At 32.2% G+C, this 72,089-nt stretch overlaps 1 protein-coding gene and 1 long non-coding RNA gene across 2 annotated transcripts; one reads left to right on the top strand and one right to left on the bottom strand.

Annotated features, from left to right (window-relative positions):
• Nucleotides 1–32,540: 32,540 nt before the first annotated feature.
• On the bottom strand, nt 32,541–34,761 carry LOC134681332 (uncharacterized). Its single transcript, XR_010100610.1, has 3 exons — nt 34,487–34,761; nt 33,853–33,987; nt 32,541–32,797 (listed from the first exon to the last, which is right to left on the bottom strand). It is a non-coding gene; the product is annotated as an uncharacterized LOC134681332 (long non-coding RNA).
• Nucleotides 34,762–52,586: 17,825 nt separating this feature from the next.
• Nucleotides 52,587–66,620, top strand: LOC134681327 (uncharacterized). Its single transcript, XM_063540908.1, has 4 exons — nt 52,587–52,833; nt 54,755–54,984; nt 57,692–57,965; nt 64,246–66,620. The coding sequence occupies exons 1-4, from the start codon at nt 52,620–52,622 to the stop codon at nt 66,345–66,347; spliced, it is 2,820 nt and encodes a 939-aa protein (XP_063396978.1). The 5' UTR covers nt 52,587–52,619; the 3' UTR covers nt 66,348–66,620.
• The last annotated feature ends 5,469 nt before the right edge of the window (nt 66,621–72,089 follow it).

Below are 72,089 nucleotides of genomic sequence, written 5' to 3'. Positions count from 1 at the left end.
AAACAAAATTACAATTTTCTTCTCAATTACGAAGTGTTTTATTTTAAAAACACCGTTTGCCTAAGTTTTCAGTTTATCTAGTACATAAGCAGAACAATTAGATATCAAGTCGACGACATGGGTATCTTTCAAGTTGGATGTATAAAATGCATACCCTCCGATTTTTTTGATTTTTTTTTAACACGGACGGAAAACATATCAATCTATTAGTTCAGTATTTTCGTGTCTGCCCTTCCATTATGTGACTCAAGAAAAAAATCCAAAAAAATGTGTAACAAAAGTATCGAAAAGAGATAATCGAGTGCACCTTGTTATGTTAGGGCGTGTTTCAGTTGAATATTTTGTCTTGATATCGTACAAAGCAAGAATATTTCATACATCGTCTCGCTTCAGATTCTATCATGTTTATATATCAAAGCTACAGGTTGACTTTATAACATAAAAAAATCACAGTGCTAAAAGATGAAATATATGGGTCAAGTGAAATACCTATCTAATGAATCACAAAAACAGAGTAGGTGTGTTCGCATAGCTATTTTTTTTACTGAAAGTACTTGACGACAGTCTTTCAAGTTGGATGATGAAAATGCATATCTTCGAAAAAAAATATTTTTTTGTGTGTGATAACTAGGGTTTATAGTCTTCAATCACTAAAAAAAATTGAGTCTGCCCTTCCACGAAATATTTAATAAGAATTTTTTTAATTGTTTATGAATTTTCGAAAATTCCACCTGACAACCGATCAGACAATAGGTTTAAGTTGAAACAATGCAGACAAGATCATTAACTGATGCTCATTAGCTAGTTGATACATTTGTCTTTTAAAATACAACTGACATATAAGGATCGTAATGGTGCATTGCGATAAATTTATCGGTTTCCAAGAGCAAAATTGGTAGCGATTCGTCCCTACAATGGCTTCCATTTCAATTCTACGATTGTGTAAATGAACTGGCGTAATGGGGAGATAATTTTGACGAAGTAGAATCCTGACTTATTAATATATAGTAATATATGAAATTTAAACATAAGGTTTATAACCACAAAAGGAAGGTTGGGATTGATTTTGGGGGTTGTGGTCCCAATAGTTTAGGAATTCGGGGCCAAAAAGGGGCCAAAATAAGCATTTTTTTTTTTATAGTTTACAGACACTGATTTCTCTGAAATTATACCACAAATTTCCATACCACAAAGGGATGGTTAGGATTGGCTTTGGCGGGTTATGGCTCAAATCGTTTAGGAATTAGGGGTAAAAAAGTGAGAAAAAACAAAAGTTTCCTGGTTAAAATACAATTTGAAAGCAGTGTAAGGGAGGTAATCCAAAAACAAAATTGTACAATGTTGTACAATGTTGTTGTACAATGTTGGATGACCTCCATTACACTGTTTTTAAATTATCTTTTTAAGACTTATGATGTATTTAAATGTTAAATTATGTTTGCAAACTCCGTTGGAAATTTGAATTAAGATTATGACCATATCTTTAGGGAAAGAAATTTGTTTGTTTTTGGAAAAGAGGGGGGGGGGCGTAAAAAAGAAAAAGGGGGAGCAATTTTTCTCATTTCAGATTTTAGAAATTAAATAAAATTTCTTAAAAAAAATTTGTTGTTTGCCAAACAAAACGTTGGTTGGATTTTTTTTTCTTTTTTTGGGGGTGGGGGTTCATTACGCAACAGTATGGTGTGTTGCACAAAATAAAAAAAAGGGGATTATTTTTTTTTGTTTTAATTTTAGGGGGGGTTCAATTCGCACAGGTACAGTGTATTGCACAAAATTTCTTCTTTGACTACAGATATTCTTTGTCAGAAACCTATTATGTGTCAAATATTAAATTACAATCCAAATTCAGACCTGTATCAAGCGCGAATATTGTGTCTTTCTTACTTACGTTTGCCCCAACTAAATGTTATGAAACTTATAAATAATGATACTTACCACAAAACTCAGATCAAGTACAATTTAGGGTAGCATCAATTTTACAGTTCTTGAGTAATGTCCCTTATCACATTAAATGCAAGCGGGGCATCATCTGTGTCCCATGGACACTTTCCCAATTTATTTATAAAACTTATATCATAGGTTAATATCAGCAATGTCTTGGACAAGTTAAAAAATCAGTACCCTTCGTTTATCTTTAAAAGAGTTATGCCCCTTGGAAACATAAAATTTTCTGGAAAGTTGCATTGTTAGCGTCTCGTGTGTTCAATACTTGGCAATTTTTTTTATATGATACTTGATAACATAGGTTTATATCAGTAATGTCTTGGACGAGTTCCATAATCGGTGCCTATCAATTTTTTTTTAAAGATTGATGCTCCTTGGAAATATTAATTATATTAGATGTGCAGAATTCTTGTTAGATTTTTCAGCAATATATATTATAGGTATATATCATCAATGTTTTAAGATTTTAAAATTCGGTGCTGATCAATTATTTTTAAAAGAGTTATGTCGCATGGGCATATTAATTATATTGAAAATTGCATTTAATTCTTGCCAGGTTTTTCCATAAAATTTATATTATAGGTTTATATCATCAATGTTCTTGGAAGATTTTAAAAATCGGTGCTGATTAATTATGTTTTAAAGAGTTATTCCCCCTGAAATATTGATTAAATTGAAAATTATACGCTCTCATGTGTTTAATTCTTGCCTTAATTTTATGAAACTTTTATCATCGGTTTATATCAGCAATGTCTTTGACACTTTCAAAAATAAGTTCTGATGAAATATTTTTAACTAATTATGCCCCTTTGAAATATGAATCATAATGGAAATTATATTGCATTTGCTCTGAAGCCTACATTTCTCCAAAGATATAAATAAAAAGATTGAAAGAACAAAGTGCTTATTATACGTCTGTCCGTCCGTCTGTAACAAATTGTGTCCGCTCTTTATCTCGGAAAGGTTATAGTTTCATACCTTATACTTGACATGTATATTATACAAATATAGCCTTTGTATGAGGTCGATACAAGGATATATTGACCTGAAAGAAGTATATTGACTGAGGACGAAGTCCGAGGTCGATATACTTCTTTGGGTCGATATATCCTGTATTGACCTCATACAAAGGCTATATTTGTTATATTATTAATTTCCGACCATATTTGTATTAAAATCGTCATTTAGGTTTGTTGGAATTTTATAAATATTACATCAATTTGTCTCCTTGACAATAACAACATATTAGTTGTTATTTAATTTCCTTTTTATTTTGACATCTTATGTATTTGAAGATTTTTTCCGTCAAATTATTGATCACAGATATCATGTGTTTCAAAACGTTAAACAATATCCTGAAATTCATTACATGACGTCACAAAGTATATTGGCTTTTAGATATTCTAAAAATAACCGTGCGATATGCATTTTGCCGGTCAATATGCTTTTTGCTATACGCCGTTTTCTCTCTACCTTCGAAAATATAGTTTAACATGTGACTATGCCTTAACGAATCAAATTTGTTAAATAATACGAATTAATAATATTAACAAACATCAGAGGGTGTGTCATTATGTTTGTACAATTACGTAAGTCAAACTCCAAGTTTAAAACTGGTTTCAGGCCTGTCTGTCCGTCGGTAACATATTGTGACCGCACAATATCTAGAGAACCTTTATAATGTCATACTTTATACTTGAAATGTATATTACCCAACACGAGAGGCTGTGGCATAATGTTTGTACAACTTCCTAGGTCAAAGTTCAAGGTCAAAAACTTTTGTTTCAGTTAGAAACACCTTGTCCTATGGTAAAGATCGTGTCCGCTCTATATCTTGAGAACCGTTATGCTTTATACTTGAGATGAATATTAACCCATACCAGAGAGTGTTTCATAAGGTATGTACAACTTCCTAGTTCAAGAAAAAAAAACTTTGGTTTCAGTTGACAACCCAACTCGTCCGTCCGTAAGAAATTGTATCCGCTCTATATCTAGAGACCCGTTTAAATTTTATACTTTATACTTGACATGTATATAAACCAACACCAGAGGGTGTGTCATAATGTTTGTACAAGTTTCCTAGGTCACAGTTCAAGGTCAAGAACTTTGGTTTAAGGTCTGTCCGTCCGTTCGTAACAAATTGTGTCCGCTCTATATCAAGAGAACTATTAAAATTTCATACTTTATTTTTGACATGTATATTAACCAACACGAGAGGGTGTGGCATAATTTTTGTACAAATTACAGGTCAAAAAATGTGTTTCAGTTGGAAACCCCTTGTCCTATGGTAAAGATTGTGTCCGCTCTATATTTTTGAGAACCGTTATGATTTCAAAGTTTATACTTGATATGTATATCAACCAACACCAGAGAGTGTTTCATATATGTATGTACAACTTTCTAGGTCAAAGGTAAAGGTAATCAAATTCTTCGTTTCAGTTGACAACCCCATTTCCGTCCGTTAGAAATTGTGTCCGCTCTATATCTAAAGAACCGTTATAATTACATACTTTATACTCGACATGTATATTAACCAACACCAGGGTGTGTGTCATTATGTTTGTACAACTTCCTAGGTCACAGTTCAAGGTCAAAAACTTTGGTTTTAGCTGACAACCAAATGTCCTAGGGTAAAGATCGTGTCCGCTCTAAATCTTGAGAACCCTTATTATTTCAAAGTTTATACTTGACATATATGTTAACTAACACCAGAGGGTATGTAATAATGTATGTACAACTTCCTAGGTGAAAGTTCAAGGTCAAATCTTTGGTTTCAGTTAACAACCGTATGTCCTATGGTAAAGGTCATGTTCGATCTTTATCTTGAGAACTGTTATGATTTCAAAGTTTATACATCAACCCATATAGTCAGAAGTCACCTAGTGGTCAACAATGAATTCACACCATGCAGTCACCTCAAATCTACGATAGCAAGTTCAGGATATTAAAGTTTAATAAAATGCCGAGTATAACACTTTAACTAAACAAACATAGAATAAATCACTCTCAGCACATAACGAGACTATGTAATAACTTTTTTAAAAAAAAGTGCTTTATATCAGCTTATCCAAACAATTTTTTCTAACACACGTTATTATAAATGGCTTCTATCTCAATGATGTCTAGTTGATTTGGGGATGTGCAGGCGAGCGGGTGGGTTTGAAGCGGTCGGGCGACCGGCTGCCAAACAGTGTCCGTTCATTAACGAGAAAACGCTCGGGCTATATTGTTGTTATTTCCTGTCACTAAATAGAGGTTAAGTACAATTTTCACGATTTAAGCTTTTGTCGAAGTGATATTTATTATATGATTGAGTTATTTCCCTTTGAACAGAAATGGTGTAATTAAATAAGACTATGTATAGATAGTCTATCAATGATTGTATCTGTACAATGGATTAAGTCAGGGGTTGTCAAAAATTTCTCTAAGTCATGTGTGTTTTGAAGGTAACTGATAGTTTGGTAGAAATGCACGACGATTGTTTCATCGATGGAAAAACTCTTGAGTATTTGAAACCAGAAAATCCAAAACTGGGCAGATTTTATCTTTTACCTAAAATTCATCAGGCCAATAACCCAGAAGACCTATTGTTTCAGCTAATGGTCATCCGACGGAAAAAGTCTCGGAATTCGTTGATCTTCGTCAACATGTTGAAGACTTGCCATATCAAAGACACACCCGATAATCTCAGAAAAATTCAGGCCATAAATTTGCTTCTTCCGACACGACACTTGTATCTAAGGACGTCACATCCCTCTTCACGAATATTCCACATGCAGATGACATTGATGAATGTAAAGCAGTTTGGAATTCCCGACCAGTAAAATATCCACCTACTGAATACCTGGTCAAAATGCTCAAGCTGGTACTAAAGAACAACAATTTCACCTTTGATGGCGATCATTATCTGCAAATTAATGGAACAGCTATGGACACCAAAATGGCTCCATCATATGTCAACATATTTATGGGCAAATTAGAAAAACAACTCCTTGAATCTTATATCGAAAAACCGCTTACCTGGTTTAGATTTAAAATGTGGATGTGAAATGGAATAATTACTTATCAGAGGTACCATAATTATAATTTAGTGCGCCAGACGCGCGTTTCATCTCATAAGACTCATCAGTGACGCTCATATCCAAATATTTATAAAGCCAAGCAAGTACAAAGTTAAAGAGCATTGAGGATCCGAAATTCCAAAAAAAGTATGCCAATTACGGCTAAGGTAATCTATGCCTGGGATAAGAAAATCCTTAGTTTTTTCGAAAAATTCAAAGTTTTGTAAACAGGGAATTTATAAAAATGACCACATTATTGATATTCATGTCAACACCGAAATGTTGACTACTGGGCTGGTGATACTCTCAGGGACGAAACGTCCACCAGCAGTGGCATCGACCCAGTGGAGTGGTGTAAATAGTTATCAAAGGTACCAGAATTATTATTAAGTACGCCAGACGCGCGTTTCGTCTACATAAGACTCATCAGTGACGCACATATAAAAATATTTATAAAGCCAAACAAGTACAATGTTGAAGAGCATTGAGGATCCAAAATTCCAAAAAAGTTTGCCAAATACGGCTAAGGTAATCTATGCCAGGGATAAGAAAATCCTTAGTTTTTTCGAAAAATTCCAAATTTGTAAACAGGGAATTTATAAAAATGACCACATTATTGATATTCATGTCAACACCGAAATGTTGACTACTTGGCTGGTGATACTCTCAGGGACGAAACGTCCACCAGCAGTGGCATCGACCCAGTGTCGTAAATAGTTATCAAAGGTACCAGAATTATTATTAAGTACGCCAGGCGCGCGTTTCGTCTACATAAGACTCATCAGTGACGCACATATAAAAATATTTATAAAGCCAAACAAGTACAAAGTTGAAGAGCATTGAGGATCCAAAATTCCAAAAAAGTTTGCCAAATACGGCTAAGGTAAGCTATGCCTGGGATAAGAAAATCCTTAGTTTTTTCGAAAAATTCCAAATTTGTAAACAGGGAATTTATAAAAATGACCACATTATTGATATTCATGTCAACACCGAAATGTTGACTACTGGGCTGGTGATACCCTCGGAAACGAAACGACCACCAGCAGTGGCATCGACCCAGTGGTGTAAATAGTTATCAAAGGTACCAGAATTATTATTAAGTACGCCAGGCGCGCGTTTTGTCTACATAAGACTCATCAGTGACGCACATATAAAAATATTTATAAAGCCAAACAAGTACAAAGTTGAAGAGCATTGAGGATCCAAAATTCCAAAAAAGTTTGCCAAATACGGCTAAGGTAAGCTATGCCTGGGATAAGAAAATCCTTAGTTTTTTCGAAAAATTCAAAATTTGTAAACAGGGAATTTATAAAAATGACCACATTATTGATATTCATGTCAACACCGAAATGTTGACTACTGGGCTGGTGATACCCTCGGAAACGAAACGACCACCAGCAGTGGCATCGACCCAGTGGTGTAAATAGTTATCAAAGATACCAGAATTATAATTAAGTACGCCAGACGCGCGTTTCGTCTACATAAGACTCATCAGTGACGCACATATAAAAATATTTATAAAGCCAAACAAGTACAAAGTTGAAGAGCATTGAGTATCCAAAATTCCAAAAAAGTTTGCCAAATACGGCTAAGGTAATTTATGCCTGGGATAAGAAAATCCTTAGTTTTTTCGAAAAATTCCAAATTTGTAAACAGGGAATTTATAAAAATGACCACATTATTGATATTCATGTCAACACCGAAATGTTGACTACTTGGCTGGTGATACTCTCAGGGACGAAACGTCCACCTGCAGTGGCATCGACCCAGTGGTGTAAATAGTTATCAAAGGTACCAGAATTATTATTAAGTACGCCAGGCGCGCGTTTCGTCTACATAAGACTCATCAGTGACGCACATATAAAAATATTTATAAAGCCAAACAAGTACAAAGTTGAAGAGCATTGAGGATCCAAAATTCCAAAAAAGTTTGCCAAATACGGCTAAGGTAAGCTATGCCTGGGATAAGAAAATCCTTAGTTTTTTCGAAAAATTCAAAATTTGTAAACAGGGAATTTATAAAAATGACCACATTATTGATATTCATGTCAACACCGAAATGTTGACTACTGGGCTGGTGATACCCTCGGAAACGAAACGACCACCAGCAGTGGCATCGACCCAGTGGTGTAAATAGTTATCAAAGGTACCAGAATTATAATTAAGTACGCCAGACGCGCGTTTCGTCTACATAAGACTCATCAGTGACGCACATATAAAAATATTTATAAAGCCAAACAAGTACAAAGTTGAAAAGCATTGAGGATCCAAAATTCCAAAAAAGTTTGCCAAATACGGCTAAGGTAATCTATGCCTGGGATAAGAAAATCCTTAGTTTTTTCGAAAAATTCAAAATTTGTAAACAGGGAATTTATAAAAATGACCACATTATTGATATTCATGTCAACACCGAAATGTTGACTACTGGGCTGGTGATACCCTCGGAGACGAAACGACCACCAGCAGTGGCATCGATCCAGTGGTGTATCTGGTTATCAAAGATACCAGCATTATAATTTAGTACGCCAGGCGCGCGTTTCGTCTACATAAGACTCATCATTGACGAAAAGTGACTAGGATTTAGATATATATATCACTCATGCCAACAATATACATCCAACTTGAAGTATCAAATTTACTCATGAGAATTCTAAATCCAAATCACCTTCGTAGATACTTCCAGCTCGCTCACAGATAACAGATCTATATTCTAAGCCTACTGAAAATCACCAATATCTGTCTACTAAAGGTTGCCATCCTGCTCGTTGTACTAAGAGCATCCCGTACAGTCAGGCACCCAGAGTCAAGCGAATTTGTTCCAACAAAGAAACAATTAAAAAACGACTAATTCAACTCAAAACCCGCTTGAAGAGAATGGGCTACAAACACAGAACTGTCCAAAAAAGTTTTCAATAAGAAATACTAGCAGTTTTATTTTTCACTCATTTTTGGATGTAAATATACAGTCACATATATTTGAGTATCGAGTTTTGTTTTATATTATGATGTTCAAGATTTTGGATTAAATCAATAGACCAAAACTTACCTGTACTATTTTACAATCAGTATCGTTAAAATTATTGACACTGACGAAGACTATTTGTAAAGCCGAAATATTTGTCAACACGATTTTATAATATTATCTTCGTATACTACCATCTGATAAGTACCGTTGTGCAAATTTTTAGACTTATATATTATATGCGCTTATATATATTTGTGTTATTGTCTTAATTATACAATCATTCAGCGACTTTGTACATATAAACAAGTATATATATATATATATGTTTTAAAATCAACACTTTTTATACGTTCATGAAGGATCGACGGCTTTTTCAATTCCAGTGTCAAATATACAGTAAATTCATATTCTGATCAGTACACAATATAAGTATGTACCCTGCTTTGTGATTCAACTGCCACACTATTGTCAAGTCTTTGGTTTGATACTGTTGGGGATTGAATACACGATTGTTCACATTTGCAGAGAGCGTACTGCAAAGATTTCAGTACAATAATGCAGATAGACTAAACGATTTAGTTCTAAATATTTAAAAACCCAATAGGGTATCCTGTCGAAGTGGTTAACATTTCAATACTATAGTTTGCATACACGGATAGTTTGGACTAGGATGAACCTAGCCTGCTTTCGTGTTTAGAGTATATGCCCGAAAATACCGTGCGAAATGTGTAAATACGCAACCACGTAAAGCATGTTGAAGTCAGAAGGTGGAATTAATCTGATTCTTCTTCTAAATAGAGTGTACATAACGCTTTTTCACGCTCTAGAACCTTTCTAGCAAAATTATGTGAGTGGTCAGAATGATGCATGTTCAGGAGAAACTAATTTCCAACATATCTACTTTTTATGGACAGTCCAAATATTCTGACGTAAACACATTTTATGTTACAAGTATGATGACAATCATTGAACACGAACATTGATTCAGATATTATTTATAGTAAGAACAATCAGAAACAAGCACATATGACGTATGTTTTATATCAGATAAGTTTTGAGCGGTCATTGTCCTAAATCCGAAATCGGCGATTGTTACACCAATGTCCAAGTTAAGCGGATTGTTGACATGTTTCAACCGCCTCTCCTTGTAAGTTCCTGTCCAAAGTCAAAGCCCGTAATTCCGTAGTTGTCCTTTGTTTTTCTTTCTTGATTGCTTTTAGTTTATTATTAACGCATATATCAGTCAGGGGCATTACTTAATTAAACAAGTAACATTTAAAATTACCTATACAAGTAATGTTGAAAACGAGGCGATTTTAAATATAACTTATATAAGTTACTTTTCTAAATATTATTTTTATAGGTGTCCAACTATACAGATTTTACTAGCTTTAGACGTTACGCAATGTATTGGTGCCACTTAGCGTTACTCGACGTTCCTAATAAAACGACGATTTTGACGTTGTTCCACGGAAAGTTTCACGTTGACCTTATATTCTACTCATGTGAGCTGCCGCTTAAAGTACAGAGATCTTCTAATTTAAGTTGCTTCTTTATATGGTTTTATTTTTTTTAATTCCTTTGAATTTGAACAAAATTTTAAATACATGAACAATTTTTAATTTTTGCGAAGAATTATAGATGCAAAAATAACACAAAATAACAATTTGATGTTCTGTTGAATGATTGAAATATATAAAAAGAAGATGTGGTATGATTGCCAATGAGACAACTCTCTATAAGAGACCAAAATGACACAGAAATTCACAACTATAGGTCACTGTACGGCCTTCAAAAGCAAACCCCATACCACATAGTCTGCTATAAAAAGCCCCGAAATGATAACGCAAAACAATTAATACGAGAAATGGTTCAGCGCTTTCATTTTCAACATATAACAGAGTATATCGGTTTACGCTAAATTTTCTTAGATTTAAAAAAAAAAAAAGTTTCTAAACTGATTATTTTTATGTTTTCGGTTTCAATCTTTTTGGTTTCGAGTTTACATTTTTTTACAAGTATAATCAAAGTACTGAAGTACAGAGCATCGGATGACCGCCGCAAGTTCTTGTGGATGGTCACAAGCACTTGTCTCAGAAAAAAATCACATTTCTATAACTGAAACTGAGATTTATGTACAGAGATAAAAAAAAATCTGAGAAAAGTTCGTGCGTAGATGATGAATAAATGACAGGGAATTCAATCTCACTGCTTTAATATCTATAATATTGTGGTGATACAAATCAGTATATTTTGATGTGTTGTTATATATTATGTTAATATTTGTATGTAGCAGTTACATGTATGTATAATTTTCATCCAATAGTTTATCATTCTATTCTACGATTCTATTTAAAGTGCATTACACGTGCATGGATGGTGGACACTCTTCAATAGCAATTCGATTTTTCCAATAGATTGGATTTGAGTAGACATTCATAATTTCCCACAAAACTTTCTTGTGATATTCTTCCGCATTCGTTAACTCATTTCTAATGTACGTGTGCATAGATTTTAATGCATATACATATTTCTAACGACACAATATGTTTGTATTATTCATTTCCGTTCTTATGAGTATTCATTGCAGAAATGAATTCATAAGAAGCGATAAGATATGTTATTTTGCACTCGATGATATCCGCGTATTTATACGATCGGTTACCAGTCAAAACCGAAAGTCAAATCTCTATGGCAACGATACATCGGAATTAATCCCCTCACGGGATCGCGATGTAAGAATCATTATTTATTTTATATTTTGTGGCGTTTTGTGAAGGTAAAAACGATCTACTTTAAAAAACAACAAAAAACATTTGCACACAACAGAGTGTCTGTAATCTCTCTCTCTCTCTCCCTCTCTCTTTCTCTCTCTCTCTCTCTCTCTCTCTCTCTCTCTCTCTCTCTCTCTCTCTCTCTCTCTCTCTCTCTCTCTCTCTCTCTCTCTCTCTCTCTCTCTCTCTCTCTCTCTCTCTCTCTCTCTCTCTCAAATTATGGTAATAGAAAAGTATTAATTTTCATACATAGATATAGGAAGATGTGGTGTGAGTGCCAATGAGACAACTCTCCATCCAAATAACAATTTAAAAATTAAACCATTATAGGTTAAAGTACGGCCTTCAACACGGAGCCTTGGCTCACACCGAACAACAAGCTATAAAGGGCCCCAAAATTACTAGTGTAAAACCATTCAAACGGGAAAACCAACGGTCTAATCCATATAAACAAAACGAGAAACGACAAACACGTATATATTACATAAACAAACGACAACTACTGTACATCAGATTCCTGATTTAGGACAGGTGCAAACATTTGCAGCGGGATTAAACGTTTTAATGGGCCCAAACCTTCTCCCTTTTTCTGAAACAATAGCTTACCAGGCAATTCTGTTGGAGATTCATATGTAATAACCCTATTTTTCATACACATTGCTAGGTAGATGTACTAACAGTAGATTAATAAAAATTATCGTTAGCTATACTGAAATTTTATGGCATACGAGTATTTCTTTCTAAAAATTTTTGTTAAATGAGTCGATGCAACAACAAAAAAATGATTGCACGTTTTACTGAAATGTTCACGACTAAGGTGTACTTTATCTCATAAGATTTGTATGAGAATTTTCATTCATGTGTATAGCTTCGATTTTTTTAATAGCAACGCTTGGAATTACAGATACTATCTGGCTGAGGAGGATATTTAAGAAGATCTCACTTTTGGTTGCATTCCCTTTTCAATATATCTTGCTTTTATAAAGTGGGTGTGTGGCCATTAGTAAGTTTTCTCTTTGTTATAGGTCCGGGGCCTTGTCTTTATGGAGCATCCCAGTTAAATATTTCGACATCTTATATCTTTGAAACAATGCAGATCTACATTTTAATGCATATTTAACGAGAACTGTATTTTATATAGATCAGACCATTTCCTGAAATTATCTTATGCCAAACATGCAAGAAAAGTCGTATACCAGTTTAACGTTATTATAACGCGGACGTCAAATTACGGTTACGGGGACATTTCATTGGACATCTAAGATCGTTTCGGATTTTCTACCTGCAACTCAAACAAAAGTACATATCATATCATTTTAAAGGAAATTAAATGTATTTTCCATAAATATCAGTTAACAGGTGATAAAAAGTTGGGATATAGTAGAATTTCGTTTGATAAAAAGCCTCTGAATTATTCTTTGTGTTTTTTTGTCCTTCGGGACATTTCATTGGACACGGGAAAAATGACGATGTTTTTAAATAGTTATCAAAAGTACCAAAATAAGTCCGCAGTTACATAATGATGACTTCAGATAGCTTCCTCGGAACATGTATTATTTTTCTGATATTAATAAAATCCATTTTCGTATGTTATATATTATGAAATTAATGACAGAAAGTTTTTTTACGGGTTGAACAGCAAATTGGGACATTTTTTTCCTTTTTTGTTTAAACTTTTCTGAAGATCTTCCTACTCTCATTGTTAAAAACGTCTATAACATCATTTAACTTTAAATGTATACAATATAGTTGTAAAATTTTAAACCATTCTACTTACTAATGAATCCGCACTGGGATTTCAAAGACGCACACAATACAAAATCGTAACAGCGGGACACCCTTAAAATGACGTTATAGGCATCGAAATGAGCATTTTTTGTCATTAAAAAATGGTCAAAGCACAAATTCATCTATGTTATTGATTTCTATGGTTTATTTCCTTTCGAATGATATGCATAACATGGCTATTAATTGTATAGGATAAGAGCTTGAATTTGAATAACCCGCCCTCTAACCGATATTTCCAAAGTGACACCAATATCGTGCGCAACGTCTTAACAAATTTTGGCAGTCATCTGGTTATTTTTCCCATGAAATATGAAATCTAATCTTTCTGAAACACTAATTACCTTTCTGACGCACTTATCTTTCATATCGACGCTTTTGGGTCAAAGATTGGTCTCTTGGGACTATTACATATCATTTTCCTCAACAATCTTGAAGGTAGACAGATATAAATAGATAGAAACTTGTGAATTAATTAAGACTTGAAGTTATTTATAATTTGTAACCCAAAACAATTACATATGTTCCTTGAATAAGTGTTATTACTAATTCTTTCAAAGATGTATAAAATAACTTATTCAAGTAATATTTTTGTCATTATTTTTAAAGTAACCCTTAATCTCTATACTCCTCTTAAATCTAATAAATTCTTCATTTTATGATATAAAATGCTTTAAAAATTCATGAAAACTACATTTAGTCCATGCTTCTATTGAAATTTAAAATAACTCTATTGAGTTATATTATATTTTTTTAAAACAAAAATTACCTTTATAAGTAACTAAAAAAAATTACTTGTTTAAGTAATGCCCCTGACTGTATATTATAGAGAGATTTTCATTAATTATTTTTATTATAGAGAGATTTTCATTAAATATTCGTCAAAGTTTGAAGTATAATGTATTCATAGTTTAGTTGCACTTGTCCAGATAAATGACCATGTATAAAATTGTATTGACCATGTACAAATTTAGCCAGTGAGGGTCCATGTTACGTAAACACAATTACACATGCTACTTTAAAGTGTATTGGGGGAGTTAAGAGTTTAAATGAGTAATTCATCGGTCACTTCAAAGTTGCAAAAGTTAAGTACCGACATTTATGACTTTATTTGAATAATGGGATAATTTCTCCTGGTACTGTATAAACAAGTTTGTTCAGTTAGTGTACTATCTGTGTATTCCAACTGAACAGAACTTTGTGTTTTTATTAAAAGGTTAGTAAACTTTACACATTTTTGGTAACAACTTAAACATTTTAATTGAGAAAGAATTGGTGGTTAAAAGTAAATTTTTAAACTATAATCAGAAAATAGAAACAATGTACTCTTTTAATTTTATCAATTTAATGGTTAGCTTAATTTGTTCAATGTTATTTGATTTATTAACAACTATATTGTATTTGTTGATTATTACTATTTTAATTTGTAGTTTGATTTGATGTTTAGTATTGTACAATAATAAACAAAATGATCTGTAAAATCCAACTGAACATAACTTTGTGTTTTTATTTAAAGGTAACCGGACAATTTCTGAAACCCTAGTGGTATGATCAAGTCCTGAAAACACGAACAGCCTACCAATTATTTGTTATCTGCCTATCATACAAAGTCCTGAAAACACGAAGAGCCTAACAATTATTTGTTATCTGCCTATCATAAAAGGTTCATCCAACCTCTCGCTAAACCAAGCTGAGTTAGTCCAACCCCAAAACAACACCAAAACCAAATATAAAAAGTGCTAGAAAACCAAGTATAAAAAGTGGTAGAGGGAAAGAAAACGATTTCCGGTGCATGAAGCTAAGATGTGGCAAAACAACCAGAAGAACAAGGAGTTCAAACATGAATAACCTCCAAGGATTTCACCCGCTGTTATCAGCACCGGGAATCAAAGTTAGAGAAAGGATAACAAGGAATGAAGAAAGGAGAACAGAAAAAGGAGTGCATAGTAAGGACAACGGAGAAAGTAGTACGGAGAAAGGAGAACGATGGCCCATGACGGACGTTAATTTTGGACTTTTATTGGAAACAGTGCTTGGATTTTAAATTTGACTATTGTTTCACGCTATGTGTATATAAAATATATATGTTATATTGCAAAAATAGTGTGGTTATTAAATAGCAAGTAAGTTAACGTTTATATTAGAAATATATTGAATAGTAAAAGAAAAAAAAAGAAAAAGAAATTAAAAGTTAAAATTAAAGTACATGTATATAGCGATTATAGGTAAAAAGCTAGAAAGCAATTTAAAATGGAATAAATGCATGGAAGAATTATGTTAAATTGAAAATGGAGTCATTGATTAAAGTCAATTTGAAAAGAATTGTATAAATTGAAATACAAGGAAAATGGATTATTATATTAAAAGGGACTAAACTTATTTACTTAAAGTGTTGTTAACAAAATCATTTAATTTGGAAGACTGTAAATGGCAAATAAGATATTAAAATGATGATGATTGATGAAAAAGAAAATAAAAATAAAGAAATATGAGATGACCAGAAATATATGATGTCTGAGAAGCTAAAGTTCAGGCGGTTTAAATTCATTAAACTTAAGGAAAGAAAGAAATATCCTTGTTTATATGAACACTTTTAAGTAATGCCTTGAACCTTAACCTTTAAAAAGATAAAAGTACATTGAAACAATCAAATCTATAAGAAGAGGTTGGTTGTTTAAGGACTTGAAAACTTGATATTATGTAGAATAAAACGTCTACATTAGAAAATGTCAAGATAAGGTACAGTGTCCTATAAGGAACAAATATAGATAAATAGATAAATAGTAATTTTAAGAGAAATGCACGAGTAAAAATGAATTATAAAACTTGGTTTGTTGTTAAAGTGTTTAATGGTTCTAAAGCGATTACGATAAAAATGTTGAGTAAAACATGTGTTTTATAGTTCCTGTGTGCAAGAATTCAATGTTAGTTTAATCATAAGAATTTAATTTTGTTGATCACCTGATTAAATTATTGTTAAATATGTTGACCTAGCTAGTCTTCATGTAAAACCTTGATTGTAGCAAACATAATATTATTCTAGAATAGGCAAATCCTTATCCATGTAATGTAAAATCTTAACTGTAATCAGATGTTTTAGTAAACTAACCATTGTAAAACAGACAACATATTTGACTAAAGTGATATCATATAAAATGAGCTTATGTCTTACAGTAGTTCTGTAGTCGGAGCAAAATACCCAGGAAAATGAGCATACTCCAAAGAGAGAGTAAATGACTCGGGTATGTTTGCAGTTCGAGCAGACTACCAGGAAAAAAGGGCTTACCACAAAAGTACAAGAGATACGATAATAATAATATTGAAAAAAAAACCAACGCTCTTATGATAAAGAATAAAGATATTTGTAAATGAAAAATATTTAAGACTCAAATTGGGTTGGGTTTTTTAATAAAAAAAAAAGAATAAGCCACAAATAAAATAAAACATGTAAATGGTCATATAAATACGGAAGCCGATAAGGGCCATTCAAAAAAAATATTTTATGTCGTAATTACGACATAGCATGTCGTAATTTCGACATAACATGTCGTTATTACGACATCGCTATGTCGTAATTTCGACATAACATGTCGTTATAACGACATCGCTATGTCATAATTTCGACATATCATGTCGTAATAACGACATCACTATGTCGTTATAACGACATCGCTATGTCGTAATTTCGACATATCATGTCGTAATAACGACATCGCTATGTCGTTATAACGACATCGCTATATATAAAAGAATATGTATTATGATTGCCAAGAGACTAAAGGACACAGATAATATTAACAGCTATACGTCATCATAATGCCCCCAATAATTATAAAAGCCCCCGCATAGTCAGCTATAAAAGAGGGAGGAAAGATATCAGAGGGAGAGTCCCCAAAATGCTGTGTTGCAGACAGTGTTATTATTAAATTATTAGCTCCCTTGGTAAAACTCCAAATTTCATATTTAATGCATTTTATTGTTAAAAAATTTACATGAAGCTTAATAAGTATATATGTGTTAATTGCATAGCTTTTGCTATTTGAATTCATTGGTTAAAGATATTTATTTATATTGTAAAGTTTAATATTTGCATCGTCGCAAAATCTTTGGATACCTTCTTTGAATACCTTCAGTGGGAACTTATATATTTTATAAAAAGCAGTTGAGGATGTTAAATTAATGCTTGGCAAACAGCTGTACGGACAGAATAGGTAGATAATACCATGTGAATGAGCGAGCCTAACTTGCCAGCTAAGCATCCCTTTTCCCTCATAATAAGCGCATACTACATGGCTTCTTGTAATAAGGATGAATTAAAGTAGCAATTGCCCCAATGCCTACAACACGTTACACTTAAAATGCGACGTCGAAGAGGGTCGTTGACTTCGATTAAATTTTGCAAGTTTTATTCGGTTTTTTATATTGTTGGTTGATTCTGGTTCTGTTCGTTTTGTGATGTCATTTTATCAAAAAAATACCTCGAGTTGTGGAAATCGATATAATAATGTTTACCCTTTAAGTTATTTCAACTTAAAATGCAGTACTGTCGCAAGTTATGTAGGAAGGAAAGATGGGACGGAAGTACATGTATACGGTTTTCATATTCTTTTTTATCATAGGATGTTTAACTTTGAAGTTGCATATCATCTGTCATTGTAAAATTTCTATATCTTAATTCATCCCCTGGCCAATACAAAAATATCTGACACTCTGCAAGTAAATCGAACATTTTTACCCTTGGTCAAATTTGAATAGAATTGTATTTTCCCTGACACATAAGTTGTCGAAATACACCCCTTCAATTACTTGAACCTTGGCTTGAGAATTATTTCCCAAGTCATCTTCAGATATATACATTTTAAAATATAGTAATCTACTCCTGGGTCGTCCGCGAAAACGGCAAATGAAAATATAATTCCGGGTTTGTTTTTTTTAATTCGATGAAACTGTTTTCGTTGCTGTTTGGGATTCGTCTTTCAACTACCTCCATTTCATGCACAAGTTTATATTGAGGAAAAGTTCCGGCTTCGCTAGTACAGGAATTAATTTCATCACGAAATAGCAGGACAAATCGCGAAGTAAAACATTCCGTGAACTGGTATTAAGTGTTTTGATATTGGTGATTGCACCTAACTGAAGTGACGACTTTAAATGATAAAATTGAGAAAGGAAATGGTGAATATGTCAAAGCGACAACCACCCGACCATAGAGCAGATAACAGCCGAAGGCAACCAATGGGTCTTCAATGTAGCGAGAATTCCCGCACCCGTAGGTGTCCTTCAGCTGGTCCCTAAAAATATGCATAATAGTACAGTGATAATGGACGTCATAATAAACTCCGAAGTATACACAGGAAACTAAAATTTAAAATCATACAAGACTCACAAAGGCCAGAGGCTCCTGACTTGGGACAAACGCAAAATTGCGGCGGGGTTAAACATGTTTATGAGATCTCAACCCTCCCCCTATACCTCTAGCCAATGTAGAAAAGTAAAAGAATAACAATACGCACATTAAAATTCAGTTCAAGAGAAGTCCGAGTCCGATATCAAAAGATGTAACAAAAGAAAATTTCTATTTCGGAGTACTTCCGTAACATAAATTTCAATTTATTTTATAAAATGGGATTTTTGCCCCTTTCCAAATTCTTTTAAATAAATCGTTAAAAGCTATACAAATAATAAAAATTGCAAAATTTAACCTGTGTCGAACCTATTTCCCCGGGCGGAGTCTTTAGCAACATACACTTTTTTCCGGCAGCAATCATTAACATCTTTCTCCAAATTTCATAACAAGATTTGTTTTAATTATCATAAACATTTAATTGAAACTTTAGCACATTTAACGTCGGAAATTAGCGTCTTTAGGATTTTAGACGTTTTCAGACATTTGGAAAAATTGGCTACCGTTTTGTAATGTATGGAAGCATTTTATTCCTTTAAGACCCAAATATGTTGTTAATAAGGAAAGAATCTTGGCATCTTTTACTCTTCGTATATCTAATTTTTGTTTTGATCAATTATAAAAAAAATATGCCTTAACTGCTTTGAAAAATGAAATATCAACTTAGACAAAATGGCTACCGTTTTAAAAACGACTGTGTAGAGAAGATTTTATTGAATCAGCAATATTTGAACTCACATAAGGCAAATATTTGTACTTTTGTTAGATATTATTATTGTCTTACTATTTTTATTCATTTTCTACTATAATATGCAGTCGAGTCAAATGAAATTTGGTAAAATAACGGCTTTAACGCCACAAAGAACCGACACATGTCGTTGTTCCTGTCAAGAATCAAGAAGATCAGAGAATAAGAAATAGGATCACTATACATAAGAGTTAAAACAGTTTTTCATAAATGTAACGTTGGATGGGGACATCCGTTTTTTCCACATAGCTTCCTTTTTTTAATCCTCAAATATACTAGATATTACTTAGGAGATGATCAAGAGCTGTAAAAACATAACTCAAAACATATATTGAATTTGTTTTAATATTGGTTCGTGTTTTCTAACATTTTTATTTTGTTTTGCGGATGAAATTTCGAAGATTCTGTTTTAAATCCTAGGGGTTGTAGGAACATCGCGCGTGCCCAACGTTTGAAAGTAGAAATAGAGCTATTAATACTTCAATACACCCTTATACCAAGAAGCCATGTATAGTTTGCGCTTATTTAAAGGGAGATGGAAAGCTTGGCTTGACTTGGTAGTACAATTTCAATCCTTTAATAATACCACATTTCATTCTTCCAAGATACTGCATATCTATTCTACGACCGGTATCTTGTTAATATATACGACGTTGTCTCACTGCACAGCCCTAGCACTATAAGCCATGTTAATCTAAATTGATATCTATAACATATATAAGTTTCTCACTGAAGGTATCCAAAGAAGGTATCCAAAGATTTTGCGACGATGCAAATATTAAACTTTACAATATAAATAAATATCTTTAACCAATGAATTCAAATAGCAAAAGCTATGCAATTAACAAATATATACTTATTAAGCTTCATGTAAATTATTTAACAATAGAATACATTAAATATGAAATTTGGAGTTTTACCAAGGGAGCTAATAATTGAATCATACACTGTCTGCCACACAGCATTTCCGGGACTCTCCCTCTGGTAGCTTTCTTCCCTATTTTATAGATGACCATGCGGGGGCTTTTATAATTATCGGGGACATTATGATGACGTATAATTGTTAATTTCTTTGTCATTTAGTCTCTTGCCAATCATAAAACATATTCTTTTAAATATAGCGATGTCGTTATTACGACATAGCTATGTCGTTAAAACGACATAGTGATGTCGTTATTACGACATGATATGTCGAAATTACGACATAGCGATGTTGTTTTAACGACATGTTATGTCGAAATTACGACATAGCGATGTCGTTATAACGACATGTTATGTCGAAATTACGACATGCTATGTCGTAATAACGACATAAAATATTTTTTTTGAATGGCCCTTATCGGCTTCCGTATATAAAGTCACGAATAAGAACAACTAAAACGCAATCATTCATCTAATATATATATAATATCAAGAGATATATCAGACTTCTTCCATATGTTTGGTGCGCACTCTTTTATTTTTTTTAAGAATAAAACAGATATTTATCTTTAATATGCTTCATTTTTTTCATTCGTACATACTAATCTCAATTATTTGTGTTGTTGATAGTCTATTTACCTAAAATTTTGGAGCTCCAAAATTAAATGGAGTGGGGGAGTATTATTATAGAGAGATTTTCATTAAATATTTTTATTATAGAGAGATTTTCATTTTAATATTTGTCAAAGTTTGAAGTATAATGTATTCATAGTTTAGTTGCACCTGTCCAGATAAATGACCATGTATACAATTTTATTGACCATGTACAAATTTAGCTAGTGGGGTTTATGATGTGAACAAACACTACATTCAGATAACTAAATGACCATGTTACGTAAACACAATTACACATGTTACTTTTAAGTGTATTGGGGGAGTTAAGAGTTAAAATAAGTAATTCATCGGTCACTTCAAAGTTGCAAAAGTTAAGTTTATGACTTTATTTGAATAATGGGATAATTTCTCCGGGTACTGTATAAACAAGTTTGTTCAGTTGGTGTACTATCTGTGTATTCCAACTGAACAGAACTTTGTGTTTTTATTTAAAGGTTAGTAAACTTTACACATTTTTGGTAACAACTTAAACATTTTAATTGAGAAAGAATTGGTGGTTAAAAGTAAATTTTTAAACTATAATCAGAAAATAGAAACAACGTACTCTTTTAATTTTATCAATTTAATGGTTAGCTTAATTTGTTCAATGTTATTTGATTTATTAACAACTATATTGTATTTGTTGATTATTACTATTTTAATTTGTAGTTTGATTTGATGTTTAGTATTGTACAATAATAAACAAAATGATCTGTAAAATCCAACTGAACATAACTTTGTGTTTTTATTTAAAGGTAACCGGACAATTTCTGAAACCCTAGTGGTATGATCAAGTCCTGAAAACACGAACAGCCTACCAATTATTTGTTATCTGCCTATCATACAAAGTCCTGAAAACACGAAGAGCCTACCAATTATTTGTTATCTGCCTATCATAAAAGGTTCATCCAACCTCTCGCTAAACCAAGCTGAGTTAGTCCAACCCCAAAACAACACCAAAACCAAATATAAAAAGTGCTAGAAAACCAAGTATAAAACATATACTGACCGTACCGTTTTGATTTTGCTTAATTTTAATTGTTTTATATTTAATTGATTTTAATTGATGACTACTTTCAATAAACAATGTAGGAGTTTAGGTCATTGGTGACGGTCATGCGGTGAACCCATGTCTGTTGGTCTCTGGTGGATTTATATACAAATCGTTTTTTTTTATTTTTAATTGTTAGAAAATAAAAATCTATAGAAGGCAATATATTTTTTAACATATCATCATGTCAACATAACCATTACACTGAGATTTCCCTAGAATCATGGTCATATTTGTATTGATATCATGGACAGATTGTCACACAAACTTGTATAAGGAAATTTGTTTGCAACTACAGTAAATGTATTAGCTGATACGACATAAATAAAATAAGATATCGAAAATAAAAGAAAATAAAAAAAGAACGCATTTCTTCATCTCGTAATTGTTGCTTTGTTCATATGTTCAATTTTCTTCTGCTTCTTAAAACAAGGATTGGTCAGACTGTTCCTATAGTTTTATTTACATAAATAAATAAATAAATATATGATTTGTTTACAAAATAGCCATGCCGCCTTAACATTTTTCAGTATTGTAAATCTTTTTATTTTTTTTTAACCTTGATCATATAACAAAATCTTGTACAATGTATGTGCTGGCGTTGTTGTGCTCGTAAACAGAAAGAGGTCAACGGGAAATTAACCAGTTAGGTAATAGTTAATATTTAAGAATAACCAATTAAAAAATTTCTGTAAATGCAGCGCAGTTAGTTTCCCCAGAACACATCTTTTGCAATCAATTGGAGGTAAACTGTACGAACATAAAGATAAAATTTAGGATCCATAATGGGCAAAATCAGTACTATATGTCTAGTTGTAGATGTTTGCTAAACATTTACAATATATAATAAATTTATTGCAAAACGTTAAAACCCTGACTATATTGATAATGCAAATGAATATAGATAATACATTATACATGTTATAATAACGAACATACGAATGATAAATTCCTGATTAAACAGTTTACCTGCATAATACAGCATAGTTGATGTATATAAAAAAGGAGATGTGGTATCTTTGCCGGTGAGACAACTATCCACCAAAGTGCAGATGAAGTGGATTTAAGACATTATAGGCAACCGTACGTCCTTCAACAATGAGAAAAACCCATACCGTATAGTCGGCTACAAAAGGCCCAGATATGAAAACTATGAAACAATTCAATTGAGAAAATTAAAAGCCTAATTTCTTAATAACCCCGTAAAATGTTAAATTATGTACGAGGACAATAGGGATTTGCAATGTAAAAGAAGTTATATTAGGATGGAAAAAGGAGTAAAGAATTATGATCAACTTCTTAAAATCTGACCCAAAGAAATCGTTTTCTTTAATAAATGATTCATTAGCCGACAAATCCAACCTGAGATTAATATACTGTACAACACTGTTGTTTCAGATCATACAACCCAAAGGTCTATACAAAAAGTCATGTCATAGTAACTTTCCTCGTAATCCGATAATTCAGTGAACAAAGAAACAAAAGATTAGAATAACTTGAGTACAAAATTAATGCTATATTCTTTTTTAAACTTTGTTAGAAATATTATACTTTCTCAAACATATACTTTTTTCAAACATAATTAGAGACCTGTTTTATATTAAATTAAGTATTATCTGAAACAGATTTGCTTTGAACTACTCCTAACTATATGTATACTATACAAAATAAATCTCATTAAAGATGGGGTTAAATGTGATTTATCTAGACTTTAATTGCAAATAAACATAACAGAATAAATTCTCATAAATTAGAAGTAGAAAATATTTTAAATTCACGTTATTCGTTATTATATTCCAACTGTAAAACTATGATAAACTTGACATATATTGTATTGTAAATTTACTTTAATGTGAATTAATTTTCAGATCTATGCAATTCAGTAATTTCTAACAAACTTGCAGTAGAATTTGCCTTAAATTTCAAGTATATTTCTAAACTTAAGTAGAAAGGAATTTATTGAAAAAATAAATATTAGTAAACGCATGCGTTCATGCAGTGTATTTTAGGGGTCATGTTCCAAACCGTTTAATAATTAGGGGTTGAAAAGGGATGAAAAACTAGGATTTTCTGATATCTGGACAATAACATGAGTTTAAGTCTTTTTATGGCTATTTAATTGTGCCACAAGGTGTTATACGATAACCAGAAAAAATGGGATTGATTTGAGGGGTTATGCCCCTATTGGTTTAGTTATAAGGGGCCAAAACCAATACTTTGTGTATAAATTACTTATTTTTTTAGCAATTTCAATGGGGTTTAATTCAAAGTCTTGAATTCTGCTGAGTGTTTTATATTCTGAATTGGGTATTTAATATTTGGATTTTAGGGTCTGTTTTTGAAAGGGTTCATATTTAGGTTCAAAGGTCCAAAATTAAACATTGTTTGATTTTTTTAGAAATTAAATTACTGGTGTTCCTTGATATGCTAAATTAACAGTATTTTTAGATTTTTTTTAACTTTGAGGTATGTCTTCAAATTGGTCAACATTAAGGTCCAAACCCAGACAACATGAGTATGTTGGCCCAACATTGGCACAACATATATCAATGCATTGGCCCATCGTTGTATTTTAACGTTGGCCCAACGTATAAGTGCAAAGTGGGCCTACGTTGGCCCAACATGATGGTTTCATGTTGGCCCAACGTTGTACGGTTATATGCAATACATAGAGCCAACGTTGGCCCATTGTATGAAAAACGAAATCCATGTTGGCACAACTTTGGACCAACGTAGAAATATCTTTTCTTATGTTGGCACTATGTTGGTCCAAGGTAGGTATTTCTCATTTGTATGTTGGCAATACGTTGGTCTATTGTTTCAACCAAATTAAAATGGATGCTGCATGAGGAGCTGTATATGATAAATACTCCGGAGCGCATTTGATCTTTTTTTGTATTCCAAACTGCCAAAATTTAAGGTAGCAATTCTGTATTTTTGTATTACCCATTGTTGTTACTGTCCTTGTTTTTTTCATGAACTTTGCCTCTTTAATTTTATTTATTGTGTGACGCTTAGATATTTCTTTGGCAATGTTTGATGGATCGACCAGATAAACTCTGTGTCATTTGGTGTCTTGTAAAGAGTTGTCTCATTAGCAATCATACCACATCTTCTTTTTTCATATCAATTTCATTTATTTCTTTAACAGAACAAATGACGTATGGCTTATGGTTAGGCGATAATACAACTAGTTTTTTCGGAGATGTAATTTTAGTCAGTGTATTATGTCCAGATCCAGAATGAAAATTAAATAATTCAGAAAATGAAACTTTTTTTTTTTTTTAATTTGATATCATTGGTCGTCACCACGAGTAGTGTCCTCCTCAATTTGAACTTCAATAGTGTCATATATGTTATTCTTTTTTTCCCTTCTCTGTTTCTTGTCACCTTCTCTGTCAAGGCTTAAGCGCCGCCAATCTTTAGCTGCATCATCTATCTGCTTATCCGAAGACTCTTTACAGCTATGTTTTTTTTTCTCACCGACTCTGTAATAAAGTTATAAGTAAACTTGAATTGCGTATTTGTCTAATGCATGCCTGCGTAATCTCCTTTCTATATATGTAATATAAATTAATGTATATTCTAAATAGTTTAAACACTATTTAATACAAAATAAAATCTAAAATAATCATTTTTTTTATATTGGTTATTTGTCTAATGGTCAGAAATTCATATATTCGTAATATACATGATATATAAAGATTAATTTAGATGTGTAATAATCCCGAGGTAATAATGAACAGTTATATATTTGATATATAAAAACACTGTTACACATTCAAGTGTGTATATGATCAGGTTTCACAAATATATCGTATCTGTTTGCATGCGATTTAGAAATACAATAAAACTAACAAATTCATTTATATTTTAATGAAGTAGAACTCATAATACCACATTTTTGAAACATTACGGAATAAGGTACATCTTAAGACAACTTTATTCCATTAACTTCAGTAATGATCATACATGTTGTGGTTACAGATTTATATAATTTACCATTTGTTTGAAGAAACTAATGTTCAGTGGCAAATATTTCATGATAATTAATAGGATTGAAATGATTTAAAATCTAGATAATATTTTGCCCGAAACGTGTAAACTTCAAGATCAGCATTATTAAATGATAGAAATTAATATATGTTTTGATTTTTAACAACATCCCTCAGATTAAAAATCATATTGTATTTGTCATTCTGAATCGTATATATATATTAGATTTTTTACAACTTACATGTTACTATCTTTCTCTTTGAATCTCAGATGACATGATTTTCTCTTTTTGTTTTCTTCGTATCACTGCTTTCTTACAAATACACAACAGGAAATAATCACAAAAGTGACCATCCCATTACATTCAGATTTCCTATAAACTTAATTACCATAGCAACTATCTTTGAAATTTGTCGAACATATGGTCAACCTTATCAGAATGGGCTTGATTAACAGACTGGCTGTATCAAATATCACTCTGCATATAATTGCTATTATTATGTTTCACAACGTTTAATGAATAAAGCTATTATAAATCAGTAATGATTGCAATAAATTTTAATTTTTAACCAGGCAATCTATGTTTACGATATACCCTTTTTTTTATTACAGTAGTGATATTCCAGTATAAATTTTACCTGACTTATATATATCTAGTGTAATATATGATCACGCAACGTTGGGCCACCATTGGCCCAACATAGAGTTGTAAATGTAATTTCAGTTAATAAACACTTTCGGTATAACATTAACTTTTCATAAAGCCTGCTACAATCGAAATCATCCGCCTCCCAAGAGAAATAAAGCGTAAAATATTATATAATCAATTCTATTAATAAAATTTCATATCGGCCCTATGTTGCTACTAACATAATGCCAACGTTTGCCCGATTATTTATAACCAACCTGGGATAATAATATGAATTTACAACAACAGACCAACGTTGGGCTAATGTTGTGCAGCCGACACCAACGTGCGACCAATGTACCGACAATTTGCCAACGTTGGGCCAATGTTGTGCAGCCAACATAAACTTGCGACCAACGGACCGACAATTTGCCAACGTTGGGCCAATGTTGTGCAGCCAACATAAACTTGCGACCAACGGACCGACAATTTGCCAATGTTGGGCCAATGTTGTGAAGCCAACACAAACGGTCGACCAACGGGCCGACCATTTGCCAACGTTGGCCCACTGTTAGTCTGCTGATTGGGAAGGGTCCAAAATACAGCTTTTTTCTTATAACAATTGAAATCTTGGCGTTCTATGATATGCTGAATCTAAGCGTGTATTTAAATTTTTGTTTTGTTGTTCGGCCCTTATTAAGGTCCAAATGGTCCAAATTTGTTTAAACCAAAAAAAGAATGGTTGGGGTTCTTTAATATACTTAATCTAAGCGTGTATTTAGATATTTGATTTGGGGACAGTATTCAAGATGATCCAAATTGGGGTCCAAAATGAACATTATCTTTAGCATATCTTTGAGAAAGATTTTGCAGAGTCCGAACTCTTCATGAAGCACACGGAGTTCAACATCTCGTGACCGGACTTAACGGATAAGGAAAACAAATATTCGTCAATAGATTTAACATTTCTATATGAGTGCAAAATAGCCGATTGTTTAGAAGAAAAACAATCAAGCGCTGAAGATGTGTTTTGTGTCAAATAGTATATGGCAACCAACCTACCGATGAATAAATATTTCTAGACTATTTCAGAAAATTGGACTTTTTTTTATAATAACGTGATAAACCGCTCGACTGACGTCGGAAATATACCGATTTTAAATTTGATACTGATAATTTTAGTTATATTCTATTAAGAATAAATTCAGTCTCAGTTTAAGCTTGGTATAATGAATATTCCCTTGTTTTTTTAGTATCTATTAATGAATTTATATATTTTTGACATACCAATCCTTTTGATTGATTATCTTTCTGCTTTCCAACCATTGTGTTTCCAACCTAAAATCGCCTTAAATAAATGTTTTAACAGAAATATCGCTTTCGTAATTTTCTTCATGCTTTCCGACATTTTTCCATGATATGATTGAAATACAAAATATCAAATGATAAACTTTCAGAAATAATCAGTTTATTCTTGAACATTATATATATATCAACAAGCATTCTGAGAGTATTGCATGGCAATACATAGTCCCCTTCCGGTTAAAAATTATTGTAACTTCATCTATGACTAGTCATGGTGTTAACTATATAACAAATATCAAGTCAACATATTCAAGCAGGACGAAAAAAAGTGTGGAAAACTGATTATTTAAGAGAATTTTCTAAGTCCAAGGACCATAACTCTGCACAAAATTATCAGACCTGAATAAAATTCGAACTTGATCTGTAACTTGTCAAGATGAAACAATATACTAAATATCAAATCAATATCTTCAAACATGAAGAACAAAAGTGTTGAAAATTGATTTGCCGGACTGACGGATGGATAGACGGACGGAGTGCAAACCAAATGTCCCCTTCGACTTCGTCGGTAGGGGACTTATAAACTATTCTCAGGTTTATTGTCACAATGCACAACAGCACGTTGCGTACAGGGTCTCAAAACATGAATTATATAATTTTGTTATCATTATACTTGATATCTATATTTAATTAAGTGTTTTGACCTTGATTCATAATTAAGGTAGCACTACAGTCACAATTTTCCGACTCTAATCAACAGTCTTTAAAAATTAATTTCTCAGAAACTACCCAATGGATTTTTAAAATCTTTAACTCATTTTAAAGCTAAAATATAGCCCTTTCTTAATCTATATATAAACTTATGTTTTGTTTGATTAATCTCAAAATATAGCTCATTAATTGCCAAAAAAAGAGGTCTTCCAACTTGGATGAAAATGGCTAATTCATGTCAAATGGTAGTAAAAATTTGTTTTCATCCCTTTAATCAACCATATACAATCTCCAAAACTGTGTCTTAGATTTTTGATATATGCCTCCAGTAAGAAGATATATTGATTTAACTGCTGGGTGCCAAACCTCATTTCACCTTTCATCTTTGGAGACCTATAAATTCATTTAGAAACAAATTATCCAAAAACTGGGACACGGTATTGTAGAAAATACACCCTTTAATCATATATATCAAAGTCAAGCCAAAGGGGGTACCCATAAAGTTTCTATTTTCATTTTTTTCTTACAATTCTCATGAAAAATTGTTCTGAGAAATGACCTAAAAACTGAATTTCCCTCTTAGAACCCCTTTAAAGTCAATATAAACACAATCATTCCACTGGGAACACCCCAGGAGTTTTCTGGTACCATTACTATATCAATAGAACCACACACTTTGTGTCTTTGATGCTCTAATGCTGTAAATTTTGCATTATATGTGAACTGTCCAACACTAACTTGGTATTTGGCGGGAGTTTGACGTCACAGATTTGACCAACATCTGTGATGAAGTAATAAATATAGAAAAAGCTCCGCCTCTTTTCAGACAATCTAAGATAAGAGATTAACATGATTGACCAGCTGCATTATTAATGTTTATCATCATTATTCTCTATATATAAAGAAAAAATTGCATTTGAATTTTATAAAAGAAATAAACTATGTCTGAAATTAGCTAGAACATTAAAAGTGTGTTTCAAAAAAACATGTTCATAAAAAGATCAAGACCACCCTCTTCTTGAAAATACATTTTCCCAAATATTTTTTTAATTTAATGGAACTGAAAAATTACATTTAAACTGAAAATTAGTTAAATTGCATTAAACTGTACATGAAGAAGACCAAAGAGAAGAAATTTATACAGGCAGTCAGAGATTTCAAAAATACTTTCCCACTCTTTTCCATAGTAATTTTTTTCATTTTTGGTCGATTTTTTCCCTTGATATTTTTTCTTTTCCTCTGTTCACTTCCATGTTATATGAGTAATTCTTTTGCAAAACAATGAGCTAAGACCACGATATTTATCTTGTGGTCAGGGATTAACAGCTGGACACTGGTATCAATAGATGATTGACATCTTAGCCCCTCCCAAATGCCTATATATTTAGATTAATAACCATGTGCTTTTATTTACATAAGTTCATTATCAATTTACTCCCTGTTGTGATATGATAATGACTTTGGGATTTTTACAAACTGTGCTGAATAATACTTACTTCCAAATTATGTGATAAAAAAATATCTGCAAAAAATCATTGTTAGACTGTAGTGCTACCTTAACACTCTCTTTTTATAAACAGCTGTCTTTTTATAAATTGATTAGGCCATTGAAAATTGAATGTTGGTTACCCAAGACAAAATAATACAATGCAATACTACAACTTAGGCATACGTAAAGTGCTACACGAGGATAACAACTAACAACTATAAATTGACAAGTTGCTTTCTTTTAAAAAAAAAAAGAAATGCAAATAAGTAAATAATTGCCTTTCTTATCTTGTCTTGTGCCAATTAGAATGACCACTGTCCGATGACCCAACACCAATCAACATGTCCGACATGGTTATAAAAGAGAACAGTGGTAAAATGCAACTTTTTTTTATAATTAAAACGACTTTAGAAAGACAAAGTAAGCTGGAGCAAAAATGTTCAGAACGAGGCTGTCTACCATCTTTCTGTAAACCTTAACAAAAACGGCTTCCTGTATGAGTTATTTCCCTCACACATGTTAAACTACAAACTTCACAAATGTGTTTCGTGTTTGCCCTCATCCTAAAGATCATAGTAGATAGACATAAACTATATGTAGCAAAAATAATCAATACCAAATCAACATTTTGATATAAAAAAGAAAATGTGGTATGATTGTCAATGAGACAACACTCCACAAGAGATAAAACTACACAAAAGTTAACAACTTTAGGTCACCTTACCGCCTCAACAACGACCAAAGCCCATAACACATAGTCAGCTATGAAAGGCCACCGAAATGACAAATGTAAAACAATTCAAACGTGAAAACTAACGTCCTAACTTATGTACAAAATAATTAATGAAAAGCAAAAATATAACCCAGCCACAAATGAAAAAAGCCAATTACAACAAATAAAAAAAATCATGCATCTAAGACTAAATTAGTCTGGCGTGTCTGAAATCGACAGTCGGTTTCTAATTGGAGAATTTGCCTTTCAAAGACGATTTTACCATTATGTTGCGTTTTTGCTAATTATATTCAAAACTTTAGGAAATAGATAGAAACTTTTAAAGAAAAATTATCAGTAAGACAAGATCTACAAATAGGTCAAATGATGGAAACCCTCGTTCGATGACGATATTTGGGATTATTAACCTTAAAATGATGATTACAAAATAAATTTCTGATGTGCCAAAACGATAGGAGAAAGAAGCTGTAAATAGAAATAATTGGTCAGCAATATAATTTCAACAACAAAAACAGATTTTAGTCATGAATAGTATTCTAGTCTAACATGTTGGCGTACACAGGCAATTTTTTCCAACGTGTGTTTCACGTTTGTGCTCATCACGTGAGAATAACGTTTTTCACACGTGTGTATCACACCGGATAAACGTTTATATCACGTGTATTTTACAAACATGATATTCTCACGTGAAAATCACGTTTTAATCTGATCACGTGATATTCACGTTGAAATATAACATTATTATCACATTTAAATATTTTAACGTGATTTGAACGTGTAAATATTGTGTTAATTTCACATGTAAATTTTTTAACGTGATTTTAACGTGTAAAAATTGTGTTAATTTCACATGTAGATTTTTCAACCTCATTTTAACATGTAAAAAGTGTGTTATTTTCATGTCTATTTTTTCACATGATTATGACATAAATTTATATCAATATCACATGTATTACTTATGTAAACACTTGCAAGTTGTTTTTTCATTGGCCATGAAAAAAACTTGTTTGATGTTCATGTATCAACATGATCAATGAATATATACATGATATAAGGTAATGCATGTGCATCATAAATCATATAAATTTTACCTTCAAATTACTGTCACAAGAAAAGTAGTATTATATACATGTAACTTTACTTTCAGTTCAAACAAGACTTAAATGACTAATGTACAGTTATTATCACTAGCGTTGCATGATTTAAAGCAAAAGTATGAAATTCTGAAGTTTTATTAATATTTAAAAGAAAACAGACTCCTGTACTGCAACCAAAGTTTTGACAGTACAGCATAAAAATTCAGCAATTGCAAAAAATGAAATAGTAATACGTTATTGTATGTTGTTTACTGTACAATATTATTCCTTCGGAATTATGCTTTGTTATGCTCTTTGATGATTAAGTCTTTTCCTTCATTTCCTCTTCAATGTTTTATTATCTTCCTTTACTTAAAGTTGACAATGGTCTGGTCTTCAATAAAATTACAAGAGGAACATTTTGTAGCAAGTCTTTTTAACTGAAATAAACTCTTTTCATATTCAGATAAAATCTTCTTTTCACAGTCATAATGATTAACTGCTTTATCTCCTCTTTTTATTGCTAATAGATGTTACACCCGCCAATTTTCCCTACAAACATAAGAAAAGTTATACATGTATTGGTCAAGAAAAGAAGTATTATTTTTGGCCCCTTGTTTATAAACTTTTAAGCCATAACCCCTACCCAACCTCCTTTTGGGGTAGGGAACCATGTGGTACAATTTCATAAAGATCCATTTAGTTACTAAAGTTATTGCCTGGAAACAAAAGTCTTTGAACGACGATGCCATACCATAATATCATTATGGTTGCAAGGTTTTATAAATATATCATGAATAATATAAGAATAAAAACTTTATTTAAGGGATTTGAAAATAGAACTAATAAAAAACAAATGAGGATGGAGAAAGTAATTTTTGGAGGTTCAATGAATGCAAGATATTAACCATACCCCCAAAAAAATAAAAAAAATGCATACCGGTAGACCTTAATCATGTTTATATGAAATAAATCTATAATGTGCAATGTATATACATTAAATGACAAGCCTGCCTCATACAAAGTTATCAGTAACACTGAAGAAAATTTTGGGATGGATGATGAGACAAAAACAATCATACTAGTACTGTTGGGCCTCCTTATGCACATAATGAGGTTGCAGGACAAGTTAATATATATATATATAGCCATTATTTAAATCTCTAACCACCAGTCACTTTTTGTCATTTTTAAAAAAAGAGATTTTTGGCTATAGATCTAAGATACATGTACATAATATTCATGAGCAAAGACAGTCAAATTATTTTACATTTTGTCATTCTGTGAAATTTTATATATTTATTTATAAACTTAAAGATGACTATGCAGTACAGGTTTTACTCATCGTTGAAGGCCAAATCAATAGTTATTAATGTCTGTATCCTCTGGTCTCTTGAGTAGAATTGTCTCATTGGTAATCATACCACTTCCTCTTTTTTTGACATTTGTTTTGACATTTGTATTGACACTTATATTGATGTCTTTGTATTAACTAACAGATGCCTCTACTGATTTTGTTGTTTGTTTACGTGCTGATTTATTGAAATATAGACATTTATCTCAATGGTTTGATTGTTACAGCCAAGTTAATCAAGAATATATAGTACCTGCTTCTTTCACTTCTCCTCCTTAAACATGTTAAAGTAAAGTACATTTCCTTTGTTTAGTTTGTCCCCCCAATGATCTCCTCAATAATTTTCTCTGTCCATTTATATCTAGTGACTTGCAGACTTGTTGTATCCCTAAAAGATAAATCAAATTATTCAATTGATAGAAAATATCTTTTATTTTTATAATCATGATAATGGTAATATTGTTTGGTTAATAATATTTATTACACAATAGAATTATAACTTTAAATAGTTTTCACATGTACCTTAAAAGTTTTTAGTAATGTCATAAATGTTTAGGCTAATCATCAAATAAAAGATTGCTGTTCAAAGCTGATAAAATAAATTCTATTTCTCTAAAATCCACATGCTTCAGTTGAAAATAAAAGTACATAAAATGTGAAGTTCCATGGATTCGGATTATACATATAGCAGAAAAGACAACTAATTGTTTACCACTAATTATACCTACCCAATATAAAGGTAATAGCCTTCTTAACTTAGGGACAGGTCAATATTTATTGGGGGGGGGGGGGGGGGACCGATGCAATTCATATTTCTCTCTTAAAAAAAGTTTCTGTCCTATATGAAAAATCTACTAATTTAAATAATTAAGTATATGACGTCCTACCTAATCTATGAATAAATCAAACAGACTTTAACTTCATTTTTATTATATTAACACAGATCAAATATAGTAGTCTTGGGATTTGTCTGGAAATTTTAACTGATCTACTCCTTGAAGAAGGCAAATAGTCATGCAATATGCACCCCTTTTCACCCGCTTTTTGATCAAAATTTATGGATCCACCACTGAGTATGGAAAATAGTTCGTAAATCTGCTTGACTTGTGTTTCATCGAGTTTGTGTTAAGTGAGGTGCTATTTCTTAAACTATAAAAGGCAAATTAAGGGGGGGGGGGGGGGGGGGTCAGAAAAAAACGGTAATTTTATTGAACTTAACTGCACTGCAAATTATTAAATTCACGTGTACGCAGTATAGTATACCAGAGTGGGTTTTTTTTACTGCTAAAGTTGCGTTATCAGTACACAGACTGTCAGTTGTATATACAGAAACGGGTGCCACATGGACAAAGATGCTAAAAATAACCGCGGGAAATACTGCGCACCTTGATAAATTTCGGAATCGGTGTGTAACCCAGCAGAAGAGGAATCAATTTATTAACATTGTTTTGTTTTTAAGCTGGTAGCATGAAATGATTAAGATTTTAAATTCAATCAATATTTTGAAGCTTTGAATATGAAATGCAATCGATAAATGAAGTTTAAATGAGAATTATTGTGCTTCGTATCTCAGATAATTATCCCGTACGGTTTACGGAAACGAGCGTCTATGCCAGACAACATGAATATTGACACCACAATACTGGAAACGGAGAGTAATACAGCTTTTGGAGTGATATATATCAGGTATCACAAACACGTTCTAAAGGCATGTGTACAGTAGTCACAATGCTTTTCAACTTCGTACTTTATTTGGCCTTTTTAATATTTTTGTCCTTGAGCGTCAATATAATCTCAAATCAATCCTAATTCTATGTTACTTTTGAATTATAGTTTTTTATATGTGACGTCAGTTTTGTACTGTTTCAGAAATTTCATAAATTCAAATGTGACGTAATTTTTGTTCCTTTTCGCCACCGTATGTGACTTCATTTTTATGATTTATTGCGTTGGGGCCTGGACTGAGCTGGATGTGTCTATTCTGTGTTAGTCTTAGCATTATGAATTCGGGTGTAGTTTTCTGTAATTAGTTAATACATCATTTTCATTATGTATATCTCTTTTTTATTCATTTGATCAAATTTACTGTTTGCAACAGCATTACTTGTTCTAAATAATAAGGATGTTCTTATCCCAAGCATAAAAACATAGCCGTATTTGACACAACCTTTTTCAACTTTTGATCTTCAGAGTTGTACAACTTTGCACTTTTTTCACTTTTGATCTTTTATATCTGGACATCACTGGTTAGTCTTGTGTGGACGAGACGCGTTTTCGGCGTATTGAATTTTAAAGCTGATGCTTTTTGTTATCTATTAATCATGTGTTTCTTTGTCTAATATGTTCTACTATTTATTTGTATTGTAGTCCTGTAATATTATGTAGTCATTTCAATGTTATATTTAACATGGCCATTAAAGTGCGAAGTTAAGCATGCCATGAAACCAGGTTCAATCCACCATTTTTTCATCTTTAAAAATGTCCTGTACCAAGTCAGGAAGATGGCCATTGTTATATTATTGTTTGTATCTGTTTGTGTTACATTTTGACGTTTCATCGTTTATTTTCTTTTATTTTTGAGTGTAAATTCACACTGCGAAAAGACGTGTCATGGTAGTTGTCTATCCCAAATTCATGTATTTGGTTTGGATGTTATATTTGTTATTCTCGGGGGATTTTGTCTGATGCTTGGTCCGTTTCTGTGTGTGTTACATTTCAGTGTTGTGTCGTTTGATTTATGAGTTTTGAACAGCGGTATACTATTGTTGCCTTTATTTAATTATATCATTAAAATGACAAAATTACACGACATAGCTACAATAAATAAATGAGAGAAAATTTAAGACAAACGAATATTAGCCCTCAAAAGATAACAGGTTAAAATATTTGTATACGCCAGACGCTCGCTACGTCCAAACAAAACTATGCTCAGATGAAAAAAATTTGAAAGCCATAAAAACTACAAAGTTGAAGATCTTTGAGTTCCAAAAAGGCCAGGGTTATCCGCCTGGGCCAAAATATCATTATTATCAAGAATAAACACATAGTTTTGCAAATATTAAATTCATAAAATGACTATATAATAGATATTCATGATTACACTGAAGTGGTGACTAGCTAAAGAATAAAAACGAATAAATGACAACCACAATCGTGTATTGAATATGACCAGTTTTGTGGTTCCCTAAAAAATGATCGAAAACTCTTGTAGGTAAAAATCATTGAGTTTTTATTGCACATGTCATTAGAAATACCCCTTACTATTATAATGCATAGAAGAGATATATTTTGAATTAAAATTGAAACTTAATGGTAAAAAAAATAGCTTTATCATGTTTATGGTAAAAAAATCGCCGATTTTTAATAATTGATGCGGTGAAAAGTCTGGCCAGCTCAGATTACATTTTTTATTTCAAATTTAGCCAGTAAAAAAAAATTGTCGTTTAATTCCTGCTGAAAATGTTAAACATTTTTAGGTTATTAAACTTTAAAATTACAAAATTTTATCGAATTTGAACGTTTGAAATTTTCTAAATTTTTCAACAAGTTGGCTTATAAAGCAAACGAAAAAGGTAGAATTTTAGGAAACAATAATTTCTTATAACAAAACCCCTTGCATACTGTCTTTGTATTATTTTAATGTGTAATAGTAAAAGGATTAATATCCCAATAAAAATGGTCATTTATTTTATAAGGAAAAACAGAAATAGTCAGTATGGGACGAGTATCCTTGTGACGAGTTGACATAATTTTTTATCACAACTATTTATTTGTTTCCCTCCCCGGACTACACAATGAACCTGCTGTCAAAAGCAGACGCTATCAGAAGTCATAGTTTTGACAGTCTGTCACTATATCCAAGTACTATCTTTGTGTTAATGTATATTATCTATTAGCATAAGCTTGTACTAGGATTGAAGTTAAGATCATATCTTCTAGAATATAGCCTTTTATATTGGGAAATAAAAATCAAACACAAACATTAAGTACAAACTATGTATCAATGACAATCACAAAAACCATATTACTTCAGTTTAAGTCATATGTTCGAATATGATTTTCTAAAAATTCCAAGATTTATTTTGTAAATGACGCTATAAGGTTCCTCAATCAGTCAAGTTGCTCCATAACTCATCAGACTCAGTTCATTGGTGGTTTTGTTTTGCATTTCATATATGAATGGTAATTTTCTACCTTTTTATCCACATTATTTAAAAAGTTTAATCATTCTCACAGCCAAATCTAAGCTACATAAATGCTTGATCACTGTTTAATTTATTGATATGTAAAAAAACGCACTAATGACTTCAATACATGTGTAAGAGTTGTCTCCCACATACCAGGTCTAAACGACAACTACTATCCCAAAGCTGTTAAATGATGGATAATCTACAGTTGAAGGACAACCTTGTGAAAAAAAATGGAATATTCCAAGGTTTTTCAATGTCACAATGAATAATCAAATATATGATGCAATTCGAAACTTGAGAACCGGTCGTCGTAGAGATATGAGACTACCATCATTCAACTCAAGCCACTTGACCTTTAAAATGTCTCAATGTCAAAGTCATATAACACTTTGAAGGTCAAGGTAAAATTTCGCCATGCCTTGACATTGACCTCAAATTGAAGGTCTTGAATTGCTGATCATTTTTGCAGTTTATAGTAGGTTGGTATATGTTACCTTTTAAAAGATATGCACTCAAAACTACACTTTTAAGAATAATCTCGTTGTAGCCTTTGAACAAACGGTCGGCCAATTTTGAGCAAAAGTATGAAATGTAGCGCTCATCGAGAGGAACATTTCATACTAAGTAGGTATGCAGCAAACTCTTATCGTTTTCTTAATATGCAAGCTTGAAATTGCAGCGTTTGGTGTTTTTTTTTTTTACTCAGTGACCTTTGACTTACAAATTGAAGGTCGCATGAATTATGGTTTATTGCTGAAGGTTTCAAGTCTCCGGTTCTCGAAATAGATTTTTTTTAAATTGTTTATAATTTATAAAGTGAAATATTTCCTTAAAAAGGTTAATAACAAAGTATTTTGTTTATGTTTAAAAACATTGCCAGCTGTTCTCGTGCATGCTACCATTTTCAATTCAATTCTATTTCTTATACTTTTGGAGAAAAATGAAAGTAAAAAAAATGCTTCAAGGGGATATAACTCTCGTAGGGGATATTGAAATCCTATGCAGTCTCACATGGTTATACATCAGGATGAAATCTACCTAGTGTACAAATAATGTCATAATATTGATTAATACAACGATGGGGGGCATCGTGACAAAAAAAAAACAATAAAAGGGGGATAACGTCTAAAGGAGATGATTAAATCCTTTACTAGGTCTACTGGCAATACTTCTTGATGAGGTCTATAGATGGCCCATATTTGGTCTTCATATCTTCAATAATTACTGGGTGAGGTCTTGAAAAAAAAATGTTGGAAGAAAAACAAGAAAAACAAAATTAGAAAAATAATAAGGTCTTTAAATTTCGTCACGTAGAGAAACGACCTTAAAAACTAAACATGTACAGATGAAGTTATAACAACAACAAAAACCACACCATATTCATTACGGATAAGTGAGTTTAAAAAATCACCATCACAAGATATACACAATGAAAAGTTAAACACAGTTGTATCATGCAACACTTGGACTTACCAGTTGGATTTACGTTGTTTATGGTAATGTATTATTTAAGATTTTAATATTTACAAACACTGATAAGTAAAAAATTCAATTACAATGATGCTTTTAATTAAATCGCTAAAACGAAGTTTCGAGATTTATTGGTTTTGCTCAGTTCTTCTTAATATTACTCTTGTCCCACCGCTTTTTTTTCAATTTGGATTTGTCCGCAGCAGTTCTCCAAAACCGTTTGTCAGATTAACTTACGATTCCATAATGTGTTACCCTAACACGTGTAGTTGTGCCATCTAGAGTTTTGTTTGTGCACTGAAGTATAAACAGGGATACGTTTAGGGGCTAATAGAAAGGAGACGTTTCAGATAGAACCCTATGGTACTTTGAAACTTTCTATTTCAAATGACTATAACATAAAGACACATATTGATAGACACATACGGTTTTCGGTAATGTCCATGGGAACATACGGCCTAACACAGTCCAAATGTTAATTGTTGATTGATCTTTGATCTTGAAAATATTTGATTTCAATAAATTCAAAATTTGAAAAAAAATATTGAAATTTCTATTGAATTAAAAGAGTAATAGATAGAGTCCTTATGGATTTATTTTTATTACGAATTTGTTATTAACATAACATCATCCTGTTACAAGGATTTCTAAATTGAAAGTGATACAAAATGCTGTGGCATGGAGTCATCAAGATGAAAAATAGGGGCAGGCATGAAAATGTTCTCATAATTTGATCATGGTCAATATAATCAGACAAAGATAAGTGTTTATATGGAAAAAGATACAACATTTATAAAACCTCACATCTACTATGATTTCCAATTAATTAGAACGAGCGGACATCAGGGTTCGAAACCTGATGAACATTTGATGAAAAACTCACCAACACTTGTGCATCCGTCAACTACAAAAACTGGCTTGCGTTAAACAAAAATAAATGGAGTATGAATGGCAAATATCAACTATGTACTAAAAATCAAAGGAAACATGCGTTTAGAGTAGCAAGTCCACGTTTGGAATGACAACATATGCAACAGTACAATTAATGAAAACTGTGTATGCTGAAAATGTGCACAGAAAATAATTTTTGCAACTGCAACCACAGCAAATTATCAAACTATCGACCTTTTTTATATAGCTTTCCCCTTTTCACACTAGCATAGCAATGGTAAAATACTTTGCATTTAATTAAACAGGAATCCCAATATATTGATTGAGTGTGAAGTTCATTGGATTAGCTCATATATAAATAAGAATACAAAGATCTAGAAGATATGGTATGATTGTCAATGAGACAAATAACCACCAGATATTGTTCACATTATTGTCACTGTTACGGGCTTGACGACCTTAATCAATTAAATAAAAGGTAACTTATGGCCGGGTGTGTTATTATTTCCGTCTATGCTTCGAACGTTTAAAAAATGTTTCATATTTTAGTGTATAACTTCTTTTCTGTAGTCGTAATGGAAACTTTTTTTGTAAAATTTGTATTTTGATGTGTAAATGGAATACGTGTTGTTGTCCGAAAAGTCTCTTCACACCGTAAATTAATAGTTTGTACATTTTGAACAAACGGAGTAAACAAAAAACCAAAAAAATTGAGATCAAGTATATCTGTTTCATCGTTTGGCGTTTTATATATCACTTAAAATACTAATCTCGTCAATTTAAAAACTTTACCTCATTGAATGTGTTGTAGTCCTTCATTAAAACTGAGCGAAAAGAGTTGTGCGGAAAATCGATTACATACACTTCACGATTATCATCATTAATTGATCAATCGATGCATGTATCGGTATCTTAACTCATTAGCGACATGTTTTTGCGGTTTACTATCATCAGATTCATATTGTCCAGAAATGTGGTGTGACCTGTATTTTACTAATAGTGCTCAATACTCGATTTAAAAATTTTGAGCAAGTATTGATTTGCATTGCCGATGATGTATACCGTGTCGATGCATCCTTCTTCGTTCTTTTTTACGGAATTCATGCTATTATACCACTCTTTGCTTGGTCATTGCTTTCGTGTCTTTAATCGGTATATGATATGTTAAATGTTTAAATAATTAATTATCAACAAGATGTATATCTCCTGCCTCAGGTTTATTTTTCTAACGTCACATAACTATTTTGCGAGCTAAGCAGTTAATCAGTAAGATTTTATCACATATGGATAATCATATAAAAAAAGCGTTTTATAAGGCAATAGCCAATAGAGCATGTATATCATAAAATACTTTTTATGCCCCACCTACGATAGTAGAAGGGCATTGTGTTTTCTGGTCTGTGCGTCCATTCGTTCGGCCGTCCGTCTGTTACACTTCAGGTTAAAGTTTTTGGTCAAGGTAGTTTTTGATGAAGTTGAAGTCCAGTCAACTTGAAACTTAGTATACATGTTCCTTTTGATGAGATCATTCTAATTTAATGCCAAATTAGAGAGTTTATTCCAATTTCACGGTCCAGTAAACATCGAAAATGATAAGGCGAGTGGGGCATCCGTGTACTAAGGACACATTCTTGTTTAAATTTAAAATGATCTTGCATTTTGCACGACAGATCGCCTATCTCTCCTTTCACAATGGTAAATAATTGCAACTACCCTAGAAATGTACTTACAAATATAACACAATGAGAACATATTCTGAATGTCTCTATGAATACTTGGAATCAGTGAAATACTTAATACAACATAAAGACGATTCTCAATATTGTACTTTGTGTAACTTGTGCAGGTGAATGACTTGATATTTTAAACTTTTATGGGGATTGATGTTTTTGTCATTTAAATAGAACTATAAATATAATGTATTGTTAATGCTGTAAAATGATATGATGTTTTCGTATATAATAACGCCATCAGTATAATGTACTCGTCCTGGATAAATATCCTTTGCAGGTGTTTTTTCATTTAATGACGCACTTGGTGAATGTTTCAATCAAAATTTAGAACGTTAGTACAGCTGGCATATTTTCTTATTCAATTTAAAATTTAAATCCCGTGTTCTATTAAGTTGCATCTTTGTTAAATGAAAAAGTTAGATATGTACCCTTCTCAAATTCAGTATAGTGCGGGGTATAACAAAATCACACTTATTTGCAAGTCATGCTCTCTCTTTGCATAATACCCCCTCCAAATAAAAGAAAAGAAAAACGAATAAACAAAGAAAATAAAAACCGCAGTCTTAACACTAAATTAATCTTATATGTATACAAACAGATGCGGAACGATTGTCGATGTAGTCTTCTGATTATCCTTAAAGTTCTTTTTCCGCAAAACTTTGACGAAGTAAGCAGCATTAACCGTACGACGTGTCGCTTTCATGTTCATACCTTGTATAGGTGTCATGAATACCCACCCGGAACTCACCATATGAGTCGAAATATTTTGTCGGTTTGGAGTTATCCCTCCGAAGCCATAAGTCGTAGACACCTAGGACGCTCACCAATCAACATCAATTCATGTGACTTTGACAAATTTCTCAAGGTTAAATTGCTATGTTGACCTTGACCTTTAACCTTTAACTTAACATCTTGTTATGGGATAATCTCAAAAACCTTAATACTTAAAAAATTGATGAATTATTGTAAATGTTTGGGTCATTGATGCGCAACTTTGTTACTTTTGCCCGAAAAGATTTGACCTTTCTGTAAGGGGCATCACCCCTGTTTTAGGTTTCAGAAAAAAAACAAAATCAGCTTCAACTATATCACCACATGTCCTTGACCCATAGGGTCTTCAGTAATGGCATAAGGGATTAAGGACCTTGACAAAGGTCAAAAGGTCAAAGGTCATGATCACGTCCCAGATAGCAAATTTTGTGGTTTGACCTTATTTAAAGGATTTTTAGTTTGTTTTAAAGATTTTTAAGGTTAACCTTGACTTTTAATCTTTTAGTCGATATCTCAAGAAGTATTATGTGTACAGAAAAAGTAAATAGTGAAAAATGTTTATGTCATTAATGCCCATCTTTTTGTACGTTTGAGATGTAACCTATATGTAAGGGGCATAACTCTTGTTAACTGTTTTAGAAAATACAAAATTAGCTTTCACTTATGAACAAAAGGTCCTATACCTATGGGACCTTTTGTAATGACATCGTGGAATAAAGACCTTGACACAGGTCATAAGTCAAAAGTCTATGTCATGTCCAAAATTTCCGATATATGTGTTTTTGACCATATTTAAAGGGTTTCGTCTGTGTTTAAGAGATTTTTCATTATTCTACGCTTATGTTAACATATATTTTACATAAGAACAATTGACATTTTAATTCAAATTTTTCTTTGTTTTTATAGTGATTAAGATGAAAACACAACGTTGACCCAAATTTTTGACATTTTTACCTTTTGTGATTGTTTATTGTGTTCACACATCGTTATAAACATAATGGAATTAATACGACAGTAACACAAGTGAAAGCTTTAGCTTGCTACAAAACCTGATTTAATCTACCATTTCTACATAAGGAAAAGAACACCAGACCTTCACTAGATTTACGTATAATTTGTATGATTCAGCTATGTCGGTCATCTTCTCATGTTAAATCAGAATGTTTTATTGTGCAGTTTTTCAATATCAGCATGATTATGTCTTCATGTCTAAAACATTTTTTTATATATCCCATGCGTTCAAAACGCTTTTAATCTTTATCAGTAATGCTAAAAGCCACCAAGTCAGAAACAAAGGATGTTTAAGCAGCAAAAACAAACAAAAAACAAAAAACAACGCCACGGCCTTTTACACAAATGGCAACCCATCACAAAATATCCTTTCATGAACTGCACTGTGTATCATCTCCACTTGAAATTGGGTACCAACGAAGCAGAGAGGAAGGAACAAATAAATAGATAAAGGATTAGTTTTAACTATGTTTACTGTTTCAATGAAGTAACAGCTTTCGTAACGACTTTCTGATATATGAAGTTTTACCTTTTGATGTCAACAAGTGGCAAACATTTTGTGTTCTTCACCAAAACTGTGCACTTAGTACCAGAAATGTCAAGGTCGATCGTAATCCTTCGCCCCGTTGGCCAGATATTCAACTGTTTTATTTGTTTTCAAGACAAAGTTTTAGATTATGACAGCGTGACTTCATATTTACTGAAATTTGCTATCAAATATTTGTTATCTTAAGAATATCAGTTAAAACGATTCCAGCCTAGAATACGGCAGCTTGCTCCTATTGACTAATTTTATTAACTACAGTACGGCAACTTGTTTTCAAACTGTTTGTCAACTTCCTTATAATATTTAAATGTCGTCTTTTCAAGAAATAAAACATAAGTTACATATATACCTATTTATACATTTTATAGAAATACAACAGATTATGGCATACACAATATTATGCTACACAGTCGTTTAAAGGCATACGATACAGCTTTGATAAAGTATTCAAATGTTGATGAAAATTTACATGTAGGCTATGTTTTACCTGATTAAATCAAATATGTAATGACAAATATACCTTCATGTGCTACTTTTTGGGTCGATATTTACTCAAAATTAGGATTAGTGGACGTTGTTTTTCTTTTGACAAAAATACATTTTTTTTTAAACTTTGTTTGTTTTAAAATATAAACACATATGCATTTTATTTTTACAAATGACTCATATTTATCAAATGTTCATGAATGTAGAAAAAAACGTCAATGTTTCCTGTACATTTATCGAATTTAAAAAAAATTGCACTACTTACGTTTTTATGAAAATTGGTATAAATATTCTTCATACGTAATTAAACCAAATGTCATTTAAAAGAAAGAGAGATCCATGAACTTGTGTTCCAGTTAAAAACGTTTAAATGATAAAAATCAGTAAAAAAATGCATCTTTTCCCGATATGTCACATTTAGACGTCGCGAAAATATCATTTGACGTTAGCAACGTCATTACATCCCCTGTAACTGTATCGTATGCAATTAAGATCACCAGCATCATTTAAAAACACCCCAGATGTATGCATATTATGTCATTTATTTACTCTTACAACATAACAAAATCCATGAAAATTACGAAAAATAAATCCTTTAAAATGTAACTATCTTCTAGTATTTATTTCATATATAGATTAAATTTCATCTGTTAAATATCCGAGTAAACGTCAGATATAAGAGACAATATACAATAAGCAAATGCATAATCAGAGGATATTATCCGGAAAGAATATATATATTCGTTACTACGCCTGCGTATTTTTTCCCAACGATATGTTTTTTTAATTTCTGCAAACAATTGTATCCTGCATTTTGGGTTGCAGAATATACATTTTCAGCTCTACCCAGGCCAAGTTATTTGTTTTCAAAATCTCTCCCCTCCACTTCAAAATCAAACAGTCGTCTTCTCACATTGAAAACCTTATTTGCATGAGTGTTAATGAAATATAAAATTGATACAACGCAATTAAAGATTCTACTATTTTCATATATTTGAAGGCTGAATGTTGAAATGTTGAAATTTTTGATTCGCATTTCTATACACCAAATATATAGGTCAGGTTTTATACCTTTATAAATTTAAAAACAGATGATGTGTGTTTGGAAAGAAAGTAACCACAAGCTGCCTTACTTGTCCCACTTGTATTGATCAAGCACAATTAGGAAATACCTGTATCTGCACTTTTTGTGCTGAAATGAATTATCATTGATATTGTTATATTTATAAATTAACTATTTACAAAACTTTGAATTTTTGAAAATACTAAGGCTCTTCTACCTCAGGCATGTATTACCTTAGCTGTATTTGACAACACTTTTAGGAATTTTGGATCTCAATGCTCTTCAACTTCGTACTTTATTTGGCTTTTTTTTTAAACTCTTGGATTCGAGCGTCACTGATGAGTCTTTTGTAGACGAATCGAGCATCTGGCGTATATATAAAATTGAGTCCTGGTATCTATGATGAGTTTATTTAAACGTGTTATACGTGAAAAAAGTACTACGAAAAGGGGAACTTTCAACTGTTTTATTTGTTTTCAAGTCAAATGAATTAATCATTACTTTATAAAAAAAACATTAGCGCATACACCTAAAGCCACAAGCTGTAACTATTTGTCGTTGGTTGCCACACAATATAATAGTCTACCGTTTCGATGTTTAACGTCCTACGAATGAACTGAATCCTCTGAGCCGGCGGTTTATTTGCTGATTTTTTTTAAAGAGGTATATCTTAGGCACCGACTGTTCCTTTTTAAGGGGGCAGGAATTTTTTCTCGTGAATACTTTTTTCAATCGACTTAGATACACAAGAGGTTATTTTTAATAACATACAGAAACAAGAAATGTAGTTCGAAACACTATGTTTTACTTACCACCCACCGAATTTCAATGGAAACAAACAGTGTACATGTATATACTCCTATCAAGTAAATAATGAATCAAATATGTCATTAATTAAAGACCTTACGGGGTAACCCTTTATTCCTGTGCTCCACTGATCAGTACATACTATTTGTAATCATATATTGATAAGATGAATTAGAACTATAGTTAAAAAACGAATACCGAGTGAACTCGAATAATCTACTGCAGAATGTATAGATAAAGGGGTCATTGTGGGAATTAAGTTTTCGCAACAAGGCCATGTGGACGGCCATATAAAATATTTGGTGAAATTGAACAGCTCATGATTTATTCAAGATAGATAAAAAGTAGCTGATACAGCATGATCGTGGTCTACTATTATATTAAATTTAGAAGTGTCATGAGCACGAAGTCTTATGCCATTAACCATATCATCATATAAATCAGAAAAAAAGAGTTCCAAAACTGACACCGGCCGGTGAACATCTGAGAGTATACTTTTGAGAGTTTACTTACTGAAACTATAAAAGGACTTCAATGCTTATATCCTATAACTCGTCGTATTTTTTTTCTGTTATTATCTAATTCCATTTGTGTGTGTATATCTGAACATAATTCCAGTGTGTCAATTTTGTAGCAAATTTTAAGAACTATTGAAAATAGACATTTTAAGAAATTCTTTCACTCAAATCAATTGATATCCAGATCATCATCTTCGCTAGCCAAGGGTTACGATCCACTCCCGCTCTCTTCACCCTTGGCGGATTGAGCCAACATTCGTGATAACAATGTTGCGCCATCTATCGGAAGATAAAAATCACGCCAATTCTGAATACATTAGTCTTGACCAATGGTAGCACTTGAACTCTTCAATTTGGAGGTAAAAACACGGTAGCGTCTAGATTCTACACACTTGGTAAAGCCGGAAATGAAAGCATACGTCAACATTCATGCATTTGTGCATGAAACATACGCAGGAACTTCTATTTGTTGATTAAAAACATTCAAGTTTTCACTAAATATAGTCGTATGTTTAGGGATGTAAAGGCCTTGTTGCACAAAAAAACACGTGGCAATTGTTTACAAACACTTTCTACATTCACACGTGATCATGTTATAGGCGCATTTTGATTGGATGCAGCGAGTTTTGACTGCAACCAATAAAAATCCTTACCTTGTGTCTCCGAAATTCTATCTCAATCCGCCAAGGGTGAAGAGAGCGGGAATGGATCGTAACCCTTGGCTAGCGAAGATGCCAGATCATCAACACGGGTCCGCTGATTGGTTTACTATCAAACATATAAGTACATAAAAATACAGCAACTAAGAAAAGACTAATATACACATTTGATTGATTTATTATTATTTGCTTAATATCCTGTTACAAATATTTGATACATTTGCATATTTTAAAAATTTTCAAAACTGGCTTGCAAAGTTGGTCGACATTATCAGATTATGACCTTATACATGAATATAGATATATTATAACATAATCTGTTATATGGAAAATGAAAAGTACAAATGTACGTATATATGTTGTATTTAGAGCTTTTAGTTACGTTAAAGCTTGGTGCAAATGAGTTTTTTTAATCGATTCGTAAAACTATACACGCTGGTGTTCCTCATGTGTTAGTTTTGGGAACCAAACAAAAATGCTGACAATACCGATAAGTAATAAAGGGGATTTCAATAATTTCAACAGGTTTTGTCAAGGAAATTGCCTCAGTAGTTTGAAAACTGTGTTCCTGCGGTTATTAGGAGTTCACTTTTAATAGATCTACAAGTACTTCGGTGTTGACATGATTATCAATTCTATGGTCATTTTTATAAAATTCATGTGTACAAAACTTTTTTTTCCGAAAAACTAAGGATTTTTTTTATCCCAGGAATAGATTACCTTAGCCGTATTTGGTACAACTTTTTGAAACTTTGGGACAAAAAGCTGTTCAACTTTGTACTTGTTTTGCTTTATCCATATTTTGATCCAAGCGTCACTGACGAGTCTTATGTAGACGAAACGCGTGTTTGGCGTATAAAATTATCATTTTATAGTGCATGGAAAACCATGTATGAGTATATGTAATAGCATGATAATCCCTTTCTTCATGATTATATACGAGCGTTCGTGAGTGCTTATCATGAAGTAAGGGATTCTCATTCTCTTACAAACTTAGAATATTGCAAAGTGCTCAAGACTCAAATGATCTCTTGATTGGTTGCATTCAAGAATAAGTTTCATTGTCAGTGTAAATATATGGCCTATTCAATAGATGCATGACTTCATTTTGAAGCATTTCATTTGTTGGTTAGTTTAAGTGATGTAAGGATTTTCTTATATTTTGTGAAACATTTTTAAAAGTTGCATTATAGTCAGGAAGTGATAAAACAGTACTAAGCAAAAAATGTATATGTTCCTGATTCTGAGTATGAATTTAAATCATGTAATATTTTAATGAGTAATTGTCCTTTTGTATGTACAATTTAAAATAATAAATACATTTGAGTTACAACTAATTTTATTTCACAGTCAATATTTTGGTACAGCTCTTCAAATCAAATTCTATTTCATTTTGTCAAGCAAATGTTGCCAAAAAATTGCCTTTAAAAGTTTAAATATTTTATTCAAAACTAAAACCAAATACCTGGTTTGTTTTTATTTGATCGGAATTTTGGAAATAACTATTCTTCCAAGCCGCAGGTTCAGTAATCAAAGTGATGGCATGCTAGAGATTTCTCTGATATTGTTTTTATTTTTTTTCATTTGAACTTATTTATATTTTCACAATAACACTAGAAGTACAAATTGTACTGCACCCGTAAACTTCAACTTATTTTGATTTGTTTTTGTTTGTTTCACAATTAACTTTAAGTCATTTTGAATCACTGTAGTAAATCCTTTCCATAAGATAAATGTGATTCCGGGCAGTTGTAACTCATTTATAGAATATCTTTGTTTTGTACTGTAAATAGACCAATATGAGTATCCCTTACTAAGTACTTGGTTTACGTCTATTCTTCGAATTCACACTTAAGAGACATCAAGTTAGCATAATCTATATCTTTTAAATTACGACCTGATGATAATGCCATGGCGGTCGAGGTACATCAAACTTAAATGAAGATAGTACCTCTCGTTTACAATGTATTATTTTTGTATGTATACAGAATTCTTTTTTTTTTATAAAATCACATACTATTTCAATAGTAAGTGTATATTAATAATTTAGTAGTTTGTTCTGAGTTAACATATTTTTAGCATGTTAATTTTAAAATAGCTTTTAAAAAGGGGGGATTAACTCTTTATAAATTTAATATAAAACGAATTTGGCTTCTCCAAAAGTACTTATCATACCTTTTGGGTAACTATGATGACAGAACCTTATTGAATGTACCTAGGCCGTGACTGTCATAAGAAGTCAATTTAGTGCTCAGCTTAATTTTGGCTGATTAGTAAAAATCATCAAATTAACTATGCTAAACTGGTAGAAAACTTGCTGTTAAAAACATAATTTTTATTGTTGTAAAAGAGAAGGGAGACCCATCCAAGGAGCCAGGATGCGATTGCTAGCTTGAACAACTTGCTTCATATAGAATAAAAGTATGCATAATTGTCGATTATTATTATTATGTAATACACCAACAATTATTTTTTATAAAGTATAAACAATTATTTGCACGTGGACAGCTGTCGGCATTGAGTCTAAATTAAGATTTCGGATAAGATCATTGAGCAGCGCTTGGGTAGATAGTGAAGCCATATAATTGTTATCGGACGTCAGTAATAATCTCCATATCCTTTTAAACACAAACGAATAATATTACAAGGTAAATCGGTTTCGCTGTGTAAGCGATCAACTTTCTGGTTATGAATGAATAAATTTTATTTCTCATAAACTACAAGTTACATAGTTACAGAGAATATATAAACAGATACATTAAATATTGAAGCACATGTGAATAATACAAACATAAACATTAAATTACAAACTAACCAGGAGGAGTGACCCTCACATTTATAATTTTTTATAAATCTACAAAGTTTTTCAAGAACAATATGATTATTAGAGCTCATTAATTGTTGATATTTATAAATATTTTGACGAAGAGTTCAAGAGTTACATATCACCTGGCATGTTATATCGCAGGAAAAAATAATTTTACACGTCATTTACGATTTATTAACTGAAATTTAGTACCGTGGACCAAAAGTTATACCACTGCGGACCCTCGGTTCTTTAAGGGAAGAAGGATAACACTAAGGGGACATAATTTAAATTAATTCACACGATTCATCAATGAGAAACTTCGTTTAACTTAAAGTTATATACCTATATGGAGTTATTTTCTTTCAGAACGACAGGTCATTCTTTTTCAGAATCAACACGGACGATACAATGTTTCAATGATATATGCTCCAAGGCATAAAATAATGACCTGTGTGAGGTAATTATTTTCCTTGATAAACATGCAATCTATAATTTACTATGATTTACTTCAAAACTTTATTCGTCTAATAGATTTTTGTTGCCGATTTGGAAATTTATTTTATTCAATCGATGATAGGTGTAAAAGAAACCGTCATTTTAGTCCCGCATTTTAAATTTAGAGACAAATAACGTGAAGTTTTGTTAGTTTATCGCTACAATAAAGAAACATTATCATATATGTCAGATGAATTTTAATGTAGACTTTCATAAAATAAATCCAGATTTAACATATTTGTGTGTAAGATTTAGAAAATCTTATTGAGTCAAACTAAAAAGGTTGATTGATTTTTGGTTGCTTGTTTAACGTCCAGTGGCAGATATTTCATGCATGTTCAGAACGATACACACTGAATAGGAAATCATATTGTGACCTACATGTATTTATATTCGTCTTCGTTTAACGTCCAGTTATTGCAGTTAAATTAATATTTTTATTGTGTATGGATAACAATTTGTTAAAGGTTTATATCTAAATTATTTTGTGAGTTTTATTTCACGTTCTAAATGAGCCGCAGGGCGTATTAAAACCTAAACGCATTAGAAAGGAATATCCCACTTTAGTGGTGTCGGTAAAATAGTATACTAAATTTTACAAATCTTTATAAGATTAATATTTTTTTGACGGTATATAAGTCAGATAATGCATATTTTAAGGTTTTTCTTGTCGTAGAACACACCTCAGGGTGTCAGGATTGTTCAAAGAAAGACCTCCCTCCGGTCGGTCTTTTATTTGATCAATCCTGACACCCCTCGGTGAGTTCTACGACAAGAAAAACCTTAAAATATGCATTATCTATAACATAAACTCTAATCCATGTATTGTCAAAATCTTTACAAATAATAGTGGACTGCCACCTAAAGATTCTTGATATGTTGACTACATAACCTGGAACTGTTTTAAGAATGTAGGACATGCTATTAAAAGTGGAAAGGACTTTACCCTCTATTTTCATGATTTGTTTCTTTCCGTCAGAATAACTAGAAATAATACTTGATTATCCAATTTTTCTCTTGAATCAACACGTTTTACTTCACTGTGCTGATTGAAATATATTTTGTTCATGGCCCCGCCGTGGCGGAGGGGGCATTAAGTTCTACCCTTGTCCGTCTTCATCCGTCCCTACGTCACATAAATAGTTTTCGTTCTCTAACTTGAGTTTACCTTAACTAAATGTTATTAAACTTAAAGACAATGCTTACGCACGTCTGGCGTATATACACAATGTAGTCCTGGTATATATGATGAGTTTAATTACCACAAAACAAAAGTGTGATATGGCAGCTTTGGCAATGTGGTGTATAATATTGTTCTTTAGTTTGAATTTTTTTATGTTTTTTATGTTTGGGATTTATACAGCTCTAAACTGACAACACCGTATTGATGGAAATCATACAGCATGGTGATCTAAAGTCACGAAATATAATTTTGAGTCTTCCCATGCAAGTAGATAGTATTTTAAAATATTGTGTTAAGACATGTTATTATTTTTCAGGACAGTATAGACCATAAATCGAGAATTTTATACTCCGTGTTTCAATTGTAAGTACAAAGATTGTTAGAATAATGGCTCCCCTCTTGGAAGAAGAAGAGAATTATGTACGATTAGCTTTGTTATTGAAAGGAGTTTCACCAAGAGCAGTCCGTACTTATTTTGATAGAGAATTTCCACCTACTCATCTACCTTCAACACTGAATACAAACTACAACACTCTTCAGGATTTAAAATTAAAGAGAGTTTTGAACCAGGCTCAATGGAATCTGTTGTTTCCAAGAAATGGTATGTTTGTACATGTTATATATCCATACACAATAAAAATATTAATTTAACTGCAATAACTGGACGTTAAACGAAGACGAATATAAATACATGTAGGTCACAATATGATTTCCTATTCAGTGTGTATCGTTCTGAACATGCATGAAATATCTGCCACTGGACGTTAAACAAGCAACCAAAAATCAATCAACCTTTTTAGTTTGACTCAATAAGATTTTCTAAATCTTACACACAAATATGTTAAATCTGGATTTATTTTATGAAAGTCTACATTAAAATTCATCTGACATATATGATAATGTTTCTTTATTGTAGCGATAAACTAACAAAACTTCACGTTATTTGTCTCTAAATTTAAAATGCGGGACTAAAATGACGGTTTCTTTTACACCTATCATCGATTGAATAAAATAAATTTCCAAATCGGCAACAAAAATCTATTAGACGAATAAAGTTTTGAAGTAAATCATGGCATATTTGCGATTTTCAACCAACATTGGAGATCTTATCCTAGTTGAAAATCATAAGAAGAACTCCTGCGAAATACCGCTGCCTGAAATTTAAAAAGATTTCAACCCAGGACATATAACTCTAATTTGTAGCACATCCAAATGTTGCTAACATAAAATGACAAGTTTGACAGAAATTATGTTAGGAACAGAATTGATAAAACTTATGATTAAATAAAGTAAATTATAAGATTCTAAATGTGTATGTTTAATGTACATTATGAAATACGATGTAAATAGGCTTATATAAGTACCTACAATGATGTGGCAAGATTTTATGAACCTGTTGCTATCATAGCATTTATTGACAGACGCGCATCTAATAAGTAAGGTATTTGAAATTGAAAAAAAAATATATCACAGATGTTTTTAACAAAAGAAAAACAAAAGATTTGGAAACAGGGATTAGACCGTTGGTTTTCCCGTTTGAATGGTTTTACACTAGTAATTTTGGGCCCCTTTATAGCTTATTGTTCGGTGTGAGCCAAGGCTCCGTGTTGAAGGCCGTACTTTAACCTATAATGGTTTACTTTTTAAATTGTTATTTGGATGGAGAGTTGTCTCATTGGTACACACACCACATATTGCTATATCTATGTTTCAATAAACAAAATACACTAATAAAAACCATTATACCAGAGTCAACTTGAAGCATCGTAACACATGAACCTTGTGTAAAAAAAGGGAAGTTATTTCCGTCAAACATTTCACATTTTTCAACTTGTTTTGATCATTTTTACTTTTAATGAAACAATCATATCCAATAATTGGTTTTCTTGCTTTATTTAACATTTCTATTCAAAAAGACAGTCACACATTATCATTCAAATAACAGTTAGTATTATTTTTTTTAATTTGTTTTTTTTTTACGGAAATTTTCATTTCTTTTTGGAATCTGCCAGAGGCGGATTCAGGGGGGTCAGGGGGGGCAGGGGGCAGAGATCCGCCACTGTGGAGAGTATATGTGTAATTGAATTCACCTCAAAATGTTGCTTCTTTCTTCTTCTTCATCTTCATCCTATGGTAATATACTGTTGCATATATGGTATATTTAAAAATTTTATTTCAGTTTAAACAAAATAATTATCTAGTGCAAGGAAAATAATCCACCATTTTCTACATTCGAAAATGCCTGTAACAAGTCAGGAATACGACATTTCTTGTCCATTTCTTTTTTATGTGTTTTGTCATTTGATTTTGCCATGTGATTAGGGATTTTCCAATATGAGTTCAGTATTTTTGTGATTTTACTTTTAATTTCAATATTTTTGATGTTATAGGTGTACCTGATTCTATCACGTCAGATGTTACAGGTGAACTTAATTCAAATATTTTTGATGTTATCGGTGTACCCGATTTTATTACTTTTGATGTTATAGATGTTATTGATTATAATTCTTTCGATGTTATAGGTGGACCCGTTTCAACAACATTTGATGTAACATTGATGATTTGCTTAATCAGAAACTTGACATCTGTAACTCAACCAATCAATGGCTTTGACAGACTTCCACTACAAGTAGAGACAACTCCAGGAGCTGATCTAGCAAGGATTAAATGGTACAGGAATATATTAGCCCATCATGATAGTAACAAAATGGCCACTGGTGATTTCAATACAGCATGGAGTAATATTTCTAATGTAAGTGTTACATAACTTAAGTATGAGTGATTTTATATACAATATCACTGACAGGTTATGAAGGGCCCAGGGGATCTACCGCAAGTGAAAATGTTAATGGTTGCCTTTTTAGCTCACCTGGCCCGAAGGGCCAAGTGAGCTTATGCCATCACTTGGCGTCCGTCGTCCGTCGTCTGTCGTCTGTCGTCGTAAACTAATGCAAAAATCTTCTCCTCTGAAACTACTGGACCAAATACTTCCAAACTTCAACTGAATGTTCCTTAGCGTATCTAGTTTATAAATTGTATCCGAGGTTTTGATTTATCAACAAACATGGTCGCCATTGCTAAAAATAGAACATAGGGGTCAAATGCAGTTTTGAACCTTTGGATCCGCAAGCTCTACAACTTTTTACTTGTTTGGCTTTATAAATATTTTGATATGAGCGTCACTGATGAGTCTTATGTAGACGAAACGCGCGTCTGGCGTACTAAATTATAATCCTGGTACCTATGATAACAATTTACACCACTGGGTCGATGCCACTGCTGGTGGACGTTTCGTCCCCGAGGGTATCACCAGCCCAGTAGTCAACACTTCGGTGTTGGCATGAATATCATTAATGTGGTCATTTTATAAATTTCCTGTATACAAAACTTTGAATTTACCGAAAAACTAAGGATTTTCTAATCCCAGGCATAGATTACCTTAGCCGTATTTGGCACAACTTTTTGAACCTTTGGATCCTCAAGCTCTTCAACTTTTTACTTGTTTGGCTTTATAAATATTTTGATATGAGCGTCACTGATGAGTCTTATGTAGACGAAACGCGCGTCTGGCGTACTAAATTATAATCCTGGTACCTTTGATAACTATTTGGCTTATAACTCAAAAACCAAAGCATTTAGAGCAAATCTGACAGGGGTAATATTGTTTATCAGGTCAAGATCTATCTGCCCTGAAATTTTCAGATGAATCAGACAACCCGTTGTTGGGTTGCTGCCCCTGAATTGGTAATTTTAAGGAAATTTTGCTGTTTTCGGTTATTATCTTGAATATTATTATAGATAGAGATAAACTGTAAATAGCAATAATGTTCAGCAAAGTAAGATTTACAAAAAAGTCAACATGACCGAAATGGTCAATTGACCCCTTTAGGAGTTATTGCCCTTTATATTCAATGTTTAACCATTTTTCGTAAATCTTAGTTATCTTTTACAAAAATCTTCTTCTCTGAAACTACTGGGCCAAATACTTTTAAACTTTAACTGAATGTTCCCTAGTGTATCTGGTTTATAAATTGTATCCGAAGTTATGATCTTTCAACAAACATGGTCGCCATTACTAAAAATAGAACATAGGGGTCAAATGCAGTTTTTGGCTTATAACTCAAAAACCAAAGCATTTAGAGAAAATCTGACATGGGATAATATTGTTTATCAGGTCAAGATTTATCTGCCCTGAAATTTTCAGATGAATCAGACAACCTGTTGTTGGGTTACTGCCCCTGAATTGGTAATTTTAAGGAAATTTTGCTGTTTTTGGTTATTATCTTGAATATTATTATAGATAGAGATAAACTGTATATAGCAATAATGTTCAGCAAGGTAAGATTTACAAAAAAGTCAACATGACCGAAATGGTCAGTTGACCCCTTTAGGAGTTATTGCCCTTTATAGTCAATGTTTAACCATTTTTCGTAAATCTTAGTTATCTTTTACAAAAATCTTCTCCTCTGAAACTACTGGCCCAAATACTTCCAAACTTTAACTGAATGTTCCCTAGGGTATCTTGTTTATAAATTGTATCCGAAGTTATGATCTTTCAACAAACATGGTCGCCATTTTTAAAAATAGAACATAGGGGGCAAATGCAGTTTTTGGCTTATAACTCAAAAACCAAAGCATTTAGAGCAAATCTGACATGGGGTTATATTGTTAATCAGGTCAAGATCTATCTGCCCTGAAATTTTCAGATGAATCAGACAACCTGTTGTTGGGTTGTTGCCCCTGAATTGATAATTTTAAGGAAATTTTGCTGTTTTTGGATATTATCTTGAATATTATTATAGATAGAGATAAATTGTAAAGTGTGCAATAATGTTCAGCAAAGTAAGATCTACCGGACCAAAGTTGTCAATTGACCCCTTAAGGAGTTATTACCCTTTAAAGACTTTTTTCACAATTTGTTTATCATGTTGACTTACTTTAAAAAATCTTCTCCTTTGAAACTGCTGTATCAATTTCAGCCAAACTTAGGCTAAATGAGTTTCATAGTATCTAGTATAAATTTTATATTTTATTTCCTTGTATGTCAAGAAACATAGCTTCTATGGCTAAAATAGAACATAGGAGAAAATGATTTTTTTTTTGCTTTTGAAGAAAATAGGTCGATCCAAAAACTTTTCAATAAATCGAAAAGCCAAAATAATCATTGATGAGAGATTTAACCAAAAGAATTAAGGTGAGCGATTCAGGCTCTTGAGAGCCTCTTGTTTCAAAATCATTGATCCAACATGTATTTGTTTTTCCTCACAATTTTCAATGAAGATGATATAGGGATGCATGCAGTGTATGAGCTTTTCCTATCTCTTGCCTCAGTGACTTCAAATGTTAATTTTTCTTGTAAGATGGGTGTGAAATTCATTAATGAAAAAGTCTGTTAACATTAATTTTGAGTTATATGGAGTTTTGATTGAATACTTTTCTTTTTCAAAATATTTTTCTAGGCAGTAAGTAGACTCGGTGGTCAGCCAATGAATCAAGAGTGCCAAGAGTTAAAGGTTAAAATATTAGATCAGTCCAATCAAGAAATTATGTTGGAAATCAAACAATCACAGGAAAAGATAAAAGAATTAGGACAAACAGTGGATATTTTGGGGACAAAACACTCAGAAGTGACGGAAAATCTGAGGAAGTTACAAGTTTCCCACAGTAGTTTACAGACTGAACACACGGAAGTCACAGAACTTTTGAGAGACCCAATACCGTGGAACATCAGAGGTACATTATAATCATTTAGACAAATGTTGTAGAGTTAAACAAGGGAATTTACATTCAATATGTACTATATTTCTTGTATTTTGGGTTTATATCTCCCCTGACCTAAAGCATCAAAGGAGCAATTGTTGTCACTTGGTGTCAGTTGTTGTCTGTTGTCAGGTAAAGTGTAAAACATTCTACTTTAAAATTAATAACTGGGCCAGTTGTCATAGATGTGTCTGGTGATCCTCTCTACAAACCAACATGGCTGTCAGATATTAGTAAAAATAGAACATAAGTGTAACATTTAAGTTTTGTTTTATCTTAAAGCCTGTCGTCTTTAATTTTTTCTTGAAAACTCTTCTTCTGTTAAACTGTTCAATTGATTGAAACCAAAGTTTAAAATTGAGAAAGGAAATGGGGAATGTGTCAAAGCGACAACAATCCGACCATAGAGCAGACAACAACCGAAGGCCACCAATGGTTCTTCAATGTAGCGAGAAACTCCCACACCTGTAGGTGTCCTTCAGCTGTGCCCTTAAATATATGTATACAAGTACAGTGATAATGGAGTTCATGCTAAATAGTCCAGCCAATCTAGCATAAATTTGACCCTAACCTGAAAGTAATTGCAACAGAAGATTTTTAAGTTTTAATCTTGAGAATTATACCCCAAATATAACCAGAAAAAAGTCCCAAAAAAATCTTTTTTGAGGAGGACTAAACAAATCACCATTTAAAATTCCTATGTAGATTTGCATTGAAAAGGGAGATAACTCTTTCAAAAAAGGCAGAAATATCAATAAAAATTGATACAAAATTATAACTTTACCGCTTCTATTCATCAGAATGTATTGATTCTTGATTTTTTAGCGGTCTTTAGGGTATAACAAACAACTCTTAAGGTGTTTTATATCTTGTATCAAGCTATAATCTAGATTTTGTAATTCATTAGTTGACCATTTATTGAATTTTTCAACATGTCAAGGTAAAGAATCTCAAATTTGATAAAAAAATAGTTAAGCATGTATTATTCTTTTTGTGGTTTAAAGTTTCTTTAAACAAGTTAGATGCTGAAAAAACATAATATACAAATATAAACAATACCAAATTTTCACATCATTTTTTCAAAGTGGTCACAAAGCTTCAAATTTGCAATTTCTTTAATAGAAAATGCACAAAAAAAATAAAACTACCCATAATACTTCGGTTTTGTACATTTCACGAGCAGAAGATTATATAATTAAGTCAAATATCAACTTATAACCCTATCAAAGTATCATACTTTACATAAATTTCAAGAAAATCAACCAAAAACTGACCAAAAAAGACTCATTTTTGCGGAGTTATCTCCCTTCCAAAGTTTAATTCCCATAGGAAAATAAAAATGCTGATTTTGAGTTTTCCTCAAGTTAGATTTCATGGGACTTTTTTCTGTGTATATCAAGGGCATAATGCTATAGATTAGAACTTAAACATTTTCTGTTGCAATTAGTTTGAGGTTGAATCTTAGTTTGACTGGACTAAAACTCCGAATTATACACCAGAAACTAAAATTAAAAATTGTCTGTTCATGTATCATGTGTAAAGGATGTCAACTATATAGTTTAAAATTTTCCTCCAGTCTAAGCAATCAACATGGCCACTGTGGCTAAAAATTTAACATAGGGGGAACACTACAGTTTTGATAAGTATCTGGAAAACCAGAGCCAGTTGAGAAAAACTGAAAGGGGAAATATGGTTAGCGTAACAAACTTTTTCTACCCTGAATATTTTAGAAAAATCTGTCCCATTTATAATTTACTTCCCCAGTCATGAATTATTGATTTCTGTTGAGCCTACGACTTCTGTCTCAGAAAGCTGGACTTAGGGATAGTGATCCAGTGGCAGCGGCCGGGGGTGTTAGCTGACTTCTTAAAAGCTTAATATTTCAGAAGGTAGAAGACCTTGACCCTTCCTTAACTTTGTATATAGATGCCCTATGTCATGTATGTTACGAAGTTTCCGTCTGTTATATGTCCATTGTCCTTGACCTCATTTTCATGGTTCAGTGACTACTTGAAAAAAAATTAGAGGATTTTTAGTATTCTTAATTTCTCTCCTAATATGAGTAATATGATAACTATATTTGGTATGTTCGTATATGTACCTTGCAAGGTCCTCATGCCTGTCAGATAGTTTTCACTTGACCTCGACCTCATTTCATGGATCAGTGAACAAGGTTAGGTTTTCGTAGTCAAGTCCATTTTTTCAGATACTATAAGCAATAGGTCTACTATTTTTGGTGTATGGAATGATTGTCAGGTGTACATGTCCAACTGGCAGGTGTCATCTGACCTTGACCTCATTTTCATGGTTCAGTGGTTATAGTTAAGTTTTTGTGTTTTGTACTGTTTTCTAATACTGTATGCAATACAATGCAATAGGTCTACTATATTTAGTTAATGGAATGATGGTCAGGTGTACATGTCCAACTGGCAGGTGTCATCTGACCTTGACCTCATTTTCATGGTTCAGTGGTTAAAGTGAATTTTTGTTTTGGTCTGTTTTTCGAACACTATATGCAATAGGTCAACTATATTTGGTGTATGGAAATATTTTATGATGTGCATTTTATTCTGCCAGGTTTTATTTGACCTTGACCTCCTTTTCATGGTTCATTGCTCAGTGTTAAGTTTTTATACGACCGCAAGAAAAATTGGTGGTCGTATATTGGTATGAAGTCGGCATCGTTGTGGTCGTTGTCCAAAGACACATTGGTTTTCGTACTATAACTTTTGTTTAAATGAATGGATCTCTATTAAATTTAAACACAAGGTTTATGACCACAAAAGGAAGGTTGGGATTGATTTTGGGAGTTTTGGTTCCACCAGCTTAGGAATAAGGGGCCCAAATAAGCATTGTTCTTGGTTTTCGCACAATTTCTTTAGTATAAGTAAAATAAAATATATGGAATTTAAACAAGGTTTATCACCAAAAAAGGAAGGTTGGGATTGATTTTGGGAGTTTTGGTCCCAACAGTTGAGTAATTAGGGGCAAAAAAAGGGCCAAAATAAGCATTATTCTTGTTTTCACACAATGATTTTAGTATAAGTAAATAGATATCAATGAAATTTAAACGCAAGGTTTATGAACACAAAAGGAAGTTTGGGATTGATTTTCGGAGTTGATGTCCCAACAGTTTAGGAATTAAGGGCCAACAAGAGGCCCAAATAAGCATTTTTCTTGGTTTTCGCATCATAACTTTAGTATATTAGTAAATAGAATTCTATGAAATTTAAACACAAGGTTTATGACCAGTAAAGGAAGGTTGGGATTGATTTTGTGAGTTTGGTCCAAACAGTTTAGGAATAAGGGCCCCAAAGGGCCCAAAATTAAACTTTGTTTGATTTCATCAAAAATAATTGGGGTTCTTTGATATGCCGAATCTAACTATGTATGTAGATTTTTAATTTTTGGTCCCTTTTTCAAATTGGTCTATATTAAGGTCCAAATTGGGGTCCAAAATTTAACTAAGTTTGATTTTAACAAAAATTGAATTCTTGGGGTTCTTTGATATGCTGAATCTAAACCTGTACTTAGATTTTTGATTATTGGCCCAGTTTTCAAGTTGGTCCAAATTGGGGTCCAAATTAAACTTTGTTTGATTTCAACAATAATTGAATTCTTGAGGTTCTTTGATATGCTGAATCTCAACGTGTACTTAGATTTTTATTTTATTATGGGCCCAGTTTTCAAGTTGGTCCAAATCATGGTTCAAAATTAAACTTTGTTTGATTTCAATAAAAATTGAATCCTTGGGGTTTCTTTGATATGCTGAATCTAAACATGTACTTAGAATTTTTATTATTGGCCCAGTTTTCAAGTTGGTCCAAATCGTGGTCCAAAATTATATCAGTTTGATCCAACAAAAATTGAATCCTTGGGGTTCTTTGATATGTTGAATCTAAACATGAACTTATAATTTTTATTATGGGCCCAGTTTTCAAGTTGGTCCAAATCGTGGTCCACAAAATTAAACTTTGTTTGATATCAACAAAAATTGAATCCTTGGGATTCTTTGATTTGCTGAATCTAAACATGTATTTAGATATTTGATTATAGGCCCAGTTTTCAAGTTGGTCCAAATTGGGGTCCAAAATTAAACTTTTTTGTTTGATTTCAACAAAAATTGTATATATGGGGTTCTTTGATATATGCTTAATCTAACCATGTATTTATATTTTTGATGTTTAGGCCCCGGTTATCAAATTGGTTCACATTGAGGTCTAAAGGGTCCAAAATTAAACTTTTTTGTTTGATTTCAACACAAAAATGTATATTTGGGGTTCTTTGATATATGCTTAATCTAACCATGTATTTATATTTTTGATGTTTAGGCCCCGGTTATCAAATTGGTCCACATTGAGGTCTAAAGGGTGCAAAATTGAACTTTATTTGATTTTATCAAAAATTGAATTCTTGGGATTCTTTGATATGCTGAATCTATAACCATGTTTTTAGATTTTGGATATTGGACCATAATAGGTAAAATCCAATTTAAAATTTAAAGTTTTGAATTTTAAGTTCTTGGACCACATTCATAATGTGTCAGAAACCTGTGTTGTGTCAACTATTTAATCACAATCCAAATTCAGAGGTGTATCAAGTTTGAATGTTGTGTCCATTCTTTCCCCAATGTTCAGGGTTCAAACTCTGCGGTCGTATAAAGCTTCGCCCTGCGGAGCATCTGGTTTGGTCTGTAACGCTTAAACTATAAGCAATAGGTCAACTGTATTTGTTGTATTGCAGAATTGTTAGCTGTACATGCCTGCCTGGCATGGTTCATCTGACCTTGACCTCATTTTCATGGTTCATTGGTGAATGTTTAGTTTTTTGGTTAAGTTTATGTGACAGTTGTCATAAAGCTTTATATTTAGGACTATCAAAATAATATCAATCGTTAGTAAAGAAGGCGACATTTCAGCGTGTGCACTCTTGTTGATGTTTTGGCCCGGTTATTAAATTGGTCTACATTGAGGTCAAAAGGGTCCAAAATTTAACTTTGTTTGATTTCATCAAAAATTTAATTCTTGGTATTCTTTGATATGCTGAATGACCATGTATTTCAATTTTGGATATTGGACCATAATAGGTTAATTTAATATGTTTAAGTTCTTAGACCACATTCATTCTGTGACAGAAACCTATGCTGTGTAAAATATTTAATCACAATCCAAATTCAGAGCTGTATCAAGCTTGAATGTTGTGTCCATACTTGCCCCAACTGTTCAGGGTTCGACCTCTGCGGTCATATCAAGCTGCGCCCAGCGGAGCATTTTATTGTATTTTGGTCTGTTTTTCTTAAACTATAAGCAATACATGTAGGTTAACTATATTTGTTGCATGGAAGAATTGTAAGCTGCACATGTCTGCCTGGCATGGTTCATCTGACCTTGGCCTTAATTGCATGATTCATTAGTCAATGTTAAGTTTTCTTGGTTAAGTCTGTTTCTTAGAAACTATAAGCAATAGGTCAACTATACTTAGTGTATTGAATGATTGTAATGTGTACATAAAATTGAGAATGGAAATGGGGAATGTGTCAAAGAAACAACAACCCGACCATAGAAAAAACAACAGCAGAAGGTCACCAACAGGTCTTCAATTTAGCGAGAAATTCCCGCACACATGTATTTCTTGTCTGTTTTATATGACCGTGACCTCATTTTATTGGATCAAGTTAAGTTCATGTGATAGTTGTAGTAAAGCTTTATATTTAGGACTTTCAACATAATATCAATGATAAGAAAAGAAGGTGAGACATTTCAGTGTGTGCACTCTTGTCATGACAAGTTTAACAGTTCAAATTTGAATTTTGTTCCGGTCTGATGATTTTGTGCAGAGTAATGGTCCTTGGAGTTAGAAAATTCTCTAAAATAATCAGTTTTCCGCACGTTTTTTTTGGGTCATTCTTGAAGTTATTGACTTGATATTTGTAATATACAATGATATAGTTTACACCATGACAAGTTATAGATCAAGTTAGAATTTTGTTTTAATACAATAAATTTTTAACCGGTAGGGGACTAATATTGCCATGCAATACTCACAGAATGCTTTTTCTATAAAAAAGATATTGTTTGGATCAAAAACACATTATATCTTTTATTGAGGAATAACTTTTAATCATGTAAGCTCAAGTCCTAAAGTTTTATAAATTTTATAAGGTATATGAGTACATATCAGTATGGCAAAATCACAGAAGTCAGTCTCAAAATAATTGTAAATTTTAAAGAAATATCAAATTCTTTCTTTTTAGGTCAAATTAAAGAGGAATTAGAAACTTGGACAGAGGATGACAAAATGTTTATAGAAACAAATGGAGCAAAGAATGTACTAAAATGTATCAAAGAAAATAGTTGTGTTGTTGTCACCGGAAGTTCGGGAACAGGAAAATCATCATTGATGCGTCATGTTGCTTTACGAATGCAAGAAGGCGGCTATGATATTTTACCCGTAACGAACCCTGAAAAAATTATCAAGTGGTACAATCCAAGTAAGAAAATCCTGTTTGTTGTTGATGACTTTTGTGGAACATATACCATAAATCCTATGAAGTTAGAAAGCTGGAAAAATTTGATGGAAAAAATCAAAACATTAATAGGAAAAAAACCAGTCAAATTAATCATGTCTTGTAGACTTCAGGTTTTTAAGGATGAAAAAATGAAATCTTTACCTTTTGATCAGTCCTGTGAATGTAATCTTTTGTCAGAAGATAAACACTTATTAGAAACAGAAAAACAATCTATTGCTGAACTTTACTTAAAAACAAACGCCTATAAGATCAGGGAATTTTATGACATGTTTGACTGTTTTCCTCTTTTATGTCAATTGTACAGCAAAAACACTAATCTTAGAATTGTAGATTTCTTTCAGAATCCATTTACAGTTTATAAAGAAGAGATAGATAAAATACAAACAGAGGGAGCGCATGTCAAGTACTGTGCACTTGCTCTATGTGTTATGTTTAACAATCATATTAAAGAAGAATGGCTCACAGAAGATGTCGATAAAGATATCAAAACAATTATAAAGAACACATATGAAGCTTGTAAAGTGGTGAAAGGAACATCCCGGTTAGTTATACGTGATGAGCTGGATTCACTAACTCGTACGTTTATCAGAAAGGATGGTGAAGTGTACAGAACTATTCATGACAAGCTGTTTGACTTTCTTGCTTTTTACTTTGGCAGTGTTATGATTTATTGTTTAATTAATAATGCTTCAAGTCATTTTATTCGTGAAAGGTTTGTTTTTGAAAAAAAAGACAAAAGAGATGAATTTTTAATAGATGTATCAGAAAGATATCAGCAAATGTATATAAATAGATTGATATATGACTGGTTGAGAGGAAAGATAGTAGATGTCTTCTGTAACATCAATATGAATGATCAAATCTTCAGACAAAGAATCCTTGTACATTTAAAAGGTTTAGAAATATCAAAACAGAAACAATTGGCAAGTCTATATGACACACAAAATCAAGACACTCCATTAATACAGTGTTGTTATAAAGGAGATATTGATCTGGTTACATGGTGCTTACGTCATTGTACCAATAATGTAAACCATTGTAGACATACTGGATCATCACCTATGTTCTTGGCTTGTCAAAATGGACATATTGAAGTAGTACAGGTGTTAATTACCAACAAGGCTGACATTAATAAGTGTAGAGATGATGGAGCATCACCTCTGTACATTGCTTGTCAGGAAAGACATACTGAAGTAGTACAGATGTTAATAAACAATAAGGCTGACATTAATAAGTGTGATAATAATGGAGCATCACCTCTGTTCATTGCTTGTCAGAAAGGACATACTGAAGTAGTACAGATGTTAATAAACAATAAGGCTGACATTAATAAGTGTAGAGATAATGATGGAGTATCACCTCTGTTATATGCTTGTCGGAAAGGACATACTGAAGTAGTACAGATGTTAATAAACAATAAGGCTGACATTAATAAGTGTAGAGATAATGATGGAGTATCACCTCTGTTATATGCTTGTCAGAAAGGACATACTGAAGTAGTACAGATGTTAATAAACAATAAGGCTGACATTAATAAGTGTGATAATGAAGAAGTATCACCTCTGTTCATGGCTTGTCAGGAAGGACATACTGAAGTAGTACAGATGTTAATAAACAAAAAGGCTGTCATTAATAAGTGTATGAGAACAGGTGCATCCCCTTTATTGGTAGCTTGCTATAACGGTCATATAGAGATTGTTGAATTGATGTTAAAACATGAAGCAGATTGTAACATTAAATGGAGAGGACTAACACTACTAGAAATTGCAAGCAGAGAAAATCATACCAATATTGTACATTTGTTAAAAAAAATAGAAATAATATAATAGAAGTTCGGCGAACATGAAAAAATAAATCAATAGAACTATTTTGCTTATTATATAATTAAACAAAATAAACCTGCTATCATTAAATATAATTGCTAGCTAGAAGAGAAAATCATACCAATGTTGTTTGTTTGTTAAAGAGACTAAATAGATAAAAACTGTGATGTGTATATTATATATGATTTCACAGCACATTTAACTTATTGACCATAAACATTACTAAATGGAAAATAACTCTCAAAATACTTTTGTTATGCATTGTTAAAAACATTCTATGTAATAAAACCATGTTGCTTAGTTTTCGATTTTGATATAAAGTTATGTCTAATAGCTCATTAGACAGTTAGACTTGCAATTTGGTGTAAGTTATTTTTGGTCAGTTTTGACATTTCTAATTGAATTTACCAAAGCATGCATAGATTCTTTTGTCTTGCAACAAATGGCATTGGTGTAAACCTTTTTTTTTTTATGAAATTTAATATTTCAAAAGTAGAGAATAATCCATAACCTGGACTGGCAATTGATTATTTGCACCCATTATTTCCTGAATATAACAAGTGTAGTTGAAATGTATTTGTATGTTCCCCGTAGGGGAGGGGCATTAAGTGTTACCATTGTCCGTCAGTACGTCCCAAAGTTGGTTTCCGTTCTCTAATGTTAGTTTGCCTCAACCAAATGTTATGAAACTTACAAACAATGCTAACTACCACAAAACACAGTTGGTGGCGTCACTTCAACCGTTCTAGAGTTGTTATACTTTATCATGTTTATGCCCCTTTACAAATGGAAAAATTGCGGAATTTTTCGTTTTCGTTCTTTAATTTTAGTTTGCCTAAACCAAATGTTATAAAACGTGTACACAAGACTTATTACTACAAAACTCAGATCAATAACAAATTTGGGTAGTGTCACTTATATCGTTCTTCAGTTATGTCCCTTTATAACTTTATATGATATGCAAACGGGGGCACCATCTGTGTCCCATGGATACATTCCCCATTTATTGTTGAGCCTGCGACTTTTGTCGGAAAAGCTATACAAAGCGATTCTACATTCCGTCGGTGGCGGCAGCTTCCACAAATATTCACCCTGTGGTTAAAGTTTTTGTATGTCCTTGAAATTTTAATAAGTTTGATTTGTACCAAACTTGGACAGAAGCTTATTTATGATCATAAGAAAGTATCAAGAAGAAAAAATTGTAAAAAATAAAAATCTTGTTTATCCGTATTTTACTTTTAAATGCACTTAGATTTTCTGCCAGTTAACATTTCATTCACTCTGTGGTTAAAGTTTTGAAAAATTAATTATAAATTTCTTATACGAAGCTTGTTTTTAATGAAAAGCTAGTATCTAGAAGGAAATTTTTGTAAAAAATTATTTCCTGTTTTCCCGTATATTACTTATAAATGGACTTAGTTTTTATATGTCCGTTTTAACGTATTATGGTATACAGTTGTCCCTCCATTCGTCTGTCTGTACGTCTGCCATCAACATGTCAGATATTGACTCAAAAACACTTTAACCAATTTGCATGAAACTTTGGTGAAATGTTTATATCTATTGACGTGAGCTCCCTCTCGTTTTTAGCTCACCTGGCCCAAAGCTTTTCTCAACACTTGGCGTCCGTCGTCGTTAACTTTTACAAAACTCTTCTCCTCTGAAACTGCAGGGCCAAATTAAACCAAACTTGGCCACAATCATCATTGGGGTATCTAGTTTAAAAAATGTGGGGCGTGACCCGGTCAACCAACCAAGATGGCCGCCATGGCTAAAAATAGAACATAGGGGTAAAATGCAGTTTTTGGCTTATAACTGAAAAACCAAAGTATTTAGAGCAAATCTGGCCAGGTGTAAAATTGTTAATCAGGTCAAGATTTATCTGCCCTGAAATTTTCAGGTGAATCTGAAATTCTGTTGTTGGGTTGCTGCCCCTGAATTGGTAATTTTAGGGAAATTTTGCTGTTTTTTGGTTATTATCTTGAATATTATTATAGATAGAGATAAACAAACTGTAAACAGCAATAATGTTCAGCAAAGTAAGATTTACAAATAAGTCAAAGATGACCAAAATGGTCAGTTGACCCCTTTCGGAGTAATTCACCTTTATAGTTAATGTTTAGCCATTTTTCTTAAGTCTTAGGAATCTTTTACAAAAATCTTCTCCTCTGAAACTATTGGGCCAAATTAAACTGTAAACAGCAATAATGTTCAGCAAAGTAAGATTTACAAATAAGTCAAGATGACCAAAATGTTCAGTTGACCCCTTTAGGAGTAATTGCCCTTTATAGTTAATGTTTAGCCATTTTTCTTAAGTCTTAGGAATCTTTTACAAAAATCTTCTCCTCTGAAACTATTGGGCCAAATTAAACCAAAATTTGCCACAATCAGCATTGGGGTATCTTGTTTAAAAAATGTGTGGCGTGACCCGGTCAATCAACAAAGATGGCCGCCATGGCTAAAAATAGAACATAGGGGTAAAATGCAGTTTTTGGCTTATATCTCAAAAAAACAAAGCATTTAGAGCAAATCTGACATGGGGTACAATTATTTATCAGGTCCAGATCTATCTGCCCTGAAATTTCCTGATGAATAGGACAACCCGTTGTTGGGTTGCTGCCCCTGAATTGGTATTTTTAGGGAAATTTTGCTGTTTTTGGTTATTATCTTGAATATTATTATAGATAGAGATAAACTGTAAACAGCAATAATGTTCAACAAAGTGAGATTTACAAATAAGTCAACATGACCAAAATGGTAAGTTGACCCCTTTAGGAGTTATTGACCTTTATAGTCAATTTTAAACCATTTTTCGTAAATCTTGGTAATCTTTTACAAAAATCTTCTTTTCTGAAACTATTGGGCCAAATCAGACCAAAATTGGCCACAATCAGCATTGGGGTATCTTGTTTAAAAAATGTGTGGCGTGACCCGGTCAATCAACAAAGATGGCCGCCATGGCTAAAAATAGAACATAGGGGTAAAATGCAGTTTTTGGCTTATAACTCAAAAAACCAAAGCATTTAGAGCAAATCTGACATGGGGTACAATTATTTATCAGGTCCAGATCTATCTGCCCTGAAATTTCCTGATGAGTAGACAACCCGTTGTTTGGTTGCTGCCCCTGAATTGGTATTTTTAGGGAAATTTTGCTGTTTTTGGTTATTATCTTGAATATTATTATTGATAGAGATAAACTGTAAACAGCAATAATGTTCAACAAAGTGAGATTTACAAATAAGTCAACATGACCAAAATAGTAAGTTGACCCCTTTAGGAGTTATTGACCTTTATAGTCAATTTTAAACCATTTTTCGTAAATCTTGGTAATCTTTTACAAAAATCTTCTTTTCTGAAACTAATGAGCCAATTTATTCCAAACTTGGCCACAATCATCTTTGGGGTATATAGTTTGAAAAATGTGTGGCGTGACCCGGCCAACCAACAAACATGGCTGCCACGGCTAAACATAGAACATAGGGGGTAAAATGTAGTTTTTGGCTTATAACTCAAAAACTAAAGCATTTAGAGCAAATCTGAGGCTTTTAAATTGTTTATCAGGTGAAGATCTATCTGCCCTGGAATTTTCTGATGGATCAGGCAACTTGTTGTTAGTTTGCTGCCCCTGAAGTGGTTATTTTAAGGAAATTTTGCTGTTTTTGGTTATTTTCTTGAATATAAATGGTCAGTTGACCCCTTCAGGAGTTATTGACCTTTATAGTAAATTTTTAACAATTTTCATAAAATTTGTAAATTTAAACTAACATTTTCCACTGAAACTACTGGGCCAAGTTCATTGTAGATAGAAATAATTGTAAGCAGCCAGAATGTTCAGTAAAGTAAGATGTACAAACACATCACCATCACCAAAACACAATTTTGTCATGAATCCATCTGCGTCCTTGGTTTGATATTCACATAGACCAAGGTGAGCGACACAGGCTCTTTAGAGCCTCTAGTTTATAAATTTTAGATTTTACGTTTCTGAGTTTTGGGGTTTTATTCATTACAAAAAGGGTGATTTTCCATTTTTCGGACAATATCATTAAAGTGATTTGAGCAATGTTCATTAAACTTTGGTGACTGATTTATATTTGTAAAGATAACCTCCCTTTAGTTTTTTTTTTATAAATTTTGGATATGACATTGAGAAGTTATTGAACTTTATTCTTCTAAAACGTGACGGGCATATCATACGCTCATGGCGCAGCTTTTTATTCTTCCAGTTAACATTACATACAGTCTGCAGTTAAAGTTTTTAAAACATTTATTAGATTCATAAACCATCCTTGATTTTTAGCTCACCGTCGTCGTCAGTTGTCGTCCGTCGTCGTCCGTCTGGTGTAAACTATTTCAAACATCTCCTCTGAAACTACTGAACCAATTTCTACCAAACTTTAGCTGAATGATCTTTAGGGTATCTAGAATAAAGTTTGTGTTTTATTTTCTGTTTCGTCAAAAATCATGGCCGCCATGGCTAAAAATAGAACATAGGGGTAAATGCAGTTTTTGGCAGTTTTTTATACGACCGCAAACAAATTTTGAGGTCATATATTGGTATCACGTCGTTGTCGTCATCATCAGCGTCGTCCGAAGACGGATGGTTTCCGGATAATAACTTTAGTATAAGTAAACAGAAATCAATAAAATTTTAACACAAAGTTTATAACCACAAAAGGAAGCTTGTGATTGATTTTGGGGGTTATGGTCCCTAAGGTTTAGGAATTAGGGGCACAAAGGGCCCAAATGGCCCAAAAACAGCATTTATCTAGTGTCAGAACAATAGTTTGTGTATAAGTATTTCAATTGTTCTGAAATTGTACCATAATGTTTAATACCATAAGAAGAAGGTTGAGATATATTTTAAGGGTTATGGGACAAACAGTCTAGGAATAAAGGGCCAAAACGGGGCTAAAAACAAGCATTTTTGTAGTTTCAAGTCAATACTTTGGAGTTACCTTTCTTTGTCCAGAATGGTTGTTAAATCACCTAAAACCACTGCTTTATATTATCTTCTTTGAAAATTGGAGTTATCTTTCTTTGTCCAGAATAGAAGTTAAATCAACTTAAATCAATGCTATATACACTGTACTACCAGCTGATAAATTGAAGCAATCTTTACCATTCAGTGAGTACAAGCACTTTAATTACTATTCTAGGGTTATGCCCCTTTACAAGTGGAAAAATTGAAGATTTTTTTAGTTTCTGTTCTCTTAACTTAAGTTTGTCTTAAATAAGTGCTTATTACCTCTAAACTAAGTTTAAGTTCAATTTTTGCCAGCTTCACTTTTACAGTTCTTGAGTTATGTCCCTTTATATGCTAGCCAGGGCATCATCTGTGTTCTTTTGGACACATTCCCCATTTATTTTTTTAGAAGTTACTATTAATCAATATTAATTTTAAACATGACTGTATGACATTTTATATTTTAATATTTTATGATGTATTTGAATGAGTAGTTATTGTTGCAAAATCCATTAGAAATTTAAATTGAGATCATTTTTGGAATAAGGGAAAGGGGGGAGTGAAAAAAAAAATTGGGGTGGGGGTCATTTTTTTTTCTCATTTCAGATTTCAGAATTTAAAAAGAATTTTTTTTCAAATATTTTTCTTTTTGAGGATTATTATTCAACATCATAGTAAATTGCTCCAAAGCTATAATGTGTCAACTATTTAATCACAATCCAAATTCAGAGCTGTATCCGGCTTGAATGTTGTGTCCATACTTGCCCCAACTGTTCAGG

Source organism: Mytilus trossulus, chromosome 8, assembly GCF_036588685.1.
Source record: "Mytilus trossulus isolate FHL-02 chromosome 8, PNRI_Mtr1.1.1.hap1, whole genome shotgun sequence".
NCBI classification, from domain to species: domain Eukaryota; kingdom Metazoa; phylum Mollusca; class Bivalvia; order Mytilida; family Mytilidae; genus Mytilus; species Mytilus trossulus.
Note: the sequence above shows the minus strand (reverse complement) of the source record. Positions and strands in the feature narration are given on the sequence as shown.

Coding starts and splice junctions, on each gene's coding strand:
- LOC134681327 (XM_063540908.1), top strand. CDS start 52,620: ATGGCTCCCCTCTTGGAAGAAGAAGAGAATTATGTACGATTAGCTTTG. Junction 54,985..57,691: donor CATGGAGTAATATTTCTAAT/GTAAGTGTTACA, acceptor ATATTTTTCTAG/GCAGTAAGTAGACTCGGTGG. Junction 57,966..64,245: donor AATACCGTGGAACATCAGAG/GTACATTATAAT, acceptor CTTTCTTTTTAG/GTCAAATTAAAGAGGAATTA.